The following is a 72,089-nucleotide window of genomic DNA, read 5'->3' as shown; positions in this document are numbered from 1 at the left end:
TTTTAACGGTCTTAAAATCCTGAAAAAAGATCAAGTTCATTTTAAAACAGTTTGGAGTCCTTTGCATTCCAAAATGATTCCTCACTTATGCATTACGAGCTTCCTGATTATTCACCGCAATGAGTCTTTTCTCAGCTTTCAGAGGCCAGAGCGGAATATTGTCGTTACTGTGATGTCAGCAACAACTAGCATGCTAACTGCACACTTCCTGGTAGACAGTAATGCCTTATAATTAGATAACGCTGAGAGCATGCACCAGACTTATTTTGAACTCAAGAGCTGCTTATACAATGTTGTACTGAGTAAGATTCATTTTGCTCATATATATATAGAAAAACAAATCGGGTACAGGCCCTTCACAGATTTAAATATTTATTTTAAATTCATTGTACTTTGTCTTCCAAATACAATCGCTAATCTAAAATGCACTGATTAATGGACACATGTCACTTGTTGTTTTTAATGATCAGATTTCTTTTGTACTTGTAAGCACACAGTATAATCAGATATAAGGTTTAGTTTCAGATCTGGTGTTTTTAACTAAGTGTATGTTTCTATTGTGAATAATCAAGCATCTGTATTTAGAGCCATCTTGATAATAAAATGGTGGGATGTTGTGTTATTTCCGTACGTGTGAGGAAGGGCATCCAGGTGTGAACCACAGTCCCTGTACATATTCTCACATACGGCGATACTGTTAAATCAGTCTTTCACCTCTAAGGGATTCCAGCTGCTGTTTTGGGAAATCAGATGTGCAAAGCTTCATTTGACTCAAATATAGACCAACAGTATGGGACTCATTTGTTATATCTTTTAACTTAAAGGTGCACTGCGCAACTTTTCTAGTGGAGGGTCTGCTATCTACTTCTCTCCATGGAGATGTTTTTGCTTTGCCTGGAATTTTCCATGGTGTGGCTTAATCCTTAACCCGCGAACATGTTTTACATATCCGCACATAACGTTCCAACCATAAAAGATAGAAGCTTACTTTTTTCCATCTTGAAAAGCTAACAGTCTCTCACATTTCCGGTATTATCCTAATGTAGCAGTGCGCACCTGCTGGGCTTATAAATGGGCACTCCCCGTAGCGTCTCTTTCTCTGACCTCGGCGCACTTCCGGGATAGGGCTCCGCCTTGTCGTGCACAGTGCCACCGCTCCTAGAGTCCCGATGTGCCCGATCGAAGTTATGGCTCGTGAGTAAAGCTCCTGTGTGCATTTGCTGTTGATCGCTACAAGCGCCACTGTTAGCTGCTGACCACGGTTGGGTCGGTGTTGCTGTCAGATGCCCCGGCCGCTCGGCGTCAAGTCTCATGGATGTAGAAGCGTGTGTTTTGTGGGTCCAGGGTGGTCTTCGGCACGTCATCTGGTGGAGCGGTGGCCCTGTGAACGAGCTGCTGCTTTGTTTTATTGTGTTTTATATTGTAAGGACAAAGTCATTGCACAGCTGCTTTTGTGAAGCCTTTAATCAGCAGTTATGTGAACAGTGAATAGTCTACTCTTAAAGTTAATCTAACAAAAAGGAAACAAATGAATAATGGTAACAATAAATTATTTCATGTTTTGTAAGTCATTTGTCTCTGTCTATCAATTAACGGACCTGTGAGCCTTATTTTAGTTTAGCAAATTTAGTTTTAGGTTCTGGGCTATGCCCAGTGGCGTTGTTGGTTTTGTTAATTATATTACTTTGGGCTCCTCTTACCCACCCTCATATACCTCGCTCGCCACACTAAGTCACACACACGCTGTGGGATGACGTACAGAAAACAAGTGTCCAATAGGAACTTTGTTTTCTGCCAAACACATGCGCTCCATCCATTCTGATTGGCCCAAACTTTGCCAAAGAGTGTAGTGAGTCAAGATGGTCAACTACTCTGGGCGTCTGTGTTTATAACAATTGAAAAAGCTGCTCTAAGTTACTAAATTATGCATCTTGGTCTCTACCTTGGCTTCCCTAGAATCATTTGGATGATTTCAGACCTGGAATTGCCTATCTCTACTGAACAATAAGTAAAAGGTAGCTTTTAACAAAAACAAAAAACAAAAACAAAAAAAAACACCTTCTTAACATCAGAAGGTGGAACAGAGCATTTAGATTTTTGGAGATGTAGCCAGATAATAAAAGGTTTCTCAAACATTTGTGAATGAAACAAGGAGATTGTAACATGGCTTAAAGCTCACAGGAGTCCATTTTGTGTAATATAAAACCTTTAAGTGGTTTTTATATATGCAGTAGAAATCTGGCCAATTTCTGATTTTGGAATTATTGAATGACTGAGATTTTGCATAAATCCATTTTGATTTTGTGGTCCATCCATTTTGTTTGGCCCAAACTTTGCCAAAGAGTGTAGTGAGTCAAGGTGGTCAACTGCTCTGAGCGCCTGCGTTCATAACAATTGAAAAAGCCGTTCTAAGTTACTAAATTATGCATTTTGGTCTGCATAATTTCACATCCCTTGCTCTTTTTTTCAGGTTTATTTCAGTTCAAATATCCAAATCCAAATGTACTAAACACCATGGAAATGCATGAAAGTGACATGGCTCTGTGCCCTGGACCTGACATGAGCTGTTTATATGACTGGTACCAGTAAAGTCACGTGGCCATTGCAATTTTTTTGTTTGTTTGTTTGTTTTTTTGTTGTTTTGAGGCAATAAGGATATTTTTAGTTTACTTACAGACTTGATATTTTACACGTTTATAGCTAAGGCCCTAAATTAATAATTTTTTATGTCCAAAAAGTTGTTGCTGTGTTTGTGTTGTTACATGTATGCTGTGTGTTTTGTATGAAAGTCTGTGAATTTTATTTTATTTTGTATTTCTGGTCTTATAGCTTTTATTACAGCCATGTGACACAGCTACAGCATGCAGATTGTGAAATAACAGGTTGTACTGAAAAAAGGATGTATAACACTTCATTAGGGAGTAAAAGGAGGAAAGGAATCTCTATGTCCAAAATTCTGGACTGTCCCTTTAATGATTCAGCAGCATCCACTAACAGTATTTCCCATGACCATATCTGCTCCCATGAGGTCACGTACAGTTCCTTTACAGTACACGGCCATTACTTCAGTGTGGATTCTCAAGAGGGTTGTTGGTTGCTCCCTGTTGTTCTGCTCCAGTGGTGTGGTACAGCTCTAAACATCTGCTCTGAGGACTGATGTGAAATGAGGACAAGATACAGTGGTGACAGTGTTCATTGATTTTTAATGTGATTATAGATGACCGCTCTACTGTAATTATACAATGAAATCATGTGGGGGCTGTTGTTTACTAGTATCGCACTGTGGGGACAACAATCTGCACTCACGCTCAATTTGTGTGGGACCAGTCTCCCTTATGTCAAATCAGGTTTACATTGTTTTCTTATCTATGTTATAATGTTTCCTCATCAAAAACACATCTGGAGTTGTGTTTTGTTTCACACATACATGTTACATGCATATTTAGGCTGAGTTCTTTTCTCAGACAGAAAACACTCTGTTCCACCTTGCGATGTCATGTGGTAATACAGGAAGTGCCCCACAGACTAATAATAATGGGTTATATATACCAATATATAAAGCAGGAGTCACCAAACTTTTTTCTCTGGGGGCCACATTATCACTCCTGAATGTGATGGGGGGCTGGGGTCAGGTAGTCCGATGGAGGAATACATGCTGTTGAGCAGCCAGCCTGACTTTCACCTGCCGAATCCTATCTTCTCTCGTTTGCCCTCGCAACCTATCATACTCTATGTGGCGGGTTATGTAGTTACAACGCAGATTTGAAAACTGCTGCACCTTCTTTACATGACACTGAACAAATTAATACTCAGTCTTCCACTGTTCTTTGAAAACTCTGCTCTGTCAATACTTCATATAAACTTTACTTATAAACTTCATTTTTAATTGAAAAAACTGAAGAAAAAAATCCAACAAAATACAGGATGCAGACATGTTATTATTTGCCAAAAAATCATTTTAAAAAATAGGCCATGACAACTTCTGAGGATTACCTCATCGGGCCAGTTCAAGTGGTGGGGGGCAGAGGGGCTGGGGGGCCGGTCAAAGGGGTGTGGCGGGCTAGAGTCTGCCCACGGGCCTTAGTTTGATATAAAGAATTACTCAAATGTGTAAATGAAACAAAACACAACTCCAAGTATGTTTTTGAGGAGGTAACAGTGTTATAACATGGCTCAAAGCTCACAATTTTGTGTAATATAAGACCCTTAAAGTTCAGATAATTTAGGTTAACTTGTAGTATAGCAACCTAGAGCGAAGTTAGGCTAAATATTACTGAGCTACCCATCAGGTATTTTGAAGATTTTAATATTCAAAAATGTCAATGTTATGATTTCTGATAATGCTTTGACTACGAAGCATCTGTCTGTGTCAGTCTGAGGATAGCTATGCTGCAAATTTATCTTATCAAAATGCTTCACTCTCCTCTGTAGCCAACAGAGGGCGTCAGACACCATGCACTCAAACATGACAATGAAACCGAAAGTGTAGCAGTAACAGTATTCACCATGTTTGAATCTTTTTATTTATGACTACATTATATTTCTGTGCTTCTCTCCAGAGTTCCACAACGGAGCCCTCTAGCAGCAGTAGCAGCAGTAGCAGTAGTTGTGATGATGAAGAGGAGCTGGTGAGCGAAGGCCTCCTCTGTGCCGTGTGTTTGGACCTGTACTTGTGCCCGTACATGTGTCACCCGTGTAAACACATCTTCTGTGAGCCCTGTTTAAGGACGCTCGCCAAGAACTGCCCCTCCAACACCCCCTGCCCCCTGTGCAGGACCACCATCACGCATGTCTTCTTCCAGAAAGGTCAGAGCTCATTATCTTTATGATTATGTCTTTCCTAGGATTGTTTTTGTGCCCCCAAGATTTTATTACAGCGTTCAGGAAAATGTAATGATTTTTAAATTTCTCTGACTAGTAACTCTAGTCCACCAGCCATTTCCACTGATTTCCTCTGGTATTTTTATTACAATATATGTTTATGTACAGTTGATATGACCATGGAAATGAGTGTGAGTCTGTTCACATCTATTCTCAATCATGTAAGAAATGACCTGATCAATTTAAAGGACCGTCCATAATTAGACTTCCCAAGCGGCCCTATTGTATTCTCATAGATCACCACTAGAGGCTGGCTGATGTTACTGCTGTCTGACGGGTGAACCTGAACAAAGGTCAGGTGAGGGGAGTGGGGAGTGAGGAGTCTCCTGGTGAAAAAATCTAATAAACTTACAGATGGAGGCTTTAAAGCTTGACTGTAACAAATCAGAGACTCAGTCCAGTGCATACAGCACAGGGGTTTGACTGTGCCAGGCTACGACTAAACCACTAGAAGCTCTAAAAATGTAGTTCACTGATCAGTATATGTAACAATAACTGGAATATCGTGAATTTAGTCAAAAATCTCACCATAATTTTGTACGTTAATAATATAGAACTCCTTTTTTAAAGATCCTATACGGGGTGTAGTGGGCGTGGTACGTGGGGTACGCCATCCAACCACTTCTCCAGATGTGAGATATAAAAAACTAACAAATATAAAAAACCTTGCAACTTAATTGTAAAACCAGAGATATTGGCAATGGTGAAAACAAACTGCATAGGCTCATGATATCTGCAGTACTATCCTGCGACATGAGGGACCAGGACTGATCCCAGGACTGAACCAGGTCTAAACAGGTCTAAACCAGGACTAAACCAGGACAAAACTAGGGCTAAACCAGGACTGAACCAGGACTAAAACCAGGTCTAAACCAGGACTAAACCAGGGCTAAACCAGGACTGAACCAGGACTAAATCAGGACTAAACCAGAAGTGAACCAGGACTGAGTGTAGGTACGGGCCCGGAGGTGCGCCCGCGTAGACTGTTGGGTGACCGCCGGTGAAAGGACTGGCACAGAGCAGCCGTCGCCCTGTTGCGCTTTATGTACACCCTGCTCCGTGGACTTGGGGTTTGCTCTCTCGCTCTCTATTTTAAGATTAGTCCTGGTTTAGTGCCTGTTTAGACCTGGTTTAGTCCTGGTTTAGTCCTGGTTCAGTCCTGGTTTAAGTTCTCCCGGTTTAGTCCTGGCCACAGATGGGTGGGATTTATGATGGCATGAATCGTGTACCCCCACTTTAAAAAATCCCCACTACACCACTGGTCCTATATTACGAAAAATTAACTCTGGTGAGCATTGATAGATGTTATAATGCTGTTACCTTGTCGAAAACATACCTGGAGTTCATTTACACATGTTTGAGTAATCCTGCTTTATTAGTCTGTCTACATCTCCAAAGCTCAAAATGTTCTGCTCCACCTTGTGATGTCATGTAGCTGTAGTTGTCAACTTAACAGATACTTTTTGGCAACTCCAAATAACTCTAGTGACACTGTATTGTGTAAAACACAGTGGAGCACCTCAGTTTGAGAGAAGAACTTGGCCTAAATCTGCACTTGTTGTGTATTAATCATGTGTGAATGAAACAAAACACAAGTCCAGGTATGTTTGTAATGAGGGAACAGAAAATATCATGATATGCACTTTTAATCCTTATGTATCTCTCTGATAGCTAAAGCTATCTGGGGACATTAAGGTGCTGTTACAGTGACGCAGATGACTGGATATTTTGCACTTACACACAGTACAGTATTATGCTTGAGAATAGGGACACATGACCGGGGTCCCAGGTGCGGAGGGCCCAGGGGGAGAGGGTCCGACCCGGAGAGAAGCCCAGAGCAGATGGGTCATGCGGAGGCCAGGTGGAATCAAACAGGACTTTCATCAGGACAGAACTACACCAGAGAGAGAAGAGAGGAGAGAGAGAAGAGACAGAAGAGAGGGAGGGAGGATGAAACACAAGTCATAACCTCCAGAAATTCAAACAGCGACTGTGTTGTCAATGCTCTACTGTAGTGCCTTATGTAACCAGGGGCGGGTAGTGGTCAGAAATATTTCATACTTATAATACTAGTACTTCTACTTGAGCAATACTGTGATGCGTTCAGAAGATAAACACTTTTCAGTCTTTTCATCACAACATTAGCCAAATTAAAGTGACCAAGATAAATAAAGTGAATGAAATGAGCTGCGCAAAACCTGCACATGTCTGATCTCTGAAAACATGAACCAACTCCAATGGGACATACCCACAGAACAGACTCACCATCATCATCATCAGCATCCCTCTGTCACAGAGAGAACACTCGTATTCCACTGAGTCGTGTTCTTTAGTCCAACAGAAGCTGATACATCATTGTACAAGGAAAGAGCTATTTTTTTCAGTGCTTATTGTTTATGCAAATGAGCCATGTGGTTAAGTTTTGTTTCTATAAAACAAATGTTGCAAAGCTGCATTAAACATATTATAATGTCAAACAGGCTGATGTGGCTCTATAGTGGTTATGGTTTATATGTTGTGAAGTTGAGTTTATTTATGCAGATTAGAATAGTAATAATAATTATGATAATTACATGTTAATGATTAATCGAACATTGATCATTAATTCTCCCAACGATCGAAAGAAAATTTAATCGAATGCCCATCCCTAATTGTAACACAATTTGACCATAATGAACAGACTTAGTATAATGCCTTCTCAGTTCTTTTGGACCTTCAACCACAAACTCATACTTCTAGTAATAACAGTTAAGCAGTTACAAGAAGCAATCTTAAAGTGTCTTGCCCAAGGAGGACACTTTATTATTAGTCTGTCTACATCTCCAAAGCTCAAAATGCTCCGTTCTGCCTCATGATGTCATGAAGTTTTCCAGTTAACAGCTACCTTTTACCTTTTGTTCAGAAGATATTGGCAATTCCAGGTCTGAAATTATCCAAATGATTCTAGTGAAGGTGTGTGGAGTTTAAAAAATAGTGGAGCACTTCCTGCATTACTACATACATCACAAGGTGGAACAGAGTGTTTTCTGTTTGAGAGAAGAATTCAGACTAAATATGGAGGCTTTATGTGTTAAATTTGTGTGAATTAAAAGGACATAGATCAGAAATAGCGTCATATGAGCCCTTTAACAATTGTACTTCAAAAATATAGCAGAGCAAAGGTAAAGAGATGTGCCCCTCCTCTACATGTCAGCGTCCTTATGTGGATGCCTGATGTATGAATAAGAGATGACATTACAGTTGGCCTACTTCTCCCTTCTACAGTGGAGACAGAAGCACCAGCGCAGACTCTTGTGGGGCTCTTGTTTGAGATTAGGGACTCAGATGAGACCCGTGATTGCAGAAGCCAAGGTCACATGGACAAGGGAACATGGAGGATGCTCAGAAGGCCACAAGTGACACTGATGCTGCACACTAAAAATGCATATATGATGAATAAATTATTTTAGTTTCATACGTGTATTACATGTTTTACTTTTCCCTTACATTAATTTCTAGGTTAACATTTTTATTTACATCTTTTAAATTGTGCGTTGGTATTGGTTTTTATGGAAAATCGATATCCAGATTCTAACCAATATTAAAACTAGTAATAATAAGTAATTTGTTGTCAACCAAAGCTTCGAACCAAACCTGAAGTTCTATGTGCAAAGAGTATTTTTCTTTTTGCAGTAGGGTTTATCCTGCTTTTTCACAGGTCAGTGGTTAGAGCACTTACGGTAGGGGTGTCAAACTCAAATTCACACAGGGCCAAAATTAAAAACTGGGATTAAGTCGTGGGCCAAAGTAAATATTTATAGAAAAATTTCAACAACATCTGCATGTTTTCTCTTCTTTCGAAATATATAATGTTAAACCTTTTCTTATTCAAATAAATGTTTAGTAATAGTTTTGCTTAAACATTCAATCCAGAACAAGCAAATATGACTCCCAGACCTGAGTTTGACAAGTCTAACTTAAGGGTTGGAGGTTCAGTTGTCATTCAGATTAAGTTCTCTTGTTGTGTCCTTTGGCAAGACACCACCTTGCCTAGAACAAATGCGCTGTGGTGGTTGATGGTGCAGACTGGCAGCGTTGTTTTGATAAGTTCTGATACTTAAAATTTCAAAATATATTAAAAGGAGAGGAATCTATTTGGATACCACAAAAGAAAAGAAAAAACTGTTGCCTCACTCAAGATGGAGAGAGGAATGTGAATGCGTGTTAAATGTGTGTGGTGAAATTAATGTGTGTTCAATGTGTGTGGTAAAGTCTGTGCCTCCACAGAGCTGAACCAGACGGTGAGGAGCTTCTTCCCTAAGGAATATCTATCCCGGAAACAGAACTTCCAGAGAGCCTCCTGTGCCAAATGGCCTCTGCCCAGCTGCAGGAAACTATTCAGGATGTTTGGAGGTCAGTATTTAGACAGTCCGGAATTTTGGACCTAGGATGTCATTTCCTAGTGAGCCAGAGTGTTGGAGATGTGTGAAGACACTTTTTATAAATTCCATCCAGTCCTTGTATTTGCAGAAGTCGCTGGTGCTAGGCTGGCACATGTCAATGGCCATAGTTATCCTGCCATTAAAAACAGTCTTACAAACTCCACAAAACACCTGAAGCAAATCTATTATTACACCAGAGTGTAAATGTAAATGTCTGTGTTGATAGGATAATGTCTGAAATAAAACTAACCTTGCATCGCATGAATTGTCACATGTTGAGGGACTATTTTCTTATATATCAGTCCGCCGCTGCCAAGCTTTCTATCAGGAAGTACAAATCGCTGCTGCTGCTCAGACATAAATCCTTCAAATGCAAGGTTGGTTTTACTTCTAAAAATTATTCTATCGACATAGACATTTAAATCGACAGTCTGGAGTAATAATTATTTTGCTTCGAGTGCTTTGTGGAGTGGGTAAGACTGTTTTTAGTGGCAGGCTAACTATGACCATTGACATGCACTAGCCTAGCACCAGCGACCTCTGCAAATACAAGGACTGGATGGAATATTTAAAAAAGTGTCTCCACACGTCTTCAACACTCTGGCTCACTAGGAAATGAGGCCCTTTGTCAAAAATTCTGTACTGTCCCTTTAAGTATGTCAGGAAAATATTATCGTAAAGGTCCAGTATTACACTAAATTAACAAAATTTAACACACAAATTCTGCATATTTAGGTTGAGTTTTATTTGAGTATTTGAGTTAAATACTTAGTAGTAGTCACTTACCAATGGATGTTCTGTTAAAATCCTGCATCAAGCGTAAATTCCACCAAATGTTTCAAGATGTGATCAAGATTCTGATTCTAAAGTAGAAAAAAAAACAATTATTTTATGTGGAATAAGACTTCTCTGATTATGTTGTCTTTTTATTCTGTTCTTTCTATTCACTTCTCTAAATGTCATACACAGACCATGTTTTATCATTTTGTAAAGCTATTTCTAATCCACATTTGTAAAGGAGTGACAGACTAACCTTGAGAATCCACTTAAATCCTTCATTGTAACATGGCAGCTGTCTGGAATGTAGCTCATCTGGTTAAAGATGCATTGTGTAACTTTTCTGGTGGAGGGTCCATCAAATGCTTTGCTCCATGGTGATGTTATTACTCTGGTATGTTCTACAGTATGGTATTAAACCTTTCTAGCATCATGGAGACCAAACCAGACAAAGTTACAGGTCAGGTCTGCGGAGAGGCGACTCCGTTCACAGTCAGAATGCCTGTTTTTCTAGGTATTTTTTGAGCTATAAAACCCCCTGTAATTTAAAAAATACAAGGCAGACCTGTTTAATGTCATACTGTGGAACATTCCAGGCATAGGTGGGTCAGGGGTCAGGGGTGGCACTGCCCGCTCTAGTGGCTGAAATATGTCATGACATTCAGAGCATTGAGCCTATAATATGGCCAACACAAATATTTACTTTAAAAAATGTCAATAAAACAAAAAGATTGTAAGAAATAAATATGAATCCTAGTCTGAATCAGGACTAAACCAAGACTAAACCAGGACTAAACCAGGACGGAGCCAGGATGGAGCCAGGACTGAAACAGGTCTTAACGAGGTCTAAACCAGGACTAAACCAGGACTAATCTTGGACTTGAGAGAGAAACAGAGAAAGAACCCCGAGCCCGCAGGATGTCTGCAAAGCACGGTCAGGTGTGGAGCTCTGTGCCATTTTTTTCTCCTAGTCCTGTTTTAGTCCTGTTTCAGTCCTGGATCCCTCATGTCTCAGGTCACTATAGGACAGTACTGCAAATAAAGTTACATTACGCACCTTTAAGAAAGACCAGCAGAAGTCATAGTCTTTATTTTACAGAGAAGTCACAAAATTAATGCAAAAAATGTCAATAATAATGGATTGGATGGATTATTTGTAACTGACTGTAAGAACTATAAGAGTAATTATCTTTTCTTCTTTTACTGTACTTTCTTGTCTTGTCCCATTACAGTTCTTTTTTAATGAGTTAACATTTGGTTTCGTTCGTTAGTGATTGAATCCACAACCTCACTACACTGTGTGTATCTGTTAACCACCACTATGCCTTTGTGTTACCTTCATTTGGGATATGTTCATCAATAATAAGTCATTTCACCTTAGTTATTTGGAGAGGAAACATTACCTTTACTTATAGTTTTTCTTTCACTTGGAAAAGTCAAGTAATTATAGCAATATTACCTTCAGGGTTTAATTCTGATGAGTTTTGTGTAAATAAACATAAGCAAGTTCAGCACCATTTAAAGGTTTCATATTATACAAAATTGTGGTCCTAATGTTGTTATCTCCTCAAAAAATGCCTGGAGTTGTGTTTATTTCATTCCCACATGTCTGAGTAATCCTTTATTATAAGTCAGTTTACATCTCCCAATCTTAAAATGCTCTCTTCCAACTTGTGATGTCATACAGTGGTAGTTTTGAAGTTAACAGCTACAGTATCTATGATTCTTATGATTCTAGTGAAGATGTATGGAGTTTAAAAACACAGTGGAGCACTTCCTCTATTATCACTTGACATCATGAACTTCCTGTTTACACGAGAACGCTTGCGGGTAAAAACAACAAAACATTTGATCTGAAATGCCTTTCGTTTAAGATGGTGACAGTGTTTTGGGGTGGTCTGTCTACACTGCCCAAAACGCAAAACTCTGGTCAGATCTGCTCACGTCGCATACGCATTTACATCAGATTTCCTCCCAACAACGCTCGTCTAAACGCGGAATAAAAAGTGAAGACGCGGCGCTACTTTTGCGTCTTCTGTTCAGACCGGCATCATATAAATGTAGCCGAAGTGAAACAGTGTCTTCAGTTTGAGAGAATAACTCTTTTTGATGAGGAAACGACATTGTAACATAGATCAGAAAATAGCGTAATATGGGCCTTTCAAAAAGCACTAAGATTATCAGTTACTGGACATAGCTTTGATTAAATTAAGATGAATTTGTGTTTAATTGCACAAAACTGGGACCACAGGATCTTTAGTTCTCAAAATGGCCCCCATAACAGTCAGTGTGTGTGAAACCTATAAATATCATGACGCATGTTCCATTGAATTCCACTCAGGTTTCCCAAGACAGTGGAGTCCAATAGCACGGCGCAGGTTCCTCCCTCATGGTGGGGCATTCCGGGTGGACCCCCTGGACCCGCTGGGCCCTCTGGACCTGGGGGAGCTGGGGGGGCGGCGGGGTGCAGGCTGGAGATTGGACATGGACATGGTCATCATCTACACTCCGTCAACTGGATCATTGGCTTCCTCATTCTCTGCCTCCTCTGCTACATCTTCTTCCCGTCTCTGTGAGGAACACACCGTGGACCTTCTGACCGGCTCAACCAACGCTTCTACTAGCTTTGTGTTTCAGAATGAGGAATTATTAGAACCACTGCCATAGTGATTAACAATTTAAAACCAAATATTGTACCTTTTGAATGGAAAATGTCCTTAGTATCATACATATTCTGATGATGGGACAGCATTATGACAACAGTGAAAGAGAAAAATGTGGAATGAATGGTTGAATGACCACACAGATGCACAATGTTATTATAATGAGGAGCTATATATTACGCAACATGTGAGCTTTAAGTCATGTTAGAATAATGTTACCTCCTCAAAAACATACTTGGAGTTGTGTTTTGTTTCATTCACACGTGTTTGAGTAATCCTTTAGAGAAAAGATCAAAATCCTCTGTTGTACTTTTTGATGTCATGAAGCCGTAGTTTTCATGTTAACACTTACATTTTATCTTTTGTTCAATGGAAATGGGCAATTCCAGGGTTGAAATGATCCAAATGATTCCAGTGAAGGTGTATGGAGTTTAAACAGTGGAGCACTTCTTGCATTACCACATGACATCACAAAGTGGAGCACGGCGTTTCCTGCTGGAGAGAAGAAGTCACCTCAAATATGCAGGATTTATGTGTTCAATATATGTGAATGAAACAAAACATATAGGCTCCAGGTATGTTTGTGAAGAGGAAACAACCTTATAAGAGATCAGAAAATAGCATAATATGGGTCCTTTAAGTAAAGTCACTAATTCAGCTCCACGATAATCCACTAACAGCCAATAAGTCTGCATCTGTGTTCATGTTTCTATTGGACTGCCTATGATATTTCAATGTGTAATATGGATTTAAGGATTGTTTGGCCTTTGGAGTAATTTGTCAGTGACCAAAAGACTTAACTGGATCCTTCTAAATGTGTTGTTTTCTATATCACTAATATTTCTTTAATAAAATGTTTGCTTTTTATTTTTGAACCAATAGCACTTGTGTGTCTATTCACATTAAAACTAATGGAAATGAATGGAATTGTTTCACAAATCTCATTTGATCCCTTCAATTTACTAAGGTTATAGTAAAAAAATATGTTGTTCTTTTTTTGTATTTAAAGTAGTTATAAACTATTACATTTACAATGAGTGAAACTGTAAACATGCAGTGATTTCTCCACTCCTCTACAACTCAACTTAAAGATCTTCCCTTAAGTTAGTTAGTTAAGTTTGTCTTATATCAAAATCCTTGAACCAATTTGGAGGGGAAGTAATTAAACAAGATTGAAATATCATTTAAAATGTAATAAAAAGTTAAATTACAACTAATATTGTTACTTGGAACTCAAGAGGTTTTTCTCATCCAAATATTTTTCATCCGGTGATCTTTAACCTCTTAGGATTTATAATGTGATGGCTGTCAAACCGTGCGCAGAGGAGCTTCGTGTCACGTTTGCGTGCATATATCTATAGCATAGTGCTCTGGGCGGAGGTCCATTAGTATTCCCGTCCTTTGGGTGCGCAGTGTTAGCCTCCTCATCCACGTCAGGCCTGTAGCAACCGCTCTGCCTCCTCTCTCCATCTCTCCATCTCTCCATCCCTCCTTCTGCTCTTTTTCCTCTCTGCTTTTTCCAAGGTTAACAGACCCCAGGCACCGCGCGCACGTCTCATCTGAAGTTTTGGGAGAGCGGGGGGAGGACGTTATTCCAGCGAGCGCGATAGGAGGGGCTGTGCGTCTCAAGCAAAACCTCTCGCTTTTCTTAATGGGAACGCGTAATTATAAGAAATGGCTGCATTTGGAGGACACCTGTGAGCGAGTGCCGTCGACGTCGCTTCGTGAGAGGAGAGCCCTGAGCTAGCTGGACCTGTTCGGCACTTTATTGTTTTTTATTTTTTATTTTGGGGCGTGAATGGTTTGAGCTGAGTGCTTGTCGGCGCGCTGCTGGAGTGAAGGTGACTTGCTTTGCACCCCGTTGCAGTCAAAGGCAATGCGGAGAGGACTCGCACGTCAAGGAGGAGCGTAAAACGAGAGAAGATCGCGAGCCACACCGGAGTTTGGGGCAGATTTTCAGACTGAGGTGATCGGGAAAGAGAACCGCTGTGGGGTGGAAGAAGTGGAGGGGTGGGGGACATCACGGACCATCTCCATAGATCCTCTCCACCTTAGAGGAGAAACGCCGTTCTGTACTGGGGCTGTTTTCTTAGTGGATGTGTATGCATGAGTTCTGCATCGAACGGGCGCAAAAACCGCCCCAGATCGAGCGTCTTCCAGATCGGCAAGCCTCCGTACCGAGACCCGCAGCGGAGGGAGAGCACCGAGAGCAGCCGCAAAGCCCAGCGCGCCGTGGCCGACTGCAGAATGGTACGTCTGAGCACGACACGTCACTAAACGTTTCGCATTAGCTCGCTTTTGTTCCCATCCCGCAGCGGTAATAGCCCCTGCTGCAACCACTGTAAACCTGGCGTGGCCAAAGCTAAAAATAGACCCCCTTGGCGTTTGTGTGCCGCTGCACGAAAAGAGCGCAGGGGTGAGACTCAGTTGTGGTACATAAGTGATTTTTTTTTTTTTTAAAACAACTGATCAGAATAACAGAAGAAGCAGCAGCAGCAGAAGCGAAGACGCCAGGGTCCGGGTTGTGCGTGTGCGTCCGTGTGCGTGAGCGTGCATGCATGCGTGTATTCGTGTGTGTGTGCGCGTGTGATCGTGACACAGATGTCCTCTGCTGTGTCAGATTCACACCGGGCTGCGGATGGTCAGACGTAGAGCGCGGATAGGTGCACGTCATCCGGGCATGCAGCGCCAGAATGCACCCGGGGGACACGCGGGAGTAAACAGTGAGTGGACAATAGAGACACGCACTTCCACCCAAGTAACCTCCGTACTCTGCAGCGTCTAATGGCCCCGTCCCATCCGTGTAATGGAATACAAGCAATCGAGGCTTATGTGGAATCAATACGGGACACATATAAGACTTAGGATTCGCCCTCTTTAAAGCTGCAGCGTCGATCCAATTACCCGTCATCCATAGGGACAGTGGTCACGTAAAGAGGACATATTACGCTACATTTAGTTGAACTTTGAAATATATAAACAAGAATGTGCTCCCGTGTGTGTGTGTGTGTGTGTGTGTTTTAACTACATAGTCCTTCAGAATAATCTTTCTATTCAAAATACCCCCTTTAATCACATTTTCTGTTGTTATACCCCTTCAAATGTAGTTTTTCCTTCTGTGTACAAGGACTCTATGCATTATTGGAGACGTAAAGGTGTGAAATTTAAAATAAATACTGACATTTTCCATCTGTGTCTGACAATAACTTATAAACAAAAGAAATTTTAATAACTTTGCGCATAATAACTGTCATACCACTTTGAACCACTAGATGGAGTCAAGAGCAAATGCATTATGTCTTCCTTAACAGATTATTTAAACTGGTTTTACAAATAAATAAATAAAAAATATTGAAAAGATATATTATTAACATAAAATTCAGTGTAATTTTGATAATGACTTCACCCGCTCATAATAAAAAGGAAGATTTCAAAAAGCATTATCGTTATCCCGCTTGGTATAGTAAAAAATAAATAAAAAGTACACATTATTGCTGATTTAAGACAGATAAAAAACAAGAATGTTAAATATAGTAATAAGTACTACATGAGCTTGTAGTCGCTTATAATACTAAAATAGAGGCATGATTGTTTTGTTGGTGATTCTTTCATTGCGTAATGTGATCCACTGTTCTCTGTTGGAGCAATGATACCTATAAAAGTCTTTGCAGTATTTTTTATTTTTTTCATTTACCCAAAATGACCTGGCAGTCCCCATCAGGATACAGACAGAAGCTGACTTTGTACTTTTGCTCTTGTCAATCTGATCAAACTACCATCAGCATATAGTAATTTAAGTTAACCACTGTAAAAAAATAAATAAATACATAGAACTAATAAGAAGAAAAACAGAAAGAAATATAGCAACACAACATTATAGGAGATACATAGGAAATAAGATAATAATTTCCATAAAAGTATTAATAAAGTATATCCACATTTGCTATAAATATTTTGGGGGGTTTGTAACAGGTGTTAATGGGTTTCCGTCAGTATTATTTTACATTTTATATTTTATTTTACAAGAAAAAACTGTTTTGGTGAATACATGTGTGCATTATCCTTTTCTAATCAGTGATAAATAAATGTAAAAACAAAGTTCAAACAAAACTTGAGCCATTTAAATCCCAGCTTGAGCAAGTGAGAGTATTCTAAGTATTCACAGTGTAGTACTCTGATTGGAATATTTTACAAAATACATGGCAAGTATTAAGTATTGTGTAACAAAATACACGTCAATCAACAAGTACTACTGTAAAAAAACAACTACTACATCTAATACTGCAGATATTATACTAATAGCCAAAATGTTCAAAATAATTCCAAGAAATAATAAGAAAAACTGCATTGGATGGTTTCCCCTTGTGTGCTTTTCCTTAGAAGTCAAACTGAAGTCAACAGATAACTCTTACAGACCGTATTTTTGTCACCTTCACTGAACTTGATCTAAAAAGAAAGTGTGAGCTAAAATGGGACAAAATGGAGCCGAAAGTGGAACAGAGGATGGAGAGGGGTGAGGTGTCATCCGAGCAGAATTGGCCCGTGCTTCATTTGTCTTATTGAAATGTAGGTCTCGCGGAAAAAAAAAAAAAAAAGTCTGAAGTACTGCTACAGACTCCAGACTTTTCAGAAAGAGAAAGAGACTCCAGAGAAATTGCATCGAGGATAGAGTTACTGTAAACCAAAATATTCTTCATTAAACTACTGTGATCAAATCTAATAATGTATCCCTCTAAAACTGATGGTTCCTTAAGTTTATGTTTTATGTTAGAGTCAAGTATGTTTAAAGAAATCATCGCTTTAACTCGAAAGCTGGCAGTTTAAACCAGTATAGTCACTGTGTCCTCTGGCAAGACACTTCACCCACATGTATGAAGGTGGCGAGTGAGTGTTTGGAGAGGCCGATGGAACAAATCATCAGCAGTGCTTTCGTCAGTCTGCTCCAGGGCAACTGTGGCTAGGTGTGATAAAATATTGTGTAATAAAAGGCTTCGTAGGACTGTAGTCGACTAAAGAAATTATTGGTTGGTTAAACTGTCCAGGCTCACCCAAAACTCCACAATCACCGCCTTCACCTTTCTGCTGTTGTCGATCCATAAACATCAACACATCTATTTAGCATTTATTCATTACTGGTGTTTTTATATTTCTCAAAAATACAATAATTCTCTCTGTGAATAGGGTTGCCTCTCCACAGATTTAACCTGTAACGTAGCCTATAGTTGTCCCCCTTGACGTTGATAGGTTTGATTTCTACTGTGAAACATTCAAGCAAAAAGCAAAGCAAAAAGTTGAAGTCAAACAGGTGACGGACTGTCCACCGGAAAAGTTGCAAAGTTGTACACTGAACCTTTAAATATCACTCGACTGGATGACTACAGTCCTATTGCGTAGAGCAGGAGTCACCAAACTTTTTTTCTCTGGGGGCCACATTATCGCTCCTGACTGTGACGGGGGCTGGGGTCAGGTTAGCCGTATAACAGAATTTTACAACCCTGATGCTGCAGATTATATTCTTAGAAAAATGCCACACTTTCTTTACATATCAGACAAACTGCACGGTCCTTACACTGAACAAAAAATAATCGGCCGTCCACTGTTCCTTGAAAACTCTGCACTCTCTGTCAACTTTTCGTATTTTAACATTCACCATTTTGCCGTCCTTAACTGCACTACAGAACTCTGCACGTGCGTTGACTCTCACTGATCCCGAGCTTGTCAGATGATGAAAATTAGGCGGCAAATTCAGCGGCAAATGTAAATACGTGATAATAAGTTTAATAAAAAATATAAATACTTCATATAAATACAATTTTTTTATTGAAAAAATCAGAGGGCCGAGGGGCCGAGGGACCAAGGGGCTGGTCAAAGGGGCTTGGAGGGCCAGAGTGGGCCCACGGGCCTTAGTTTGGCAACCCCTGGCGTAGAGTATCTTGAAAGATGCTACATAAAAAGTTCAAAACATTACTATTATTATTATTTAATGTTTCTGTTACTTAATATATGTATCTTTTGGTCGTATTAATGTATTTTTTCAGAGATCGTGCAGGAGTTTGACACACTGGTGGCCCTGTAGAAGCCATTATTACTATTTAATTTTTCTCTTACATTAAATATTTATTCTTTATTGATTTTAATGTATTTTTGTGCATAAGTCTAAGTATGCATTCTGCATTGACAGCTGTTGTTTCCTCTCTTTCACAGATCGTGCAGGAGTTTAACACTCTGGTGGCGCTGTACCGGGAGCTGGTGATCTCCATCGGGGAGATCACGGTGGACTGTCCGTCTCTGCGCGCTGAAATGCTCAAGACCAGGACCAAAGGCTGCGAGATGGCACGTGCTGCACACCACAGCCTCTCGCTTATTTCAGGGTAAGGACCATGCAAAACAATGTAGAACTATTAATGCACACAAAGGATAACGTTACTGTAAACCAAAATGTTCTTCATTACAGTTCTTGTTGTGTAAGATCAAATATATTAAACTACTCCAATAATGTATCTCCCAAAAACTGATGGTTACCTTAGTTTATGACTTGTTCATCATTATTATAGAAACGATACAAGATACGATCAAAATGGGTAAATTCCAGTGCAACAATGGCAAAGTACAAGGGCAGAAATGAAAACCAAATATATTATGCTATCTAAATAATGATACAAAAATAGACCAGTTGAAATGAACTCTATAGTTGAATAAAAGGGCTAAAGTACAATACAGTAAGTAGTTAAAGTATCGAATGTACAAAAACAAAATCCATAAGGACTACAGATGGAAATCAACATCCTAAAGTAAAATCTGGTACTAGCATCTTTGGCCTTGGGCATTATGTGACTGTACATTGACCTGTTAATAATACCATAACACGTTTAAAAAATAAACAACAAAGCTCCTTGCTATATTACAACAATAAAAATGGACATCGACATTTGCCCAGCCCTCCATCTGTTTCTAATATTATCAAACTCGGTTGTAATCTGAAACCAAGCAATTCCTGTACTGATTATGTGGTTTGTTTACTTTACCACAAATGTTCTTTTTATCTCATCACTAATCCAGATCACTTTTCATGTTTCCATATTTGTCAATCCAGACCACAATATAAATACTAACAGTGAAACATATATAGAAATGTAAAATATCAGCAAATCATCTGAGCCTAGACAACTAGTCAAATGTTGGGGAACTTCTGTTTCAGCACCACGGACAGCGCCGCACCAGGGACTTGTTGAAAATAGAGTTTATTTTTAAATGTGTCTATTTTAATTAATAGTAAAATACTTTCTTTACTATTTACTACCAATTGTAGCTCACAAAATTGGTCTGAAAATACTGAACTTCTGCATATATACACCTCAAATGCATTGTTTTGCTGCAATATGATAAAAATAAGTTAAAGCAAAACAAAACAAAATACTACTAATAAAATATAACTCTATAGAAAATAATCCTTTGCTCTTTTAGTGCAGCCAGTAGGAAATAAGTCATTAATAAATATGCTTTAGTCTTATGATAATGACTGAAGAAACAGCACCGAAACTACAATACCTTGAGCTATCAATTTTTCCCAAAGGTTCAGTCATTTGCCTCATGCCAAGATAAGTTATCCAGGATTTGAAATAAATAAAGATACATACATATAAATAAATAAATACTCAAATGCAAAATAAAAATAAACTTGAGATATTATAGAAGAGCCAGGATTAGCCACAGTGAAAGGTGCGGCGCTCTCCGTGGTGCTGAAACATTGATTCTCCTGCAGTTAAAAGCCTGAACAACTGGCCCCACAGCAGCGCCTGCAGTCATAACTAAATTTACCAAAGTGCACATCTTATTAGCATAAGTACCTCCATTTTAGGCACATGTGTTTAAGATAGCGCACTGTACAGACCTGATACAAAACACTGTCTACTGCTTTAGCCTGGATCAGTATTTAAGGAGGATAGGAGATTGTATACTTTTTATTTTTACTTGTACATGTACATTTATATAATTATGCTTTACTTTATTTTGATTTTATTATTACCATTTACATTGTTGCTCTTTGTTATTATGATATTTTGTGATGTGTGAGCTACTGTGTCCAGGTAATTCCCCTTGTGCATCAATAAAATTTAAGTTTTAGTAAGAAGTAATCCTAATTTAAAGTGTGAAGCTATTTATAAAGTTAATTGTGTTTGTTCTAGGTGAAAATATATATTCTGCATTCTATTATCTTCCAAAATGCCTATGACTTCTTGTTGAAATCTCCTAAATGATCTGACGTCAAACGTATAATTTAAAGTAGAATTTTACTTTTGGAGGCCCATAATGGCACAAAATTAGTTCGAAATTCTATAATGGGATTAGGCAATGTTAGTAAAATGTGTTGCCAAAGAACACAACAATAGCTGAAATGAAATGAGCAGCCAATATCACCTCCTATGGTATCACTGCCCTCAACGTACAGTAAAAGTTGTGTATTCAAATTCTTAATGCAACTGGAATTAGGTATACGGAAATGTATTTAAAGGTTTTCCAGAATTAAGATAACAAAATGTTTATCCGACCTAAGGAGAAACGTCAGTGTGTGACAGCAAACTACAAGAACATTAGCAGGAAATAAGGTTAAAATACACTTTGTTGTCCCTATAGAGAAATTTGTCTTCTGCATTTGACCCATGCTTCAAAGCCACTCTGGGTTAAACGTGTCAGGGTTAGATCTTGAGCTAGGCTTGGTCAGGACTACCTTAACTGGAAGACTTTTACAATTTGTGCATGTTTTGGGTTAAAAAGCCATAGGATTCAATATACGTTTTTAAACTAGAATATAAAAATCTGCATTGAATAGCAAAATAACTCTATCCAACCGCAAACACAGGGTCACTTTCCCCCTCCTGCCCTGATGTGAGAGGCACTCTAAGCTGTAACCTATTTTCTGGTTCAATAATTCATTTGCTGCTCTAGTGTGGTGTATAGTGTGCTATGGGCCTCACATGCAGTTCATATATTACCATTTAATGTGCAGAGGGCGGAGCCAGCACATGTGCGTGACACTTTGACACGATCACAGCTGTAAACAGGAACGCACAGAAATCACAAGATAAATGTGTCAGAAGTAACTTTGTTTCATATAGGCCATGTTCAGTCAGGAGTGCAGGGAACAAAGCTGTAAAAGCTTAAAGATGTTGCTTTTTTGTAATGAAATTGATTATTTGTATGGAAAAAAATAAATAAATTTGAACAAAATGGAAATCATTGAATAGATGTTATTGTGTCTATATATCAAAAGAGTGGTACCCAAGTGTTACAGAACATTCAAGCTAAATTATGTTTTATATTAACAAAGAGCTTCTTTATTATCTGTTATCTGTCTATTTTAATGATTGTTTTTATTGTGTTTAAAATGTTTTCTACGATCAATTGTACTGATATCTGTGCTTTACAATATTTAAAAAGGGACTATTAATAATGTATGTACACAGTACATGTTTGTTCACAGCATGTACTACCTAAGAAAATATTTGGCCTTCTGAGTACCACTGAACCAGACTATTATAAGTCTAAATGTGGACTAAACCAGGTCTTAAAATAGGACTACACGGGGTCTACTCCAAAGGAGGACAAAATGTGAATTCAATTTACTACTAAATTTAGCAAATAATTGAACTGACATTCATTTACTACCTGAAGGAGCACAGATAAATACTGGTATTAGCTGGAGTACACACACTACTTTTTCAACTTTCAACTCAGTGTCCTATACAGAAAAATACAAATATTAACATGAAAATAGTTCCTTTTCAACGATACTGTTTTTATACAGAAGCTTCTGCATTAGCATCTGGGTTAGTACAGTTACAATGCTCTGTTAAGTACTTCATAGCTTTACTGTTCAGGTCACTGTATCACACTTTTTTTATATTATGCTTTTTTAAAGGTATTTACATATACATATTTTTTTAAACAACAAAATGTTCATTGACTTTCTGTTTAAGTGCTGACCTAATAGGCCATGTCTCTTCATTAGAAAATTTCGAGCTGTAGATTTTTCTTTATGCATTTTTATTGTTGAAAAAGGCTGTGTGATATTTCTCAATCCATATTTTGACCTGGGGTCGGAATCTGTTGAATAACTGCAATCAAATACAGATATAGAGCTGTGGGTGGGGATATGGGGTAGGTGAAAACAGACATTTTCTGAGCATTCATATCTCAACTGCAGGACTCGGGACTATACTAATGATAAGAGAACACCACAATAACACAACTAAAAGCTTTTAAAAGTCTTTTTAAACTCCATTTAAACATGTGTTTAGGCCAGAGGACGGAGAGATCCACCCGGAGATCTGTCGGCTCTTCATCCAGCTGCAGTGCTGTCTGGAGATGTACATCACTGAGATGCTCAAGTCTGTGTGTCTGCTCGGCTCTCTGCAACTGCACCGCAAAGGTCAGACACCCCCACAGGACACAAGCTGTACTACAACACATGTGCTCTATGATGCCCCTACTGGACACACATTGCACTACAACACATGACTACATTAAAGGCATGAGTATGAATAGAGTTTGTGTTCGTAAGTGCTCCTGCCTGTGTGCAGATACAGATCCATGTCTCTGTGCAGGTAAAGAGCCGTGTGGGCCCATCGCATTGGACACTCGTCTGGACGAGAGCTCGGACATCCCCATCCTGGAGGACACCTCCTCCTCCCCCACAGACTGTCCTCAGCTCTGCTGGCTGCTCGCCACTGACATCGACAACATCGAAAAGTCAGTACTACACGGGCACTCTGTCAGCACTTTGTTTATCAGGCTATTACAAATAGAAAAATACCAGTTGGTACACATAGGATATGCTGAGTATTATTAGGTAAAAGATGGGTCCCCCTGGTGAATGGGTCAAAGGCAGAGGACAAACTTTCCTGAGGGGACAACAAAGGCTATCCCTAACCTTATGGACATGTATGTCCATAATGGTAAAGTGATAACTTAGGCTGCGTTCAGACTGCAGCCTGAAGTGACCCAAATCCGATTTTTTGGCTTCTATTTGACCTGTATCCGATCTTTTAATGACAGTCTGAATGGCACAGATCCGATTTTTTCAAATGCGACCTAGGCCACTTGGATATGTTGTCCTGAAACCGATACATATCCGATCTTTTGACATGCGACTTCAGTCTGAACAGCCAAAGCGCATCCATCCGACCTACACGTCATCAACAAGCGACAAACATCACTATTCTGCGCTGAAGCAGGCGGAAGCCGGAGCTGTAAAATCGCCAGGTGCTCAGTGCTCGCGTCCATGTTTGGACAACTTCCGTAAACACAGAGCACGCTTGCTGCAGTTGACGCATGAGGTTGACGTCATCGTGTCCTGCAGTACACATGCGGGACACTTTCGGGCCGTTTACCGTTCACACTGGAGTCACAGACAAGTCGCATTCAATTGGAAATGTGAACGACCTCGCAAAAACATCCGATTTCACAAAAAAATCGGAATTGAGTATTAAACCCTGCAGTCTGAACGTAGCCTTGGTTTCAAAACTGTAATTGCAGTTTATGAGTAATTGGAGGAGATTGATGGGTAGTTCACTGTATAAACAAACTCAAGTAAAACATCACCACAAACTGAACGTAACATTTGTGTTGTTGGTATCTGTGTTTCAGGGATATGAGGGAGATGAAGAACCTTCTCAGTAAACTCAGGGAGACTATGCCTTTACCACTGAAGAACCAAGGTACTCCACTCAATACATACATGCACTACATTCAAAGTACACTGAAGTGCATCTAAAGTACACAGTATTTAGAGTACATATAAAGTACTTTGGTATAGTACTTTTTAACACTATATTTAGCATTATATAAAGCACTTGAGGTCTGACCCTGTGCTATGCCCGTGCAGATGACAGCAGCCTGCTGAACCTGACTCCCTACCCACTGGTCCGACAGAGGAAGAGGCGCTTCTTCGGCCTCTGTTGCCTAGTAACCAGCTAAGGGCCACAAAGACACCATTACCCACAATCCTTCACCACGTGTGTCTCCCACCAATCTATTACTGCCATTTTCCAATCTCTCTATCTCTCTCTTTTTTTTAAAGGCTGCCCATTTTCTAATTTTATTTTGTAATACAAAGAATTGTAATTGCAATGTAATGAAAAGTCATGAACCTATATTTTAAGATACTTTGCAACTCTTTTTTGGTAAACTAAGTCCCAAATCTTGCTTGTCCAATGTAAGAGGTCGGTGTCCGGTTACCTCCTTAAAGTCTTGAATGAATGATACAAAGATTCATGTTTAAAAAAAGGGAATATTCTTGTTTGTTTTTGTCCGTGGAAACTCAGCGTCTCACCTGGATCACAAAATCCTCTCTGAGCTGAGGGAGTTTGTCGTGTAATGCGGTCTTTCTGTTAGTTGCTGTTTTTCTCTTAAATGTACTTAATTTAGTCTTCCATGAACCAAGAACCTATACCCAACTTTAACTTTTCAGCTTCAACAATGGAATATATGATACAATACATGAAAAGACTTTGCACACGATATCTATGTATAAATCGAGACATTAGATTTGTGTATATAAACATAATCTTTACGCAATGCTCTCTATTATTCCAGAGTGAGAAGAGGAGGGTACGGGGGGAGTGAGCAGGGGGAGTGAGCGGAGGGCCTGGCTCTTACGGGGCGGGCAGCATGGCTCTAGCTTCAAAAGGTAGTGACGTCTGTGTAGGGCACGCTGAAGGTACCGTAGTCAATGCTGATAGGTCATTTTACATTGTTAATAAACTTTTGTTATGAAAAACTACATTTGACTGTGTGGAGTTATTCATGTATCATTATAACATGCTGCAATAAGGGAACTCTGTGCAACTTTTGCCTAGAATGTTCCACAATATGGCATTATCTTCAAGGCAAAATAGTGACTCCACCAGGTCAAGTGACTGGTCTGATCTGTGGGGAGGTGACCCTGCTCACTGTAAGAGCAAGCGCAAGTTTTTCAGTGTTTTTAGCAGTGAAAATGTAATTGAATAAATGCAGGATAAGTTTAATGCTCTACTGTGGAACATTACAGGCAAAGTAATCATCATCAAGTATAATTAATCATATATAGTTTTTTCATAAGAGCTAGAGTAGATACACATTGTAAAAATACTCAGCTTAGGTTAAAAAAACAACATAAAATGTGCTTCAGTGTCTTTAATTATGTACTGAACTACATTAAGGCATCTGCGTATTACATTTCATATTTTAGAGCTTTAATTATATGTATATGTATGTATGGAAAATAAAGTTTTAGTAATTAGTTGTAATTATCTTAATATTGTTCCACCACTGAAGAAGTTAATGTGCATAATTGGCCACAAGATGGAGACAAATACTATGAAAACAAAAATATAAAAGCTTTCAGACATGGTATATTTGGTTACTTAATGACATAGATCACTTAGTTTTGTTGCAATTTTGATCACACGTAATGCACTTTTGTATATACTGAGGCAGAAGTGACAGTAAAAAAAGAATGTAACTGTAATTGTGATTATCCTAATATTAAGTTTACCAAAGAATAAAGTCATAACAAGTAGAAAACAGTAGAAAAATCAGTGAATGGTAAATAATTTTAAGCACCAGATTATACAGCAGTTTTCAGTTTTGAGGACACGGATCTATGTCCACCACAGTGACCATTTCTCCTCTGCACCGGCGCAGCCCAGCCTCACACTCGCTCAGGGTCAGGGGGTCGGAGTCAGAGCCCACCCGCACACACACGCTCAGACCTGGGGAGGAGCAGTCTGCAGAGGCCCTACAGCTGCATGTACTGGTTTGCTCTGGAAAAGCCAAGCAACAAATCCGATTATTAAAAGTAAAATTACACCAAATTTACTCTTGTGAGCTGTTAGTCATGCTATGATGTTGTTAATTCATGTATGAATGAAATAAAACACAACTCCAAGTATCTTTTTGATGAGGAAAAAACAATATAACATAGATCAGAAAATGGCATAATATGGAGCCTTTATTTACATGAAGTGTTAATTTGACAACCAATTTATATTTAGTTGGAAATACTTCATTATAACTTCACCTCAGTTAGCCTTAATACAGCATGAACAAAGGCTTATACTAAGCAAATAGTTTATTAAGAGTAATTAAGGCTTATGGTAGGCTACTTAATTAATATCTTAAAATAAATATTAATTCAGGAATATTAATTAAGTAGTTAATAAGCCTAATAAACTTGTTCATTATGAGTTAATCTTTGTTCATGTTTTGTTAAGGCTAATTAAGCACAGTGTTATAATGATTTCTACTTTTGTTCTAGTTTTAGTGGACACATTTGAGACATCGTTTGTGTGCATGATGCATGTAGAGTTTGGGCCTCTGTGATTGAAATGAATAAATTATATTAAAATATGTTTACAAAACAAAACTGTGACAAGTATATATATATTACTCTACAAAATGAGCTCTGACACAAATAGGTGGGACACTCACCATCACAGGTCTCCCATGGGTGACAGTTGGAACAGCCTGAGTCAGCAGAGCGCACGGGCCACGTGCACAGACTGTTCTCTGCTACAGCGTGCGCCTTCTTCATGCACTTCAGAGCATGCAACTTACACACAGTCAGAACCATGGGACCGATCACCGGGTTTGACGCACAGAGCTCCAGAGACGGGCTGAACACACCCAAAAACAGTTAGCAAATAACATGAGAGCTTTTCGGACAGGGATTGGTATCCCATATTTTATATCTTAAATAATGCATAGGGCACTATACAACTGAAATGAGTTGAAGGCTGAAAGACTTTAAAAGCACAAAGGAGCATTTCTTGATTTCTAAGTAACAATATCACTCAAGGCAATTTGAGGTCTGGAGAAACACAGCTTTAAAGCAACACTGTTTAACTCCCTGGAAGTGTCAAATTCCATGGAAATGGAAAGATACATCCATACTTCAGAATATTCACCATGGAGATTGAGGAGTTTTATACCATACTGTGGAAGATTATATAGCCAATGGAACAACATTTCAATTCTCCAGACTCAGGTTTGTGGAAGTGCAAGCCCACTCACAGTAAGACATTTTTTTTGCATGTTTTTCAAGTTCTTCAGTGCAATAAAAATGCTTTTATTTTGGAATATTTTTGAGCTGAAAAATGACTTTGAATCAGCAAGACTTGAAGACATGTGAATGATGTTTTTGATATAGCTAAAAGCTAATAAACCAAGTCACAAGCATACACAGTGCTTACCCACACTCATTGGGCAGCTTACACACACACTTGCCCCTGACGTCTTTCTCCCAAACTTTACACTGCCCTGAAGGATTCACTGGTTCACGGGACTTCTTAGAAATCACTGTGGGAAAATTAAAAAGAAATTTTTGGCACTTAGTATTTCAGTCTTAGGAAACACTGTTCTTTTAAGAAAAGAAAAAAAAAAAAAAAAAAAAAAAAAACATATTTTTATTTATTGTAATTAAAATGAAATAAATAAATAAATAAAATGAATTGTCCAAGTACTTCTAGACCCACCTGTAATGTCATGACAGACTATTCATGCATAAAGTGCACCTTGTTTGCAGGTGACTTCGGTGGGGTCAGGGGAGAAGTTGAGGCTGGGGTCGCAGATTGCGGTGTTGTCTCCCTCCAGATATTTTCCCTCTGGACACGACAAAGTCACAGAATCTCCAATGTCATAACTCGACTTATCTGGAGATACCAGGACATCAGCAGCTAGTGTGGGCATCATGCAGTTTGATACTGTAAGGGAAAGAAATACAGGTATTACATAGTTATTACCTAATTAAGTAAATTTAAAAGGACTGTGTAACAGCTTTTTTACAGTTACGTGTTATTACAAGTTGATTCATAATAAAAATTAAACAAACTCACAGCGTCATCAGTATAATCACAAACATCACATATGAAATGTCCATTCATGTTTTGTGTAATACTTGAACCTGAACCAAGACATTTTCAGGCACATATGAGCTCTTTTCTGTTTAATTGCATAATATTGTCAGCATGTGGTCAGGATAAAACATCAGATATCATCGGGCTAAAACAAAAAAAATTGAGATATTAAAGGTGCACTATGTAACTTTTCTGCTATTCTCCTTAGAGATACAATTGCTTAGTCTATAATATTCCAGTATGACATTAAATCAGAGGTGTTCAAACTTTTATCATCAAGGGCCACACACTGGAGCAAATTCAAAATCTAAGTGCTGCAGCCTAGTCGTGAATACAGTACTTCATTAAGATGAGTGGATTTCACACAGCTTTCACAGAGCCACTGTACCTGGAGTAAGGTTTGAAACATTAACTTAAGGCAGACATGTCAGACTCAGGCCTGGGGGTAAAATTTGGCCTGCGATATAATTTTATTTGGCCCACGAGATCATATCAAATATGTATTAGAGCTGGCCCGCCGACTACAGATAGGCTATAGAGACGTTATTTATTTAAAATGTTATTATTTTATATTATGCTTGTTCTGGATTCAGTGTTTAAACAAATTTATTATTAAACATTTATTTTAATAAGAAAAGGTTTAACATTACATCTCGAAAGAAGAGAAAACATGCAGATGTTGTTGAAATTTTTCAATAAATATTTAGTTTGGCCCACGACTTAGTCCCAGTTTTTAATTTTGGCCTTCTGTGAATTTGAGTTTGACACCCCTGACTCTAGGTCTGTATCACAATGCAGTGTGATGTGCTAGAATTTGAGTTTCTGTAAGACTTTCTCCTTTTGAGTAACTGAGCAAATTCAACAAAAGGCCAATAAAAATGGTCTGATTTTTTGCCATTGTTTGGCCATCCCTGCATTAAATTAAACATATCTTTCTTGCTTTTATTCAATTAGTGTATTTTTAAGGTGATACTATGGAACATTACAGGTAAAGCAATAATATCTCTATAGAGACAAGCAGGTGACAGAGCCTTCATCACAAAAGTAGTGCAAAACAGTGCACCTTTAATTACTGTCATTTATATCTATCTTCTAACCTAAACCCTAAATACAATATAATTATACTTAATATAATATACTTAATGGAGTATCAAGGGTAGTGTAAAATAATAGTTGTGTTATAAATATCTAATGTAATATGCTTAAGTGAGATGAGACATTTACTTTGGCAGACATCAGGTGTGCCGGACCAGGTCTGAGCAGCAGTGCACTCAAATATGGAAGGACCAGAGAGATGGAAGCCTGCTATACACCTGTACTCCACCCGGTGCCCGACCAAGTATGTGTCTTTGGGGTCCTAAACACACACACTCAAAGGATTAGGTTGGAATGTTGTTTGTAGACAGAAAATGCATAAAAAGACAAGAACACACAAAAACAAGTGGATTAACACAACACACACGGACATGTGTTAAAATAGATTTAGCGTTATAAGTATGAATTTATATCATCATATAAAGGGTATATAATGGTATTTAGATTTCAGTATTTTAAAGGGCCCATATTACGTTATTTTCACATCTATGTTCCTCAGAAAATAGCGTAATATGGACCCTTCAAAAATGTGCTTTGTAGTAAATTTTCTATCCTTTAGAAACTGTTGTCAATTTTTTGTGGTTACCAGGATGTAGCCGTTGATTAGAGTTGGGGGAGGCTCACACTTCAGCTTGGGTGAGAGGGAGAAGTCAAAGCATTCTGGTTCAAAGTTTCTGTATGAGAAAAAGAAACAAGAAATTTACATTACATTTACAGAGTTGACAGGTTCATTGGCCCCGCACAGCACTGTGTAAAACTGACACTGTCTATGAGTTTTTAAACATGTTATAATGGTGTTCCCTCATCATTACCTCACCCAAAGTTGTATTTCATTTCATCCCTTCATTTTTTAGCTATTCTGTATAGTCTTGCATTCAAAACCTCTGTTTTCCCCATCCCCTGTCCCCGCCCACAGCTCTGTACCTTATTCAAAAATGTATTCAAAAAAATATACCTATAGGGGTAAAAATAATCCCATAGTCAGTTTTTCAACAATAAAATAAGTGAAATGTACAGACATTTTACTATGAAGAGGAGGTTGTCACTTCTGCAGTTTCTATTTTTAAGCTATTTTAGAACAAAAAATGTAAACAAATTATCTAAATGTATAATAATTGTCAACATATGTCATAATTTAACACGAGATATCTCAAAAATTGCATAATATGCTATTTTCTGATGTATTTTTATTTTATTTCCTCATCAAAAATCATACCCGCTGGAGTTTTGTTTTTTTTCATTCACACATTTAACGCACAAATCCTGCATATTTAAAGTAAGTTCTCTCAAATGGAAAATACTCAGCTCCACTTTGTGATGTCATATGGAAGTACAGGAAGTGCTCCATTTGTTTTTAAACTCCATACATCTTCACTAGAAGCATTTAGATTATTACAGCCCTGGAACTGCCAATCTCTACTGAACTAAGGTAAAAGGTAGCTGAGAGAACTGCCACTACATGACATCACAAGGTGGAACAGAGCATTTTGAACTTTAGAGATGTAGTTTTTGAGGAAATAACAACATACACATAACTAAATGCTCACAAGAGTCAATTTTGTGTAATATAAAGTAGGCTCTTTAACAGACCTGAGATAGTCCAGTTCTTCATCATCACAGTCTCCGGTCTCTGTAGCTTTTCCGATGCAGCTTTGTCCTCCGTTCCTCGGCTCTGGGTTAGTGCAGGAGCGACTTCGGGTTTTACGTCCCCCAGAGCAGGAGGACCCCAGAGCAGGAGGACCACGCAGACCAGCATGACCAACAGCCATCAACCTCCACTTTAGCAAAACACAAACAAATCACAACAAATAAAACATGAAAATAAGTACATCGACCAGAAAGCAATGACATGGTGTAAGGGTGAGGTGATGTGTCAGTTCCGGTATCGGTATTGGCCAATAACAATATCAACAACTCTCTTGGTCGATGCTGATATTCAATACAGATATTCGATACCAATCATTTTTGACCCTGTCTCATTGTCTGTATGCATTAGATTGCTCCTTTTGAACTGACTAATGAGCAAAAATGGAAATAGAAGAGTGTTATAGATTTTTCAGTTTCTAGAATGTGATGATGTGATGATGGGGGTCAAGAAACATTTTCCCTACTGATTACATTGTACTTTATTATGAAATATCTAAAAGTAACAAATGTTGAACCTGGTCATTTCTCTTACTGACTAGAGTCTAGACCCCTTAACGACTTTCACGATATTAATTTTAGCTGCCTCCATCTGTACTAAATAATATTGGCCTGTAAAATACTGTGACGTCATCTGAAACCCAGCAATTGATTACATTTTACCTTGCCATGACCATGACCATGCTGTATTACAACACAAATCTGCAAATGAACAATATTCATTTTAGCTGCCCCCATCTGTATTAAAAAATATAATGTGACATATCATCTGAAACCCAGCAATGTGGCTGTATGTTGACCAAAACATGTGACAAATTATTTTAGATCCCAGATAAATAATTTTGTTAATATTTTTATAAAAGTGAAAAGTTAATTTGAGTAAGTTGTGATACTTGAACCTAAGATAAATTTTGGGGCCTTGCTATGGATTTTAAAAGCTAAATATGGGTCAGTTACAATGTTATTCTATTATTTATATTATTCTAAGGTATAGTAAGAGCTCTGTAGTTTCTACTGTTCACCTGATTCCCTTTTATCTCTGTTGTGGTTGGGGGAAGTGTAAGCCGAGAATTAGACTTCTGTTTTGGATTTTCAAGAAGTAGGGCTCAGTTCTGAGAGTCCGGGGTGTTAAAGAGCTCAGCGTCGTAAAACTAGCAGCTTGTTAATAAAGCACATTTGAGGAGATCAAGGCGTCTGGTTCTTACCTGTGAATACTTCGGGGTATGACAGTACTTTATTGTCCTTGGTGGAATGTATCCTTGTGCCTTCTACATTAGATGAGTTTTAGTATAGTTTATTATTATTATTATTATTATTATTATTATTATTATTATATTTATTATATTTTTTATTTAAAAAGGTAAAAGGGTACAGCATCATTTTCATGTTCACAAATTTTGAACAGCACATTTCTCGGAAGAGTGGTTGTATTTATGGTAATGTCTATGTCTTTCGATATATTCATTGGCATAATAAGATACACGACCAAATCACTAAAGAACACATGCTACAGTACATAATGCTGCCGAATCCCAGGAAGACTATGGAGTACCTGAAGCAGAAACAAACAACAAAAGCGGGATAACAGGAGATGAATGCGGACACTGCGCACACGGACGGTGCATTGTTACCAGTACGATGCGTGATGTTTGGAGCCCTCAGACTCCGTGGTCAGGATTTTCTAAGGACGTGAGACTGACGTGTGAAAGCCAGTTTGATGGACATGGGCAACTGTGAAACGCTCTGTTCTGTGGAATACGAGAGTCAGGGCCAGAGGTAAAGTGTGTCTCTTTATTACTGGTGCTGTGGAAACAACTCATTATTTTCCTCTTTTCAAGTTTAAGTTCTTATGGCCTAATGAATTTAAAATGTTTAGATTTAGAAAAAATCAGGGCAAAGAGTTTACACCTGTATCTCCAACACAGATTTCAAATGGATTTACAGTGCTGCTCATGAAACACAGAAGACCACTCTCTTTTTATACAGAAGCTGCGTGTGCGGTGCGTGACCAGAATGTATTATCTTCGACTGTCTTCACTGATAGATTTTTATGGTTGAGTTTGTGCAGTGAATAATGGCCCCATCCATCCCATACTTTGTGTCTGTGGGAGCCTCTGTTGCGTCGTGGAGGTGTTACGTCTTTACCTCCACCTCATGCAGCTTGTTTACTCAGGTGTGTGAATCTGTATACGCCCAACAGACCAGCAGTCTGCTATGGCGGCATATGTGAATGAAATAGTCGAGTCATGAGCCTGCTAGAATCCTCCATACCTTCTACGGTGGTCGCAGCTCCAGACCTTGAGTTTACTTTGAGTATCTCACTGTCTATTGCTCCTGTTTTAGGCACAACGACAGAAGCTAAACTGAACTAAACTAAACAAGAAGAGCATGCACACACGCACAGACAGGCATTCTGATCTAGTCTGGGAGTTGAACGCAGGACCCTCTTACTGTGAGGAGAGTGTGCTTTTGACTCACCACGTTCAGAGTCTTGAGCCTCAGATCCGGGTTTGGGGACGCACTTGCAGACGTCGTGGTCCATGACAGCGATGCCGTTCTTCTCACAGGGCAGACAGTGGCACGGGTGGGACTCGGACAGGTACTGCTCTATGGCGTTTTTGAGGTACAGCTTTTTCACACCGGCACAGCGGACCTCCTTCACCAGCTCCCAGAGAGGTCTCAGCTGAAAAATACATTTTTAAAGGAAATAACATTATATCCTCAAATCCTTTAGTTTTAGTTTTATTATTTTAATGCAATTATTTTCTAATAGTTATTATATTTATAAGAAGTGACCAGTGATGTCTTCCTTTTTGAAACAGAACTTGCTCATTTTTAACAAAGCAGCCCATTACTGTGAGTCATGCAGTATCAGTACCAGTCTGGGTGTTCAGAATGTATTGTCCATAAAGGATAGGGCTGTAAAAGTATTGAAATTCTGATACTAATTGATATTAAAAATAGTATCAAAATAGATAAAACAGTACACTAATATAGCACATGCATTTTCTTTCTGGTCTCAAAATGGTTCTTATAAAATGGTCTTTGTTGTTAGTATTGATCAGTTATATCTGATGCCATCAACATGCCCTGGGTGTGTGAGCTAACTAGAGGCACTGCTCTGTCTGAAGTTAGTTAGATTTTAATCTGAGCTTTGTTTTAAGACAATATGACCATAAAAAGCAGACTACTCTAGAGGGGAGCTGAATTATCCTATTAAGCAAGATCCTCTCAAATAAAATTATAGTCACAGGTTAGTTACCATTAGCTGGCAGTTTTTCAGTTAGTCACTGTTGTAAATAAACCTGAGTGTTCAAAGTAACTAAATTGATTAAGTTGCGTATACTCAAAGTTTTAGAACTAGTTCTACTAACTCAATTATGTCAAGTTGCTTTAACATGTTTTTCTTTTTGTGTAATTTTAACAAATATTTCTCAATTAAAAGGAACTATTGTGGGTATAAGTGAACTTAACTTAAAAACACAGATGACACAATTTAGTAGAATTACGTAAAAAAAAAAAACGTTAAAAAACAATATAATAAGTATGTTTGTCTTATTAAAGTATTTACATATTGATTAGACTAGTAAATCCCCTGATTTGTCTCTTTTTGCTAATAGGTGCAATGTGTCACTATGGTACATTCTAACATTCTGCCATAGACATACATGCACAACCTCAGAGAATCATATCACTGGCACTGCAAAGTATCAGTTGGGATATTTTGTGAATGGTAACATGCCATTGCCAGATTAGAAACAATGCACACCCCTACAAACACCCTGAAAGACAAAAGTATTTTAAACAGCTCACCTTTGAATTAATAACTTTGGGGAATGACCTCACAGAGTCGGCCCAGTCTGTGTAGGCCCTCCAGTTAGCTTCTGGTGTACTGATCTCCATGTTCTGCAGCTGTGCAATCAGAGCGTCACTGCCCCCTTCTGGTGTTACTTTGCCCACAAAACCGGTCTTGTTGAATACTGTTAAATGAAAGACACCATAGTGAACAATAATGTTAACCCTAATACTAAATATATTGTAAATGTACAGTGCTGTGCTCACTGTTAGGCTTTCTGGAGAGGTCTTTGTAGTCACGATCACAGGACTCACGATATATGGGGAAAAACAAAAAGTAGTGCTTTGTTCTTTCACACTCGTTATGTTCAGCTATCTCAGTGACTGTAGAAACAAGTGACAAAAAGAAACAAGTTAATGCCCAACTGATTCAAACAAAGAAATAAATGAATGAATGAATGAATTTTAATTCAAAATTTATTCAAATCTAATTTATTAATTTACTTTAAACATATTTCTGTCTGCTGTAAGTACACAGAGGTCTTATATTACGCAAAACTGACTCTTGTGAGCTTTAAACCATATTAGAATTTTATTAAATCCTCAAAAACATACATGGAGTTGTGGTTTGTTTCATTCACTCATGTTTGAATAATGTTGCATTGTTAGTCTGTTTACATCTCCAAAGCTCAAAATGCTCTGTTCCACCTTGTGATGTCATGTAGTGGTAGTTTTTGAAGTTAACAGCTACCCTTTACTTTTAGTTCAGTAGAAATAGGTAATTCCAGGGCTGAAATTATACAAATGATTCTAATGCAGGTGTATGGAGATGAAAAATGCAGTGGAGCACTACCTGTATTACCACATGACATCACAAGGTGGAACAGAGTGTTTTCTATTTGAGAGAAGAACTTAACCTAAATATGCAGGATTTGTTTGTTAAAAATGTGCAAATGAAACAAAACACAACTCCAGGAATGTTTTTGATGAGGAAATAACATTATAACAGAGATCAGCACATAATAAATGACTTTCAACTTTTTAGTGTGGCTTCAACTTTTCTCTTTTAGGGGACAATTTTGAGAATTTGATGCTTAAAATTTCAGATTTTTTTGTCAATAAATACGTTTATAACCACAATATTGCCATTATGTTACATCGTACCAGGCCCGTCAAAAAGAAATTTGGGGGCCCTGGGCAAGAGGTCTCACATGGGCCCCCCTCTAATATGAATTAATTGGCAACATTACCAACAAAATAACATGGATTTCAATGAGATAACATGTATTCAAAAATGAGGATTGAACTTACTTTTGTGTATTTGCACGTCAGAATCCAGTCTCACGATGACGGAGAGGGAGCCCCCTAGTGTCCCCTCTGATAGGTAGTGGGTCCCAAACCTGGAGATGAGTGCTCTGTAGGCTGCGTAGTTGTACACTGTAGGGAGCTTTGAGAGGGCCTTCCAAAACTCCTCTGCTATAGGGATGTACTGTGGAGATGTGGCCTGGAAACTGGCTAATTCAATGTTATTCTTCAGGATCAAAAGATGGAAATTCTGAAAAAAAAATATATATATAAATATAAATATATATATATATATATATATATATGTTTATTGGTATGGTTCGTGGAGGAAGAAGTACTTGATTTTGATACTTAACTAAAAGTACAGAAAAAAACAACACTCAAGTAAAAGTTAAAGTATCACATGAAAAAATCTACCAAAGTAAAAATATTAAAGGACCCATTTAAAAATGTACTTAAAGAGTAAAATTTAAAAGCATTTCATACATATTTTGAGCTCTAATAAAACTACTTAAAATGTAGAGATGTTGATAAAGATTTGTGATGAATTTTCTTCAGTAGAATCCATTTAATTTGCTTTTTTGTTGCTGTTTTTATTTGTATATTTTTGTTTGCTCAAATTTTCAACGTGTAGTACAGATACGAGAGGTGAGACCAAGTCGTTTTGCAAGTCTCAAGTAAGTCTCAAGTCTTTGCCCTCATGTCCGAGTCAAGTCCCAAGTCAAATATAGGCAAGTCCAAGTCGAGTCTCGAGTCACTGGCCCATAATTCCAAGTCCAAGACGTCTGCGTTGAACTTCAAGTAATTTCAAGTCTTTAAACCAAAGTAACACAGATTTTTGTAATTTATATGACTTTTAAGAAAAATTATACAAAAAAAAAGTATAGTATATTTATATATCAGTATTTATAGAGCATATAAGAGTTGTAGAAATTTTTTTTGTTAATTTTTCCTTTTTAAATGTCTTGCCAGGATCTTGGTGTTAATCATTACAGTCAGAATAAAAAGAACTCAAATTTAAACCTGCTTCTCAAGTCTTCTCAAGTCATAGGCCTCAAGGCCGAGTCAAGTCCCAAGTCATTTACTTTGCAGTCCAAGTCAAGTCCCAAGTCTTAGTCCATTTTATCAAGTCAAGTCTCAAGTCCTAAAAATAGTGATTCAAATCTGACTTGAGTCCAAGTCACGACTTGCAAGTCCCCACCTCTGACAGATACCACCATTTTTTACTTAAGTACAGTAATTTAGTACTTTTACTTTGTTACATTCCACCACTGGGTATGATATATATGACATTTATATGTTTTTCAAATTATTTCTTGGTTTGGTGGGATAGTAAATGTAGTAAGTATTTTTCATAGTTTCCATAGTTGGCAGTTGAAAATAAAAGTACAAAAATACACAAAGTTGTAAAACAGAATAGCTCCACCAGTGTCATCAACATAAAACTCCAACATAATGCAGGGACAATTTACAAACAAAATGATTATGGAAATACCTTTACACATGTCTTATTTGCTAACCGTGTCCAACCAGGAAGGAAAATTATAAACTTAAAAAACTAGGGAAGAATTTTAGTATTACTCTAATCTAACATATGTACTTTAATCACGTCTTTTGTCATTGTTTTGAGTTTCATTATAGATGAATTATAGATTATTATATATACATGCATTATTATGATTATTATTACACTATTTTACAAACCCGTTTTCGATCATCGGTCTCATGGTAGTCATAATTTCTGTACCCCTTAGTTGTCCCAGTGACCGTCTCTCTTTTGACAATATCCTTTCTGTAGTGCCATTCACTCTGGAACATCTGATCGTTTAAATTGTTCTGAACTTTAACCTAAAACACAAATTAAACAAACAAACAAACAAACAATAAATGACATGAAAATATTGCAGAGTATAAAGCTATGATGTGACTTCAACCTCCAAGTTGTCTCTGTGGAGATGTTATTGCTTTGCCTGGAATGTTCCACAATAGCGCTTTAAACTTATCTTGCATTTAACCAATTACAGGTGTTTTTATTGACAACAGAAACACCTTGAAACATGCATTCGCACTGTGAACGGGGTCTCCTCTCCACAGATCTGGCCAGTTCCTTAGCTCAGTGGCATCACCTGCTTGTTTTCAAAGAGATAGTTAAGTTTAATACTATACTGTGGGGCTTTCTAGAGATAGCAATAACATCTCCATGGAGACAAGCAGGTGACATACCCTCCACGAGAAAAGATAGATTCACCTGTCACTTGCCACCTGTCACTCACTGTCAGCCAAATTTAGCCTGCTACCATTTCTACTAAATCACCTCTTAAGTCATTCATATTTAAAAACCTCATATCCACCGAGGCTTCTTCATCTCTTTCTATTAAACACCACCTGAGTCTACGTCACTCTTTTCTATTTGCTAGTTTCTCTTATGTGTCTGTTTAAAGCCATACTGTGGAACATTACAGGTTATATGGTGCTATACTACAACTAAAGATGTCACAAAATGTTACATAGAGATATATTAAAGGTGCACTGAGTAACTCGGCTTATGGAGAGTGTCTCCATGGAGATGTGCCTACAATGTTCCACAGTTATGGCCATAAACTTATGAATCTCTGTGGAGACTTGCAAGCCAAATAGAACCTTTTTCACAATGGCCAGAAATGTAAACGTCACTTGCATTAATGCTTTTCTATGGCAAAATATCTGTGGAAATGTCTCGTGTATTTTCCACCAGCTTCATAAATCTGCCAACCGAATTACCAAACCAAATCTTCATCCAACAAGGTCGACAAAGGACATATTCTGTCCATGAAGAATTTATCCACAAATGTCAAGGTAAGAAAGACAAAAACGTAAAGGCGAACAGCAACTAGTATTAGTGCTACTAAGAGATTTGTGCAGTTGAAATGCTAGACATGTAATCTGTGAACATCTGTAGCATTAGAACTGCACAAATCTCTCTGTCTTTGCTAATGTCTACATCAGGAAATCAATTTTTAATTTTAATTCTAGAAACAGTCTGAGTTCACAAGTTACTTATTAACGAATTACTTATTACTTATGTTTTATTCATGACCATAATGTTAGTTTTGCTCAGGAGCAGTTCAGTAATGCTAGTCGCCTTTACATTTTCGTCTTTCTTATCATCATAGTTGTAGATAAATTCTTCATGGACAGAATTTGTCCTTTGTCAACCTTGTTAGATGAAGATCTGGTGATGGGGCTGATTTATGAAGCTAGTGGAAAATACGCAAGACATTTCCACAGGTATTTGCCATAGAAAAGCAATAATGTAAGACTCATTTACCCTACATCGCAGCCATTGTGAAAAAGGTATATTACAGGGTGTCTCCACTCACAGTAAGAATGTATGTTTTTGACCTATAACACCTGTAACTGAATAAATGCAAGACAGATTCGTTTAATACCATACCAATAATAATAATAATAGTAATAATAATAATAATACCAAACCAAACATTAACATTTTCATGGAGATCAAGAGTTTGTAGACCCCTTCACAAAAGTTGCACAATGCACCTTTAAGATACAGATACAAGAAAACATGCAAGAAGCAAATACTCAACTCTACTAAAACCTATTTTGGCAGTGGATTATCAAAATAGTATAACTTCAAATGTTCTACTCATGAATATCAAACAGACAAAGCTGCAACAACTCCAAGGTGACAAGCACCTCCCCACCTCTAGGCCAAGTTACGAGTCAGTTCTGTGGAATAGTGAGTCGTCATTACATTTACTGGATGAAATGAGGGCTTTAAGTCTTTCTCGTTTGAAATAGTTCTCTTGTTTACAAACCCACCACAAAATTGTACTTGAGTAGGCTCTGGGGTAGTCTGTAGGCATTATGGTGCATCTTGCGACATTGGCCTCCGAAGCTCTTGGTGTTGATGACGAGTCCTCTGTTCTTTCCTGTGGCTAAGTCGACTCTAAATCAACAATATAAAAACATTTCAAAATCTGTATCTGTCTGGACTGAATTAAAATGAAGAGTTCACAGCAAATTCAAAAATGATAAATTAACGGTGCTGGCGTTGTGAGTAAAGTGAAGAAAATCCAGATGTGATTTGAAGGCTGTATCAAGTGGTGGTTTGAATATTGATTAATGAAGTTATACATTGAGTTGAACATTGTTTAAAGTTTAAAGGTAATGCTCTATGTGTCCTAAATAATGGGAAACAGATGTGTGCTTTTAGGGACATTCCTTTGCAGATAAGGCTTTGGAGATAACCCAGGCTGGAGTTATCTAAGAAGACTTGGTGTGATCTACAATGGTTTGGTGGGGGTTGTCACTTCCCCCAAAGGAGAAATGCTGACACTTCAAGAACGATTCAAGGTGTGAACCTGCTCAACATATTATATGCATATTCATACTGTTGTGTTTTATAAACTGGGTTGAGGGACAGGCAGGGAGTCAGATTGCCTGGTGTAAGACCTCCGTAAGTGGAGGCCATCAGGGACAGCGATTTGACCCAGAGCTCTGTATTAGAATTGTATTGGCAGGGGAATAAATTTTTGTAATTTAAATTGATTGAGTCTAGTGATTTTTGATAGAACACGGCTAACAGATTCAACATACTCAAAGAGTTATTTCAACTATGACAGTGCTGTAAAATGAGTAGTTGTTGATTCACAGTGTTAACGTTAACAAACAAACTTTATTTATAAGGCACTTTTCATACAAAATGCAACACAAAGTGCTTTACAGTGATTAAAAACAGTCCCACATTTCCAATCACCCACCCACCCACCAACCCAACCCCCACACAATCAAACAACCCAAACACACACACTCATACACACAAACATGCACACACACTCACACACACACTAACATGCTAAAATACATAACCGGACATAATAAAATGTGAGGTTGAATACAGGCGAACCAGTTGAGAAAGCACCATCAGAGGAGCTGTCTGCACCGGGAGCAGAGAGACGTCCACCACTACCAGGAACCGCCACAGGGTCCAGGGGAGAGATGAAGCCCAGGCACATGAGGCCCAAGCACCACCCCTCCACCAGGAGCCCACATGACAGACCCAGCAGCTGCAGCCGACCTCCACTCCTGATGCAGAGGCTCCCACAGAGGAAACACTGGAAATCCTAAAAAATATGCCTGAATATAATAGAATGTGTACAATAAAAACAAGTAAAAGTATAAGATTTCATTCAAAAGCTGAAGCTAAAAACACTTAGAAAGTGTCTATTTAAAATATTACACTACATCAGATTTGGGCTTTTGTAACATTTTCATATTTCACCGTCCGGAGCAAACCTAAGCTAACAGCGCAAAGCTAACAGCTAATATTGTTTGTTTTTCAGCAGAACTGAACTCAACAAGCCTCAAGTCCAACCACCTGAGCTCTCACATGCCCCTGGTCAGATTACTTTACCTTTTAAGGACACTCTGCAGTTAATTAAATTCATAAAAATACTAAATATATTTGGTCTAATACTAGTAGTAGTATTGAGTAGTAGTAAGCTAACTTACCTGTGACAGTCAATGTTGCTGTCACTGATGTCCATGAAAATTGGGTAAAAAAGCCACAAATTGTACTAAATTAAGAGTAACGTTACTTCAAAAAGATATTTCTCAAGTCTAAGTAAAACGTATTCGTCCAAATAATGTGTTAAGTACCTAAGAGTAAAAATATTCAGGAAACTACTCCTCAAGTAACTTAAGTTAAGAGTAAATGGACAAAACATCTAATTTGTCATTTAAAGTTAATGCAGTTGCGAGGATGAAACATGAAATAGTACTCATGTCTGATATTTTCACAGTGGGAAGAAAGCACAATATCTGTAAATAGTGACTCAAGTAAATGTATTACGTCATAATACATTAGGTCATTGTAATGCTAAAATAAAGTGTTAAAACAAAGCAATATAGAGTTGTTAGTTTTTCACTATACATTAGTGTAAAAAAAATCTAATCTTAATCATTGTCAAATTCAACTATGAGGATTGTGGTTACATGAGTTTACCCGTGTTGAGCCTTCTACACTTTGGAACGTGTAGTTTTAACTCATATTGTGGACCTCATATGACACGGTAAAAGTGTTAAAATTAACAATATACGAGTTGAATTAACACTCATGAATTTGCTGTGTTCAATTCTTTTTTGTTACTGTTTTCTATGTCGTCAATACAAATAATATCTAGTAGATTTTATCAAGGAGGAATGTAGTGTAAAATTGCAGTAAAATATTTGGCTTCTGAATACATACCTGTAAACTTTCAATTACTTTTTAAAATGGTATTGTTCTAATGCATTTAGCGCTCTGATAGTTTCATATAAGGAAGTATCTTGGTCTATTTTGTTCAAAATTCTAAATCTTCTTTCTGTTGTTGTGTACCAAATGTAAACCCATCAATGTTGTTTATTTTAACTTCACAAAGTCAAGTACTGTTCTATAGTGACCTGTGACATGAGGGGACCAGAACTAAACCAGGACTGAACCAGAATTGAACCAGGAGGACTGAACCAGGAAGACTAAACCAGGACTGAACCAGGACTGAACCAGAATTGAACCAGGAGGACTGAACCAGGAAGACTAAACCGGGACTGAACCAGGACTGAACCAGGACTGAATCAGGAGGACTAAACTGGTTTAGTTCTGGGTTACTCCCAGTCTAGTCCTGGTTTAGTCCTGGTTTAAATCCAGTTTAGTCCTGTTTCAGTCTTGGTTCATTTTTGGTTTAGTTCTGGTTTAGTCCTCGTTTAGTCCCCGTTTAGTCCTCTTGGTTCAGTCCTGGTTCAGTCCTGGTTCAGTCCTGGTTTAGTCCTGGTTCAATCCTGGTTTAGTCCTGGTTTAGTCCTGGTCCAGTCCTGGTTCATTCCTAGTTTAGTCCTGGTTTAGTCCTCCTGGTTCAGTCCTGGTTCAGTCCTGGTTCAGTCCTGGTTTAGTCCTGGTTCAATCCTGGTTTAGTCCTGGTTCAGTCCTGGTTTAGTCCTGGTTCAGTCCTGGTTCAGTCCTGGTTTAGTCCTGGTTCAGTCCTGGTTCATGTGTTGTAGCCTATGATTTATGTTCTGTAGGTGATTATGAATGGCATTAATGTTAATACATGATTCTGCATCACTGGGTTTATAGGTGAGTGTGTTACCCGGTGCCCAGCAGTTCGATGTTGGGTGGCGGCCTCTGCTTATCACAGACGAAGTGCTGCTTCCTCTCACATGTACTCTCATCTTCATTGTCTTCCTCACAATCCTGATCCCCATTACACATCAGAGTCTGGGGGATGCACATGCCTGAGGACAGAACAAGTCGATTATGCTTTCTATAGGAGAGAAAGCAGCATGTAAAAAGAGTGAAGAGTGTTGATGTTAAAGGGCCCATACTGCGACATTTTCTGATCTGTTTAATGATGTTTCCTCGTCGAAAACATATCTTGAGTTTTGTTTTGTTTCATTCACACGTTTAACACAAGAACCCTGCATATTCAGGCTGAATTCTTCTCTTCTCAAACAGAATACAGGAAGTGGTCCACCGTGTTTTTAACCTCCGTACACCACACTTTTTCCAGTTTTTTAGTGTTCACTGTTTACTGCTGACAAAAAACTAAACTTTTGATTTATGAAAGTGTCCCCCTTTGGCAGATATAACAGCTGAACACACTCGTGGCTCGTTCTTTTTACAACAAAAATCAAATATTCTTCAGAAAGTTCTTCCCAAGTCTGTTGCAAAAGTTCCCATAAATGTGTGGCACTTGTAGGTTGCTTGGCTTTCACTCTTCTATCCAGTTCATCCCAAACCAGCTCGATGGGGCTTAAGTCTGGAGATTGTGCTGGTCACTCCATAGTTTCAAACTTACCATCATGTTCTTTTTTCCTGAGGTAGTTTTGGCAGAGCTTGGACTTGTGTTTTGTTATCTTTTATCTTTTTTTAACCTCTGGCTGTTCAGTTCTTACCGTTGTACCATTTCAAGCTCTTCATTGGACTTGCATGACTTGAACTGCAATAAATAACTGGAAAAATGTGGAAAACTTTTGACCGGTAGTAGATGTCTTCACTAAAAATCTTTTAATAATTTCAGTCCTGAAACTGCCAATCTCTAAACAAAAAGAAAAAGGTAGCTGTTGACTTGAAAACTACTGCTTCATGATGTCACAAGGTGGAACAGAGCATTTTGAGATTTGGAGATGCAGACAGACTAATAATAAAGAATTACTCAAACATGTAAATGAAACAAAACACAACTCCGGGTATAGAAACATTTTAACATGGTTTAAAGCTCACAAGCTCAATTTTGTGTAATATAGGACCTTTAATGACCTGTAATGAAATATCTGATCTTAGAAGCTGCTGTGAATCGTTGAATGTTTATATAATGTGCTTTTAACCCACAGCCTACTAATAAATAAAGGTACAACTCGTGTATAAGTTTGATTTATACCTGATCTGCAGCGGAATCGGTCCCCACAGCCTTGCTCCAGGGGGCAGGATTTAGTGGGCTCACATGATCTGGTCTCAGAACGATCTCCACCACAGCGGTTCCCTCCAAACTGGGCGTACACCGCGATGGTCCGATAACGAGTCTGCAACACATACACACATACACGATTTTACAATAGAGTGGAGACTTGTTCGTTTTCAAATGGCATCACATCATTCAATAGGCCAATATTATTTAAAACACATGGGGGCAGCCAGAGGTGGAACCAAGACTTTGACCTCAAGTCCGAGTCAAGTCTCGAGTCATTGGCCAATAAGTCCAAGTCAAGTCCCAATCGTCTGCTTTGAGCTTCAAGTCAATTCAAGCCTTTAAACCAAAGTATCAAATATAGCTTAGACTTTTGCCATTTATATGACTTTAAGATAAATTGTACTTAAAAAGTCATAGTATATTTGTATATGAGTGTTTATAGAGTATATAAGAATCGTAGAAAATAATTTAGTTAATGTATCCTTTTTAAATGTCTTGACAAGATCTTAGTGTGAATCATTACTGTCAGAATAGAAAGAATTCAGAGTTAACAGTGTTTCTCAAGTCCGAGTCAAGTCCTAAGTCATTGACCTTCAAGTCTTAGTCCATTTTATCAAGTCAAGTCTCAATTTCTAAAAATAGTTACTCAAGTAGTCATAACTTGCAAGTCTCCACCTCTGGGGGCAGTAAAAATGTATATTATTATTATGTATATTATTAAAATGCAGAATTGTGTTGTAATACAGTGAGTTCTTGGGTTTAGTCACTAATAGAAATAATCAGATTCAACATTTGTAAATTTCCTTTTTGTAAATTTGCTATGAAAGGACAATCTGTCTCTTGAAATCTGAAAATCACCAATATGCAATCTAAAAATAATAAATTATATGGACATTAAACAAGTTTTTGTACCTGTTGTTTTACATAAAGGAACCCTGTATCTCCTCCCAGACTGCAGGAACTCATACTGTGTGTTGTTCCCTCATGCAGTTGTGTTTTGGTTGTGCAATTTCCTATGATTCACCAGTGTTTGAGATCCCATATTATCAAGCTTATCAAATAATTATAATTTATTTCTTTTTTATTGTTATTTTATTTGTACACATTGGGATTGGTATTCACATCTTAGAACTCATCATGGATCAATTAAAACTATTAGCAACATAGCGCACAGCAGTATAAATCATGTACAAAATGTGCCAATGCAACAAAATCCATGTAAGTTTTTAGGAGTAAACAACATGATAACAAAAATGCAAAAATGCACAGTGAAAACAGACTTGACCTGTGTCCTGGTGCAGCCGTCACACTCGGACCAATCTCCGAAAGGACCCCACCTACAGTGCACTCGGGGGTCTGGACATTTCCATGTAAAAAACATGAGACGAACTTCTAAGCAAGGCTTGGTTTCAAACTTCTCTCCAAAACACGGGTTCCCTCCATTCTGAGCGTGCACGGCAATCGAACGGGTCCTGGTCTAAATATACGAAATCACAAAAAGGATCATAAAAATAATTTGAATTGTCCAAACCAAATAACAAGAAGTATTGGAGGTTAATTTACAGACATATGTAATATTTTCTTGATATGTGCATTGTTTACCTCACTAAAATGTAATGTTATTGTGATAGTGAAGGTACTGTAGAAATCTTACTGCTGTCAAAGGATTCCGATTTCTTTAATTTGAAGAATAATTGAAGTCACTAAAAAGGACCAAATGACCATAATCTATGTAATTCCCTCTACTATGTCTCATTTCCATCATAATCCCAAGAATTCAAGTAAAAAAACATATATCTTCATGTTGTCTGCACTGAAATGAATCATGGGATATGTAGTTTCTGCTGTTCATAAGCTGTTGCTACTGTAAAACCATGCATTTAAGCAAAGGAACTCTTAATTTGCATTATGACAGCCCACAATATTAATGTGAGACTTTTGACGATACAATATCACAATATTTTTCAGTTATTGTTACATCCCTAGTGCTTTCTATCTTTTTAAGGCTTTAGAAGATTTTTTTTTTTTTTACTTAGTTAAGCTGACCTGTGTTGTGGGACATCCAAGACATGAGCTCCACTCACTGTATGGCCCCCACTGGCAGTCCACCCTCTGACAAAACCTGAAATGTGAGTTCGAGACAGTGAGTGGTACAAGACGTGCTTTGATTTTAGCTATGAAACAGAAGAATGTATAAAAACATGGCTACCCTTTAGAGGAGAGCAGGAGCAGAAGCCACGGCAAGACAGTCAGGCAAACTCGCCCCTAAAGATGAAGATAAGAAAATAAATAATACTCAGAGAAACTATCAGAGATAAGCAGATGTCAAATAATATATTAAGTAGGAGTACTGTAGTAAGAGTAACAAAGCAATTGGTGAAAGTAACAGTACAGAATAACTGTTGGGACATACCATGGGATTTGGGATTTAGAGTGAATGTAATCAAATAAGCAAAACATTAAAGAAAAAATAAATAAAATACAGCGATTTTGTACGTATTGACCACACAGAAAATGAAATCATATCTAATGCTGGTTCAAGAAAAGCACATTTTTGACTTGACAAAATCTTACAGGAAATAGGAGTAATGGTTAATAACATTTATTAAAGGTCCTACATTACACCTAGCCAAGCTGGTGCCACCTAGTGCCTCTGCTCAATTTCATTTCTCTCCAGCGACTAGGTCAGGAATCAGAATACACTGGAGGGTTTGCAAGAAACCTGGAAGTGCGAGTCCAGACGCCAGCCAATCAGTAAAAAGCCATACATTCTCTGTTGGCAACAATTCCCAAGATTGAGGATTTAAAACCGGAACAAAGAGAATGTTTGGTGAATTTTATCAAGGGGAAAGACGTTATTTCCTTCTTCCTACGGGATTTGGAAGAAGCTTAATATACCAGTTAACCCCATTAGCGGCACATTACATATGTCATGACCGAATAGCAGTGCTTGGTTAACTAAAAAAGTACCCGCCTACAGTCGAGCGAATGAATCTTAATGTTGCGGAGTCAGAGGGTTTCCACAAAGTGAAACCGGCTGATGAATCAGGCTGGGCTATTACACCCATGTTTGAGCAATTCTGCATTTTCAGTCCGTCCACATCTCCAAAGCTCAAAATGCTCTGTTCCACCTTGTGAAGCAGTAGGTTTCATGTTAACAGCTACCTTTTACCTTTTGTTCAGTAGAGATTGGCAACTTCAGGGCTGAAATCATCCAACTGATACTAATGAAGATGCATGAAGTTTAAAAAACACACTACGACCCCATAACTTCACATGACAGAACAATTTGAGAGAACTCAGCCTAAATATGCAGGTTTTGTGTAATAAACATGTGCAACTGAGACAAAACACAACTCCAGATATGTTTGTGATGAGGAAACAACATTATAACATTAATCAGAAAACAGCGTAATATGGGTCTTTTAAGTGAGGTGACAAAACTACTATAAAAAGTACAATATGTTCAAAAGGTTAGTCAAAGAGATGTAACTGTAAATGTTATCAATTTAAAAAAGCACAATGTAACTACCCCCATTATTCATAGATACTCATCTCCAAAACATGCTAATTTGATCAAATATCACTGTAGCATTAGTGTTAATATTGTAAACTATGAGATAAAATGAGCTGAGTACTTGCCTTCATGGTGAATGCAGAGATGCTGGCTGCAGAACGGCCGGCTCCTCTTACAGCAAGAGCCGGAGAGAGGGGGACTTCTCTGGAAAGGGAGTGTTAGGGAGGAAACTATTAAAAGAACCCCAAACTATTTGTCTTGTTGACCAATGGCGACCTTATGATGGAGGTTACATAATGTTTTAAAGCTGCTGATTGTGTGTGGGGTCGTCTCCAGGGGTTCAGCAGATGTGTTTCATCAGTGTCTCGAGAAGGCTTCGTTCCAACCATTGACTGGAAACAAGAGTGAAAAAAATAAGGCCAGTTCTTACTGTTTTTTTTTTTTAATTAATATTATGTAATCCTTGATTTCTATGATTTGCTTTTTAAAAAATTTAATTGTATTTAACTTTTTTTCTTATATATTTAACTGAACACCGCCCAGGCCTTTGGGTGCAAAGTTTGCATGTTTCTCCCTGTGCCTGGGTGGGTGCTCTGGGCACTTGACATGATAGAAAGCTCCAAAAGGTTAATTATGCATAAACCCCCCCATATCACGCTATTTTCGGATCTAAGTTATAATGTTGTTTCCTCAACAAAAACATACCTGGAGTTGTGTTTTGTTTCAATCACACAGGTTTAACTGTGTGAACATGTGTGAATAAAACAAATGCATATTTGGGCTGAGTTCTTCTCTCAAAAGGAAAACACAGAAGTGTTAAATTTTTTAAACTCCATACACCATCACTAAAATCATTTATGTAACTTAAGCCCTGGAATTGACAAATCTGACTGAGCTAAAGATAAAAAGTAGTTGTTAACATTAAAACTACCGCTTCATGACATCACAAGGTGGACAAAAACTAAACAACAGTCCAGGTATTTTAATATTATTAGGTTATTTTTTCAGACCAAGAGTTTGTTTTCATACCTGACAGTTTCGACTGCTCAGTAGTGGTCTTCCTCAGAGTGGTCACGTGATGTTTCTGTGACGTGTCCGCGCAGCTGATTTATACAGGTTTTGACGCTGTCTTCCACTGGTGGAGGCAGGATGACAGCGCCCTCTGCAGTCCAACTTCCTTAGGGCAGTATCTCAGGTGTGCGAGAGTTAAAAAAAAAAAAAACTCATCCCGATTTATAGTCCTGTGGGCACATTTGCATATTTCGATTGCCTTTTTAATCCAGTGATGGTGTTTGTTTTCCTCTGTCCCAATGTTTTCCTCTGTCATCCTGCCTCCATCAGTAGGAAGACAGCACTAAAACCTGTATAGATCAGCTGACCGGACACGTCACAGCAACATCACATGACCACTCTAAGGAAGACCACTAGTGAGCAGTCGAAACTGTCAGGTTTGAAAACAAACTCTTGGTCTGAAAAAAGAACCTAATAACATAAAATATCGGAAGACCAAATGAATCTCATAGGACTAGCACTCCAGGTATCTTTTTGATGGAGAAAAATTATAACATAGACCAGAAAATACGTAACATGGGCCCTGTAATAGCCCTGCCCCTTCACAAAACCACAGAATAACCTGGAGTGTGTCTGCAAAACATTTATTGTGGTAAATACTGCAAACGTGGGTTTGGTTTTTCACATCAACATAAGTTACATTCAGAAGGCTCTCCTCTGGTGCTTTAGGCTCAGACAGGGCTCTGATCCTCCCATGGTCCAAGCACGTCTTTTACATTCGAACCCTGTTCACATTGCGTTTTTGTCAGGACAGGCAGCATTATATAGTGTTTATATGTCAAGTATTCTCTACTATAGCAGCCAAAGACACTGTCACATGACTCAGAGTTCACAGGAAGGTGGATGCAGCTCTGGACAGTAGAAGAATATAGCTTTACATCTCTATAAACTACACAGTGTTCCTAGTGCGTGTGAATATAGGTGCAGCACGTTCAAACACAAGTAAACACATGTACACACAGAAGTACAGCAGCAGCAGCAGCGCCCTCTGTGGGCTGTAGACGGGATCGCACCATCGGCCCAAAGGAGAAAATAGACGGACTCCTTTATCTAGGCTCAGAGAAGAGAGTATAGGTCCACCATGTCACCATGTAAGTAAGACTTAAGCATAATAGCAGAAATCGTCTATCTACAATAAATAAATCATATCTAATTCACTTTAATATAAGGGCTTCTCATCATTTCCATAGTCTGTCCTTACTCGCACACCACTTCTCATTTTCTACAATATTTTCTTTGTCCTGTATCTAGTATTTAAAATATGCTTTTGAATGTCTTTCTCAAATATGACTAGGGCTGCCACTAACCATTATTTTAGAAGTCAACAAGTCAGCGATGATTTTTTCCAATTAATTAACTATAGTAATCAAAAAGTTCATATTTTACAATGAAATTTTTCAGATATATTTTTAGATTTTTTTAACCCAATAAAAGTTGAAATTTGATTGCTGAAAGCTTCTGTAGAGAGAATTTTTGCAAGTGTATTATTAGTGAAAATGTGACATGATTTATTCTCTTTTGACATTTACCCACTAAACATTAGACGTCTTAGACGGGCAAATTACATTCACTATTTGGAAGTCTAACTCTGAGCCCACTTGGACATCAGTATGTAGTTATACATTTGAACCCTCGACTAGGTGACTTTTTTGGACGTCATCAGGATGTCTAACACAGGAGTAGGAAAATGACATTATTATTAATGAATATAATACCTTTTTTTTCTTTTTAATTTAATTTTTTTTGTTACAAATATCTACATTGTTGTTATCAATATTATTCATTAATATTCATTTTTTATTATTTGTGATTAAACATTTATTACAAATTATTTATTTGAGTACATGATATTTTGTTATCTGTTTAATTAACTAATTTAGGTATTTACGTATGTTATTTATTTGGAAATGCATTTTCTGGGAAATTACAGCCTACTCATTCAAAAATTATTATAGTTCTACGGGCCTTTGAGTCAAAATATGTTAAATAAAAATGGTCTAAAAGAGCAGCACTGGTGAGTGGGAGTGTAGCTCAGTTGGTAGAGTGTTTGTTCACTGATCTGAAGGTTGGTAGTTCAAATCCTACTCTTGATATAAAACATCATTGGTTGAGCGGTCAGATCCACTGAACCACAGACTGACACATGAAGATTCACACAGACAGTGGCACACTCTTTTCTGTAGGAAAAACAAACGTCAACACTGGACGCCCAGAAGACATTGGAAAAAAGACGTCATCTGGCATCACAGTCTGCACCTTCAGTGGACCGAGACTGGACATACAAAAATTATCCTAAAAAGTGTTTTACAGATGTGTTTTCTGATTATCAAATGAATTCATAGTTGTAACCGTAAATACAACTATTCATATTAAAGTCAAACTAAATGAATACTGCTCTTGGTAATGCTGGTTCTGATCACAGCAGATGAGTGTGTGGTCACCTCTATTTTCAGACACCTCTTTTCTAATGGCCCTTGTCACTGCAATGTTTTCAGCAGTGGGCAGATCCTGTTTTCATGCACTTTCTATTGGGTAAACTATTTTATTGCACTATTTATTTGATTCCCAGCTACAAAAATTTGCTTAATGTCTCTCCCACTCATCATCCCATAACATAACACTAGCCCTGAAAGAAACAGCAGAGATTCTTAAAAAATAAAATACAAGAACATTCAACTGGACTGCATACTCAGTTCTAATCAATTGTTTTGTACTGTTTGACTTTGTTTTCTGTGACAAAACATGGTGACATGGTAGAGATAGTATTTTCATATTACTTTAAATAGTGACAAAGTGGCAATTACAAATTAAAAGGGCTGTACCCGCTGGCTCTGAAATGTGTGAAAAGTGCTTCTAAACTAATTGTGGTAAATTATTAAATGCTGGGAATGTTTAAGGAATCGTTTCGGACCGCTGCAAACTTTTAAAAAACTCAGTTTTTTACATTTTTGAGACGGTAAACATCAGGTACAGCTCCTTTAAAGGTGCACTGTGTAATTTTTCAGGTGGAGGGTCCATCAAATGTTTTTCTTCCTGGAGATGCTATTGCTTTCAGAGTATGGCATTAAATCCTTCTATCATCATGGAGACCAAACCAGACCAAGTTACAGGTCAGAGCTGTGGAAAGGCAAACTCAGTCAGTCAGAATGCCTGTGTTTTCTAGGTATTTTTGAGTTAGAAAACAATCAGTAATTGTTAAAATGTCATACTGTGGAACATTCTAGGCAGAAAAACAAGCAGGTGACGGACCTCCAACAAAAAGTTACACAATGCACCTTTAACTAAATAACTTTTGGGGCTAACACAAAATCAGAGATGGTCCTCCTCAATCCTTTCCCTTTACACACATACCACTCAGATATACTCAGACTATTCACGCACCAGCTCAAATATTTTGGCCGAACTCTTTCTTAAACCTTGGTTGAATTACGCTACACACTTCTGTACTGGAGGATGATTTGCTACAAGTGAAGTTGCGTGGGGTATCTTTTTGTTAGGCCTGGGGTATGAGAGGTCGTTTGGGGGGCAGATAGGGTCCACACACAGTCCCTCGAGGAGTCCAGGTGGGTGAGGTGAGACTCTGCAGACAGAACCAGGGCTCAGATGTAAATGGGCTGCTCCTGAGCTGTGAGGAGGCGGTACATGGCTGCAGGCATGGTCTTCATGTGGATCTAAGGAAGAAAAAATACATTAAGAACAGAATACACTAGGCTGGTAAAAAATAAATCAATCAATCAATAATACCCAGATTCTTATCCGTACTAAAACTAATATATAAACTCGATACCAATTTGAAGTATTGATACAGATGAAATGAAATAAATAGGACCTTTCATTTATTCTTCCTCCTTCCTTCTATATTTTTGTCATTGTGTTGATCTATATTAGAAGCATAAGATAAGAACACAAAATAAGATTTAAGATTACTGTTACTATTCTGTTTTGAAAATCTAAATCTGTATCAAATAGCAAGCCTTTTCCTTAATACACTACTATATGCACTATACAATACTGGTCAAAAGTTTTAGAACACCCTAATTTTTCCAGTTATTTATTGCAATTCAAGTCGTGCAAGTCCAGTGAAGAGCTTGAAATGGTACAAAGGTAAGTACTGAACAGCCAGAGGTTAAAAAAAAAAAAAGATAAAAGATAACAAAACACAAGTCCAAGCTCTGCCAAAACTACCTCAGGAAAAAAGAACAAGATGGTAAAATTGAAAAACATGGAGTGTCCAGCACAGTCTCCAGACTTAAACCCCATCAAGCTTGTTTGGGATGAACTGGACAGAAGAGTGAAAGCCAAGCAATCTACAAGTGCCACACATTTATGGGAACTTCTGCAGCAGAGTTTGGAAGAACTTTCTGAAGAATATTAGATTTTTTTTTTGTCAAAGGGGCTGCTGGCACAGATGGGCACTCTTGCTTCCATCAATCTTGCCCAGGGAAGAAGTATTTACTGGCCATCACCAAGAGTGGAGTGAATGAATGATGCAATGGTAATTATTATGTGTCCAAAAAGCACTTTATACTGAATGCGCGTTTATTAATATTATCAAATAGTTTATTAATTTGAACCAGACATGAAGCTGTTAAATAATGAGATTTATGCTTTACGACAGCTCAGGACTCACCTCCCCAACAGCGTTTGAAAGGATGTGGACTATTTTCTCATGCGTAGTAGCCACCACGCTCTGACTGTTGATCTCAATGATACGATGACCGACTCGCACCCCTCCCCGCTCAGCGATGCCCCCTCGCATAAGGCTGCATATCTGTGGGCACACTCATTGTGGTTAGTTCACTGTGTGGTGGTTTTAAAATGTAATGATACTTAATGATAATATAAGCAACTTTTAGAGATGTACCACCAGGAAAGCACACATTTATGAATTGTTATTGAAAAGTGATTGTTGATAATATATTGTAAACATGTGTGTGTTTGTAAAGTGTATGTGCTTTGTTCATTTAACTTCTCTAATTCTTATAAAGAGACACACAAGTGAAAACAAACAAAAGAATATCATGTGAAATATTGTAAATTAAGGGTAGGATTAAAATAAACTGTGCTTCTTGCTGCTCCTTTTTTCTCTTTTTTCATTAAATGTACATGTTTTGAAGTATAACCATCTTCAATCTGTATTAAACAGTACTGGCCTACTGAATGTGATGTGATGTCTTGTGAAAGCCAAAACTAGAGGCGCAGGGACTCACGATGCCATTTTGGACACTGAAGCCCAGCTGGTAGCGCAGGTCGGGGCGTCGGATCAGGACAGTGGTGACAGGAGGACAGCGCACTATGTTCAGCTTCACCCGAGACTGGTTCTTCAGACCCTGTGGAGAAAAGACATCTATGGTTCTTACACGTGGCTGGAAAGTACAGCAGATAAAACAGAACTTCACTGTGCTCATGCAATAAAAATCAAGATGGATAAGAATAGGAATATTAACAATGTCTTAAAGGGACAGTTTGGAATTTTTAACATAGGACCTCATTTTCTAGTGAGCCAGAGTGTTGGAGACGTGTGGAGACACTTTTTTAAATATTCCATCTAGTTCTTGTATTTGCAGAGGTCACTGGTGCTAGGCTAGCGCATATCAATGGCCATAGTTATCCTGCCACTAAAAACAGTCTTACCCACTCAACAAAGCACCTGAGTCAAAACAATTCTAATGCCAGACTGTCAATGTGAATGTCTGTGTCGATAGTATAATTTTATACATAAAACCAACCTTGCATGTGAAGGATTTATGTCCAAGCAGAAGAAGCGAGTTGTACTTCCTGATAGAAAGCTTGGCAGTGGCGGACTGATATATAAGAAAATAGTCCCTCGAAATGTGAAGATTCATACAATGCAAGGTTAGTTTTATTTCAAGCATTATTCTATTAACACAGACATTTACATTTACAGTCTGGCATAATAATGGATTTGCTTCGGATTTCTAGTTGTATTGACTCTTATATATAATATATATTTTTATGAACCCTCCCTGGACAAGTAAAGGATTACACAGACAACTTGGTAAGTCTCACAATATATTGAATTGAAAGTCTCTCCACTTAAATGAATAGTTACACTGCAGCAATGGCTAAAAAAACAGAGAGAACTACATAAACCCATGATCCTTTGCTCCATTTCAGTGCAAATTACATGAAGAAATAACTGTTATAAGCACTTTTAAGTCTTGTCAAGGCATTTTATAAAGAAAAAGTAGCATATTTACAGTTTTGTTAGTTTCCATAAAATATCACAATAAAAATTGTACTGTGAGATACATATTGTGAAAATATCCTACTGAGATATTTGGATACATCCCTAACTGTAAAGTAAATGAAATCCTGTGTTTTGAGCGTTTTTGAGTGCACCTTGATGATGCTCTGGCAGGTGGACAGGGGCAACCCCACCAGACTGGTCCCATTGATGGACATGATCTGGTCTCCGATGTTGAGGCGCCCGGACCTCTCGGCTGGTCCCGCGTGCATCATGTTCGCCACGATGACGGTGGGCAGGATGGACCCCCACCCGCTCTCCACGATCACCACCCCCAGGATTTCTCCTTTGGCCTTCTCCACTATCACCTGGAACACAGAAACAAGAATTCCCATCATCACATATATATATGATTAATAAATATATGATACATGATACATTTTGTCATAATTTGCAACCGTTCAGGTAGAGTGTCCGCCACCTAATTAAGTATTATGAGAGAAAAGATACTTACATCCTTACAGTTCTCAGACTTGGAGAAGTGGACCAGATCATCGTTGTACATGTCTTGGGTGTTGAGCAGATCGCTGTATTCTTTCTGGCTCAGATCTTCAGGATTGATGCCATTGGCTCTTAGGAACTCCTGATAGGCCACACTGAAGGCCTGGCCAATGGACTGAGCAATGAGCTGGGCCTGCACAGAGGGGAATAATTAGCTCATAAAACAGTTGATTTACAGAACAGACCCCCCCAATCTTACCCCAAGAAGAACTCTGGACCTCCAACTTTAATTCAGTGTATCAATTGTGTTTTTATATCTATAAGATACTGTCTTTGTTTATACGCACACCGAAATCTTCTTATAATCTGATTTTGAATCTTTCAATGAAACACAAACCAACAAAATCTGAATAATCAGAGGGACTGTGATCAGAAAGAAATTAGATGATTTTACTATTTAAACAGTGACGGAGTTAGCAATTTGGGGGCAAACTTCAGTTTTTTCTTAATATATTTATTGTCAGTTTTTCCAGATTTAGAGTGCACATGTAACTGCAGTCAGTGATGTAATGTGATACAATTTAAGGGATGAGAGGCAAATTAAATATAGAATAATCAAATAATTGCCCTGAAAACAATACAAACATAAAATATCTGTCTATAAAGTCTGAATTCGACTCCAAAGCACATACTTTTACTGACAGTGGATTAACTGTGGATCTCTCCCTGGAACAGTCTTCCTGAACATGTGAGACAGGCCTCTTCTGTGATGCTGTTTAAATCCAGGCTCAAAACATTTCTGTTTAACTGTGCATATAACTGAAAGGTTTTCATTCTGCACTCTTCTCTCCAATTTATGTTTTTTTTATTAATTTTCATGATTATTTATTTTTTATTTGTTTTTATTATGATTTTAATGTATTTCTTATTCTGTAAAGCACTTTGAATTACTTTGTGTACGAATTGTGCTATACAAATAAACTTGCCTTGCCTCAATAGAAATGAGCAAACTGATTTTAGACTATAAGAAATTTGTAAAATTAGTAAATGTTATTAATTACACACTGCTACACACACTTGAAAACAGAAACATTACAAGATATAACAGGACATTTTGCAACAATATTCTCAAGTTCTAATTTGTAACAACTACCTGAGTGATCTAATGCCATTCTGTGCCAGTCTGACCCACATGTTTGGAGTAATATGGGAAATTGGAGCAGGTTACCACAAGTAACCAACCCAGAAACAGAGATGCTGCAAACTCCACTGAGAACAGCTCTAACCAGTCACCAGGTATCACACAGGAGGTTGTCTTTACTCAATACTAGATTACTAGACTTAGCAGATACACCATCATTTCAAAATTTCAAATGTAAAAAATAAGAAAAGAATAAATATAATAAAAATAAGAAACTAGCAGCATACTATTTAAAAAAGCGCATTGTGGTTGCCTGAAAATGCCATCATAATCGCTTAATAACAATTCCTGTATATGTAATATACAAAGAACTAGACGGATGGCACTGTCAGGCAAGCATTGCATTCCCTGGAACCTTATCCAAAACTTTAACAAACACATTTTACCACATCAAATATCATCTGATCCTTATTTTTAGGACAATGAAAATTAAATTTAAAACATAAAAGGGCCCATATTACGCTATTTTCTGATCTATGTTACAAATAGGAAACTGTCTTCACTAGAATCATTTGGATGATTTCAGTCCTGGAATTGCTTCTCGCTACTGAACTAAAGGTAAAAGGCAACTGTGAACTTGAAAAATCACGAGGTGGGACAGAGCATAATGAGCTTTGGAGATGTAGACTAATAATAGTTACTCAAACATGTGAATGAAACAAAACACAACTTCATGTCTGCTTTTGATGAGGTAATACAAGAGTCAATGTTGCGTTATAGGACCTTTTTATTTTGTCACAATAACCCACCCGTATCCAAGAGGCCGCAAGTTAAGAGACAACAGGAGAAGCCTATGGTCCAGTAAGATCCTACCCCACACATACCACAAGAGGATCTTCGCTACAGCAGTCCAAACAAACAACTTTTTTTATGTGAATGTTTTACTCACATCTTCTGATTCAAACACATGGCAGATCATCTTGTACTGGCGTTTGCTGTCCTCCTCTGCGTTCTCCTCTGACTCTGACTGAGGCATCCTTCTGCGCGCCATCAGGACCACGATGTTCCCGATATCAGCGATGTACGAGATGGTCCGCAGGGGGTGGTCCATCATAGTATCCTGGAGAGACAATAATTATGAACTAAATTTGATCAGATGACATAGGAATTTATTTTATGAATATCCAAAAAGTCCAGATTCATTCATTTTTATACTAATAAAATAAGGTCTTTACAGGTACATTGTGTAACTTTTCTGGTGGAGGGTCCATCTAATGCTTTGCTCCATGGAGATGTTATTGCTGAAAATGCTTCATAGTAAGGCATTAAACATTTATATCTTCAGGTTACACGTCAGATCTGTGGAAATGCAACCCCGCTCACAGTCTGAATGCTTGTTTTTTTTTTTTTTTACTATAAAACCACCTTAACTGAATAAATGTAAAGTTGAGCTGCTTAATGTCATACTGTGGAACATTTCGGGCAGAGCAATAACATTTCCATAGACACAAGCAGGTAATGAGCCAACATCCAAAAAGTTACACAGTGCACCTTTAAAAAACTTTAAGATGGACTGATTTATTTAACAGCATTGTAAAGTCAATTCAGATTATGTTATTTTATTTTTTAATATTTTAATTAATTATTTAAAATCTATAGATCATTGTATATAGATTTTATTTTTTTATTTTTTTTTATATCGATCACATTACCAATAAAAATCCAGTTTTACCTGTGAGTCTGCATTGAGCACTTTGATTCTCTGAGTGGAGATGAACAGGTCCACCTCTGTCATGTGAGCCTCATCTTCAGTAGCCTGTACAAACACAGTCACATGTATTCATGAAGTAATTTGACATACATAATAATCCAGATAATATTTCTATTAAAGCAAATCTATTCTACAAAATCAACTTTTTAGAGCTTTTAAAACCATTATACATTTATTTCTTTTTACCATTTATTCACTTGAAGTTGTATTTGGAGTAGGAGTATAGGAGTATAGGAGTTGCAATTAACGATTATAAAAGTTGATGACAGTTTTAAAATGTTATGGATAAGAATTATAATTATAATATCATGAGTAGCTTTGTTATAAGTGAAAACAACATGGAGAAGTTGCTTTTTCTGCACATCCTGGTGATAAAATGGAAATTATCTTTGTTGGTGATTATCACGATTATATAAAATGTTTCACAAATGATTATTGTTTACTATTTTGTTATTATTGTTTACTATTTTACTATTTACTATACTATTTGATATTATTGTCCTATCCTTAATTTGGAGTGATTTGTGCAGGTTTGAGCAATCTGTAATCACTTATTTTGCCATATTGCCAGTCAATCCCCCGTTTTCAGCACGACCAGTGTAGGCCCACTGCTCAGTACTTAGTCCATTCTCCAACTATATTTTTTTGTCAATATTTTGATTTCAACTGTTATATAACACAAGATATAGGTTTTCTTTAAAGTGAGACACAATAAACATAGATTGGAGGTTGATAATGAGATAACACAGTAACAGGCAATGTGGTTATAATTATCTAGTTATAATCACATTTTAAAACAAATTAATGAAAAGCAAAATTTATTTCCAAAATGTTCACATATTTTAGTTATTTTTAGAGTAAAAAGCAGTGTACCTTCTTCTTGTTCTGGGCCTGTTTCTGGGCTGCCTGTGGATTAAGAACAGACAGGTTAGAATGAGAGGCACAGAGATATGCATACACTAAAAATGTCAAGAAGCAGTTATTGACAAATTAACTAAAAGTATAAACATCTCAATGTCAATAAATAAAAATAAAGAGAAAAAAAAAATAAAAATGCAAAAGAACAGAAACAATTATCAACAATTATTAACAGTTATAGATAGAAAATCATCACTGAATGTCCAATACTGAGATCATGAAGGATCATTTCAAAGCTACATTTTCAAATCTGCAGTGTGTAATTTTTCTGGTGGAGGATACTCAACTTGCTTGTCTCCATGGAGATGTTCAGTATGGCATTAAACCTGTCTATCTCCATGGAGACAAGCAGGTGGTGCAGCTAGGCTAAGTAGAGAGGTGACCCTGCTTTCAGCGTTAATGCATGTTTTACAAGGAATATTTGAGCAATAAAAACAAAATAAATGCTAGATAAATACATTTAATGCCACACTACGGAGTCCTAATTTAGACTTGGTTTAATCCTGTTCTCGTCCTGGTTTAGTTATGGTGAAGTCCAGGTTTAGTTCGCAGTTGAGTCCCTGTTTTGCTGTGGTGATAGTACAAGTGTGAATGCACAAAACTGGGACTAATCCAGGACTATATCAGGACTAAACGAGGACTACATCAGGACCAAACAAGGACTAGATCAGGACCAAACCAGGACTACATCAGGACCAAACAAGGACTAGATCAGAACCAAACAAGGATTAGATCAGGACCAAACCAGGTCTACCATCAGGACTAAACTGGGCTCATTCTAGGAACTAACAGGGACAAGGGTGAACGCTCCCTATATCTCCAAGGTGGCATAAAACCAATAGAAAATTATGCAGTGGAACTTTAAAATTGCTAGGGCTATAGAGGTGTCAAGACAAAACCAAAAAGGCCGTACCTTGATACGACTCACAGCCTCCTGCGCCTGCATCATGCGCACATTCTTGGAAGGGGTTTTGTCTGACAGCAGCTGAGTGGAGCCCAGGTAGTTTGCAGCAAAAATGATGCCATCAATGAGGTCCTCTGGGTCACAGGGGCCTGGGACTGCAAAGGACACATGTTTAACACTTAGAAATAGATCAATAAAACATCCTCAAGAAGATTAAACTGCACAGTATTTGTTTTTGTAATAAATAACTGAAAATCTACCAACATCACTTTCCATTTACTACACCTTAATTACCCTTAATCAAGCATAAACACACTTAGTAACTATTTAGTTAAAGGTTGTATAGAGGATTTTCCAAGGAACGAGAAATCCAGCGACTGTTTGTCCTTTTTCAAATGTTGCGCATGCGTGAAACCACCCCTTCTCCCCTACAGCTCCCTACGTAGAAACGCCTCCTCCCGCCTCCTCTTTACGCCAGAAACAGGTTTGTTTACAGCCGGTGCGCTGTGACTTGTAAACAACTAACTACAGTGTTGGTTAGGCAAGGTGGAGAAGTGAGGAGCGGGGGGAGCGGGTGCACGGACATTTCATTCGCGGACGAGAAGTAAGGAGCAGGGAGAAGAGCGGAGCAGGGAGAGGAGAGAGAAGAGGGGAGCGGTGCGCGGAGATTCCGTGCCCGGAGAAGTGAGGAGCAGGGGGAAGAGCGGATCGGGCAGCGGTGAGAGGAGCAGGAAAGGGGTGCAGAGAAGGATGCGCGGAGATTCCGTGCGAATGAACTAGCTACAACACGCAGCAGCAAGTGGACTCTTTCTTTGCCTTGAAAATTACGTTTTCAGACATAGGATATCGCTTTCATGTCCTGAAAAACGTTTGTCTAGCTCTTGGAAATAAAGTACGTTTTCATAATAAGCAGAAGTGACCTGTCCAGGAGTAATTTGGCGACCAATGCGTCAGTCTTTAGACCCTGCGTCTGCTTCAGTCGCGCCATCGCTGGAATGAATCTTCAAGAATCACCTTAGTTTGGCTTCACTGCTTTTCCCCTTGTCGTCTTCTTTCATCAATCTCAAAACGGACTTTCTTTTGCGGCGAACTGCTCCTGGATTCTTGTCTGCCATTGCAACAAACTTTGTGCGAACTGCGAGGAAGATATAGGTCAAAAAAAGCCGCTAAGAACTGTTGCGTTGGTGGAGTAAACAGCGTCTGTGCGGCTTGCGTCTGTGGACTGCGTGACAGGCGTACGTAAACCACGTACCGGCGGTGCGCAGGCAAGTCAGTTACGCTAGAAACGTAGGGAGATTGATTGACAGCCTGTCAGCTAACAGATAACGAGGCAATGTCGTTATCTATTGGCAAATGTTTAGCCCCACCACGTCCAGAGTTGATGAATTTTTATTCTCTTTTTTTTGGTCATCATAATTACAAGGCTACTGCATCTCTATAATGCTATCATTGACAATTTGAAACAAAAAAAAATCCTCCATACAACCTTTAAAACTGATATTTACTTAAAAATATTAAAAGTCTTAAAAATGTGAAAAACAGAACTAGCTCCTTTTAAACAGTTTGCAGACGTCCAGAATGATTCCTTTTGCATTCTGACCATGCTTATTATTCATGCCGATCAGTTTATAAGTGCTTTTCAAAGTTTCACAGACAAGAGCAGAGTTTTGCTGTAAGAGCAATGATAAAAACAACTAGCATGTTAACTGCACACTTCCTGATTCTGATCTGTCTTTCACATTATTTTTCATGAGTACACATAATCATGCCTTAATAAAGCATGAACAAAGAGTTAGTATTAAATGTTACCTTCTTTTATAACTTCATTGTGTATTATTAGTATTTTTGACTAACTACTGATGAGGTGATTAATGTTTGTGTGAGCTCATTGTTGTTGATGTAACCGTAGACTGGAGACTGGTCACGTGACACTGGGATACAAACAGCTGAATTAAATATGAGTGAACTCACCCTCTACATACGTGGGGAAGGACACCCTGCTCCTGCCGGCCTGAGGACCACAATCAGGACATGTTAGTGGGCGCACACACAGCAGTTTGAGTACAGTAAATACAAAGGTAAAGAGTTCGTATCTCTCACCTCTCTGGGTGAGGGCGTCTGCAGGCTTTCATCAGGCAGGAGCTGGCTGCTGGAGCCCTCTGCTCCAGAAGGAGAGGGGGATCCTGAGCGAGGAGACTGAACAAAACAATAAGCAAGAAAGTGTGTTGAACCTTTATCTTGAATTAAAAGAATTTTAAAAGTCTTTAAAAAATACATGGTAAGAATGTGGTTCACTTAGTTAATGGGCACCAGGTTCTGTCATTACGGTGTGAATACAGTGTGTGGGAGTGACTGGTGGTGGCTAAAGAGGCCGTTGTCACAGATTGCCTTGCTTCAGTCAGTTTGCCCCAGGGCAACTGTGGTCACAATAATAGCACTACATGTGTAAGGTATTATTATTATGATTATTATTAATAATAATAACACATTTTTAAACATGTGCTCTCATTTATTTTCATGTTAGCAAAAGGCATTTGTTTTGCTTCAGTAGAGCTGTATTTCATATACAGTAACCCCAGTCGATTTGAATCAGAAATACAAAAAAAAAACAAGAAATATCAACCACAAATTGGATAAAAGCAAAGCACAAACAGATCTTATAATATTCTAAGAGACCAGATATTATTATTACATAATCTAAAAGCAGGACAGCGCTCCTCTGCACAGGTCAGACGCACAGACTGTATACAGACTGTGGGTATAACATACATCTGCGTTAGCACAGACTAGCTCCAAACCTTATCCTCCACATCTTGGTCAGGGGGCAGGTGGCTCTGCTTTGCCTCTTCCTCCTCCAGCTTCTCCACCTGGTACATCCAAAAGTTTTCCATGGTCTCTCTGTTCTAGCCCCTCACACAGCCCTGTTCACTCTGCTCTGAGCTGTTCTCAGTGAGCAGCTCAGGTGACAGGTGTCGAGCACCTGTCCTGTCACCGAGCTTCATACAGGGAGACGAGACAAACTAGAGTGGACATAGCAACCGCTGCCATGGCAAATGCAACAGCCATCTTTAAACAGTAGGGTAAGGCTACTTCAAATAGTAATCAAGTACAATTTTGTCCTGTTTTTTGTATATTTGAACTGTTCATTTGCCTCAATTATTATCATTGAAATTTATTGATTAAGATATTTAGTCAATTTAGTTAAGCAAGTCTCGGTTTATTTTTATATAAGCCATATGGAAATGATCCATTTATCAATTTTATTTGTCTGGCTACTATAATATTTTTATGCAATACTGGTTCACATTAGACCAAGCTAGATGTAGGATGGAGCACATAAAAGTAAAATAAAATGAGCTAAATTAATTGATAAATAAGAATATATTTCTATTTAATTACTGGCAAGTTTGAGTCGAACCTACAGTCAAAACATGGCCGCCAACGTGAGTTCCAGTTGCAGCAGGTCACTAAGGAAATGTCCTCTTCAGTTTTTTTCTGTCTGGCTACAACTGTGTGACCAAACTACTGTAATCCACCTCAGGCAACAGCTCATACTATTGTAATAGGACTTTTAAACTGACAAATAATAAATAAAGTATATTTTTAGAGTAAATAAAATCGATTTTACATGAAAATTTTTAAGTTTATACATTTCCTATGTCATTTTGATGTTAGCGCTGATTTATTTATGCCACATGATCTCTTCTCTTAAGGTGATCTTAAATTATCTAGATAACACTTTTTCCATTACAAAATTAGTTGGCATTATTTTTTAAAGGGATTTGTTAAGATCAATAACTTGTAACAGCCTTCCTTCTGTGTGTCAATAAAGCCATCAGAATTCATCCGTAGCTCTTTCCTGCAAAGGTCACATGACGTGAAAATAGGCTGCAGACACTGGAGCTTCCCTGAATTATTGAACGCTTTAAGACTTGCCTTTCTCTGCCTCACAGCCCCATGAATAAAAGATCACTGAGCAGAGGCGCCGTGCTGTCACTCATTTTACTATTTTCATCTTTTTATGCTCACTTGTTTGTCTGGTTTTAATAAATGCTTCCCTTGGTGTTGGGGAAACGCACAAAAAATACCATGTGCTTTTACTTTTCCTTTACAAATGGCAATAGATTCTGTTAAAATCATTACATCACTACTGAGCTTTTTTTTAATTGTAAAGCCTCTATAAATTATGAAATATCAATGATAAAAACATTTATATTACATTACATAAACTTAAAAAAAGAACTTATTTAGACTGAATTCAATTATTTGTGTTTCTTGCACCTCTCCATCAGATTACATTTTCTTCCTTGCCTTTGAAAATCTGTTTTTGTGCATTATTTAATGTTTGGTCCCTTTATGATTACATTAACTTAAAATATAAATAGTAGTATATATATATATATATATATATATATATATATATATATATATATATATATATAGTATTTTTTTAACCACCATTACCACTACTTCAGTAATATTACTTTAAAGTAACTGTACTCTTACTGCAGTAACCTCTGTGCAAAAAGGGCATGGAAAGACCTAATGTAAAATAGTGTGCACTAAAAAAAATAAAATCAAATACATTTCAATACCACATAATTTTCTATATATAATTTAGTTTAAGAAACCCCAGGTGACATGAAAAACAACAAGCACCTTTATAGATGGCAGATAGGATAGGGTACTCACATCGCCCTCTAGTGGTTGCTGCAGCTCACAGTCTGCAGTGGGACTCAGGTCTTGCCTCATGACCCAAACTGGCTCTTTGGGCTCATCTGGAGTGTACGGAGACCTCACTGTGCGTGTCTTCACCTCTTCTATAGCTTCCCTTATGTCCTTTATAGCCAGAGATATTGCATCTTTCTTCTCTTGTAAACTCCGCATCACTGGGGTTACTTTGTGCACTTCTGCTGGGACTGAACTCTGGTCTGGGGGTATTTCTGAGCTTACGACATTCTCCTCATTGCTGGGCAGTTCTTTGGCACAATTTAAGCTTTGCGAGCTAAGACTGATTCGAAGTTCCACTGTTATGCTATCTCCGTCCTCCTCCAGGTCGCCGCTGTCTGCTCGGGGGTAAGGGGCAAATTCCGCCTCCTTCTCTGGACTGTCCGATTCTCCATCAGAGCGTTCGTCATAGTGGTGAAGCCGGGACCCCACGGCATGCTGGTAGTCCCCACTGTCTGACTGGGCCTCCAGTGTGAAGTTGGCTCGTCTCTGGGGCAGGTGATTGGAAAAGCCTGCTGCCTCACAGATCTCCTCGTACACGTGTTCTGAAGGGGAGTAGATTTCATAGGGCTCACAATAGGTCTCATCTCTGAGCTCCTCAGAGTCAGAGCAGCCCAGCACCTGGAATACAGCAAATAACAGAGTGAAACTGTTTATTCACCAACGAACGATTATTTCTATTGGAAGTCTCAAATAAACAATGAATGCATATTAATACAATTGTACCTTAAATACCTTCTAACCAAATAACAGGTTGAATAAGGGTGCCTAAAGGCTTCTAAATAGAGAACATTTACCAATAAAATGTATTATTGATGAAAATTAGAAATAGCATTAATAATACTATTGCATTTTGACATTTGATTCTATAATGCCACGTCTTTGTTATATAAATTTTAGAGTCCTCTAATCATGATTAGTCAGTTAATTGTTGCAGTCTTACTCCAAACCCAGTGAAAAAGTATAGAAGTGCGTTCAACGTTTGTTCTGGTCTGATCCTGGTTTGAGTCCTACTTTAAATTTAGTCCTGGTTTGGTCCAGCTCCGGTCCAGCTATAATTCCAGATTTATTCCCAGTTAAATTGTAATTTTGATGTGGACATGAGCTTAATGAACCTTAACTCACAGTAAGATTGTTAATTAATCTTCATTTAATAATTGCAATTTAATAATTTAACAGTTGTGGCAGACACAAGTGGTATTTAGGCCTCATTCACAAAATGCAATTTTATTGTGAAAGGCTGGGGGAGGAAACAGTTACTGTTGAGTGGATGTTATGGCCCAAATGCTAAATGTTCAAGCCATTAAAAGCAAATCAGTATGTCTCTCATCTCTTTGTGCTAACTTTGAGAGTAACTCTTGTGAGGTAAAGTTGTACCTTGGAGTACTCAGCAGAGGGGTCTTGGGGCAGGGCAGAGGCAGAGGCTCTGGGGATCTCATCTTCAGGCTCTGTGCTCTGTACCAGGCTGTCGTCTCCCTCAGCTCGGTCTGTGTGTGTGTGGAAGCCGCTCTCAGTGCTTGCAGATCGAGCTAGAGCAGAGTCATCTCGCTCCCTCTCGTCCTCCTGATTCCTCTGCTCCTGCTGGGCCTCTCTCTGCTGCCTTCTCTGTTGTCTGTGCTGCTGTGCTCTCAGCCGGGCCTCTGTGTCGCCCTGACGACGGTAGCGGGTGGTCCCCACTCGGGCCGGGGGTCTGGGCTCCGCCTCCATTTCGTATGGAGCCTCTGTGCGTCTGTGGGTGTGGGTCCTTTGGGTATCAGGAGGAGTGGGTGCCTCCTTCTCCTCCATGATGCTGTCAGTGTCCTGGGCAGTGACTGGGTCCTAAGGCACCTCCAGGAGTGCATCTGAAAGAAGAGCATGTCCTTCATTAACACAGATCTTTACAAATGTGTTCACAATAGAACAAATGAAAGGCTAAGTAATGCACAAACTGAACCTTAAAGCTTAATAATAGGTTAAATGCAACACTTTAGGTTACAAATGTTACCAGCCAAAAAACTGTTCCTTTTTTTTTTCTTCAATAATGGAGGGTTCTTGATTCACCAAAGATTTCAGTTCTTACAGACATGAGCACAGAGCAATCAACTATAGTCTAATCTAGACCCGAGGCTCTAGGTTTTCCACTTGCTGTGACTGACCCAGTATTAAGGCAATTTTATTATGTTATAGGCTATTCATTAGCTGCATCCAAGTTATTTTTCTTATCTCTTTTGTAAACACTACTCACTAAAAAAATTAAATGTGCTTCTTTCAGGTCTGTGTTAGTCCTCTGCAAATACTTAACATTTGTATAGGCTGAAAACAGTATATTCTACAATACACGCAGGCCTACTACAAGATGCTAATTACGCCTATACAGACCTATATAATCGCATAATAGCACGTTAATATGCGATAGGCCGCCTACATGGGCCTACATTTGATTGTTTTCAGCTCTCTGGCTGAACACACGGCCTCAGTGTTCGGTGCATCTTTGCGTTTATAAACAGTGAGTCTGGAGCCCGAGCTGCATCCACATTCATGCGTGCGCGGAGGCACATCCCCCGCGTCTGCACCACAAAGGGCCTCCTCCGTCTCCAGGAGCAGACAGTCTCCGCAACATCACCGCGCTCCTCACATCATCACACCGAGAACAGCGCGCTGCGACAGGGCATCACGCTACAGCCCTGCCCGCTCTCCCCCTTTCCCCCCGGCACACATTTTGCCTCTCACCGCGTTTTCTCCTACAGATACTCACCAGCTCCGGGCTCTGGCCGCTGCGGGATGTGCTGCGCTCCGTCTCCTCTCGCAGTCTTCCATCTTTCTTCAGCTGTTGCGAGCATGCGCGCGCGTGCCAGCTCCTCTTCGTCACATCTACACAGACTGTTCCCTCGACCACAAACACTAGTCCAGACTGTAGTCTACACTCTACACTGTGTACGGGAAACACTTGTTACGATTAGGATTACTCAAATATCCTAACACTGAGAAGTTAGCCCTGGGAATGGCCCTGTTCAAACAAACACTTCAAGACTGCAGAAGCATGTGAAAGGGACTTGAGGAGGGACCAACCAAATATAGGGTCACAATCACGTCCTGCTTTGCGCAGGACTGCGGCATTTTTGTCCCAAATTATAACTGTCACCAACACAGATGCTGGTGAAAAGTCTCCCAGCACAAAAGCTTCACAGTAGTGCCATGCTTTGACAGAGAAAGTCATGTCTGATTGGATATTCTACGCTAAGGCCCGCCCTTTCCCAAGACCATGGAGACCATGGGACCATGGGAGTATAACACGGCGGCCCTTTGTGTAGATTCTATCAGGAAATAGTTTACTTAACTTAAACAAACTACATTCTTTTGAAAATGTTGTGATCTTGTCATCATTGCATTACAGATGTGTTGGATAAAACTTACATAAACGCCAAAAGACACAAATCCCACTGATTACAGCCTCGAACAAATGATAAGGAAAGGACAGAGACGGGCTTATCCTAATTAGCTTTATTATGACAGATTCAGTGAGATGAGGCTAGGACTACAGTCACTGAAGACAATTTGAGAATATAAAGGAAAAATGTACAAGCTACATTTGAGTCAAAAATCACTTGTTGAATCTCAGTAACACTTCTGCATAGTTATTTGTGTTGTAGATCTGCAGTAAAATGGAACTATCCTTGCATACACTTCTGATAGTCTAAGTCCACACTGGTTTCATAAGCATTTTACATGGCTCAAAAATACTTGCTTTATCAATAATAGTCATGTACACAGTGGTTTTCCTTCCCTGTCAGTGGATGTTATGGAAGCACAATACACAAAGGTGAATGAGCAATGTTAAAGGTCCTATATTATGCAAAATGGACTCTGGGGAGCTTAAAATCATGTTAGAATGTCATTACCTCATCAAAAACAAACCTGGAGTTGTGTTTTGTTTCATTCACGCTTGTTGGAGTTATTATGCATTATTAGGCTGCCTAGATCTCAAAGCTCAAAATTCTCTGTTCCACACTGGGATGTCACGAAGCGGTAGTTTTCAAGTTAACGTCAACCTTTTACCTTAAATTCAAGGGAGAAGGGCAATTTTAGAGCTGGAATCGTTCAGATTATTCTAGTGAAGGTGTATAGAGTTTTCTGTTGGAGAGAAGAACTCAGCTTAAATATGCACGCTTTGTGTCCTAACTATGTGAATGAAACAAAACAACTTCAGGTTTTTTGAAGAGGAAACAAAACTATAACATAGATTAGAAAATTGTGTAAAATTGTGTATGGACCCTTTAAAGTAATTTCCAAACATTTGATCAGGGAAAGGAATACAGGACAAGTCTAGGCCTGTCACAGTAATTATTACTGTAGCTTGTAACTGGACTTTCTGTTCAGTAAATGATGTACAATATTTTTGGGTTCTATGTTATTATTTATCATGTGTATCTTTAATTAGCACCAGTTTATTTGGAAAATACTAAGTGACATAAAGACAGGCCCAGGCATGTCCTTGTGGTCGCAGAATGCCAGTGTAGTGTGAACGCGCTCTTTGGTTGGTTGGACACAGGAAGTTGAGTCCACTGTGCTTGTTGTAGAAGACTAAAGTGAAATCGTACTGATGAAGTAATCACCCTCTAAGTCGGGTAGGTGAGATCATGAGAAGAAATGAACTGCACTGCACCCAAATACTAGCGTCAGAATTAGTCGGGCTGTTCTTAAAAATGTGATCAGAAAAGTCAACTAACTCTCTAAACTAATTCTCCAATATCTAGTTTAACACAAACGATTTTGATTGCAATACAATCAAAATCGCAATTTGAGTGGACGCAATAAGCAAATTTCTAAGGCTGGAATTTTTACCAGTATCATAATTTTCACAAGAATATAGTTTCTTACTCTGCATAAAAATTGCTAAAACAAACATATTCTGAAACATGATTTGTGTATTTGTTTGTCAGTTCATATTTCAGTCTTTTGTTAATTCTTCTGGACATGTTTAAAAATTTGAACTTTGACTAGAATCCTACTTTCTATCCCTGTGTTAAGAAACAATGCAGGAAAGGAACAGGTGAAATCTACTATCATCACTGTGACCTAGTTTTTCAGAGCCTGAATGTAGTGTCATTGACATTGGAACAGGAGCCTCTATCCAGTATAATGTAATGTGTATGCTCCATTCAAATCCCCAGAGAACACTTGACCTTGCTTTGGTCTGGTTCCCTACTGTTTCATAGGTAGTTTTCAAGAACAATATATTAGCTTTCTGTAAATTATTTCAACCCAAGAGGTTAATAACTACCTAAAAATTAGGATAATAAATGATCAAATGTATAATAGACTTTAAAGTACCTTTTCTACACCCAAGACAAACAACATTTGAATAACACAAACCCAGTGGACGAAGGTTTTAACTAAGAAACTCTTCATAGTCCACACTGCCACCCAAACAATCCCACGCATATGAAAATCAAATCCAACAAAGAAACATGAACTGTCCAGCACCTGCTTTTGAAGTACGCTTTCAAAGGCAGACGGAGTGAGGTTTGAAGAATTTGTAGAAGACTAATGTGCACAAATAATGTTAATAGTTTATGAAGACAGAGATCCCATGACTGTCAAACTAATGCGGCTGTTAAACCAGTCTGACCTTTAGTCCAGCTCACTGTAGGGTCACTCGTACTTAAACACCGGGGGCGTGGTCCTGGTGGGAGTGGCGTACGACTACACTTCTGGTGAATAGGATCTTGATTCTGATACAGGTCTAAAGGTCTCTGCAAGAGAGTCAGAGCTGCAGCTGGAGCACTGTGTGTAGCCACCTCCTATAGGCCAGAGCCAGGCGTCTCTGATCTGGGCAGGAGCAGCTGTCGAGGAGCGAGCTCACAAAGCTCTGCTCTGACGGCACTGAAGGCAGCCCCAGGACCGCCCTCTTCAGACGCTTTCGGTCCTGTGCTAAAGGCAGAGGCAGTCCCTCCTCCAAGGCCTCCCCTGATGCCCTGTGTCCCTGCACGCACTCGTCACACTGCGCCCCATTAGGCTCGGACATCACAGAGGAGCTCTGGCTGAGCTGCTGCTCTCTCCACCAGCTCTGCCAAACATAGAAGACATGTCGCCTGGAGAAAACAACAATACAAAACAACAGTAAGTCTAAATGAGAAATATGACATATATTCATTATGTGAGTGAGTCACCTGTGGCACCAGAGGGCTTCATGTCCAGGAAAAGTCTGGATGAGGTCAGAGATCAGCTCCATCTCCTCCTGGAGCAGTTGCAGCAGCGCAGTGAGGTCCTCAGTCTCCAGCCCATGCCCTGCCGGACCCCCATTGACCTTAGTGCTGCCCTGAGGTGGAGACAACTCTGTGAGCAGCTGCTGTATCAGGAACTGTCTGTAGTGAAAGCCGCTGTGGTCGGACACGTGCATGGACACCCAAGGGCGTGTGGAGGCCAGCTC

At 38.5% G+C, this 72,089-nt stretch overlaps 4 protein-coding genes across 5 annotated transcripts in view; 1 reads left to right on the top strand and 3 right to left on the bottom strand.

Annotated features, from left to right (window-relative positions):
- Positions 1 to 14,848: 14,848 nt before the first annotated feature.
- On the top strand, positions 14,849 to 24,718 carry rgs7bpa (regulator of G protein signaling 7 binding protein a). Of its 2 annotated transcripts, XM_055161824.1 has the most exons (6): positions 14,849 to 14,992; positions 18,947 to 19,113; positions 23,041 to 23,171; positions 23,347 to 23,491; positions 24,389 to 24,459; positions 24,627 to 24,718. In XM_055161824.1, exons 1-6 carry the CDS (start codon positions 14,849 to 14,851, stop codon positions 24,716 to 24,718), a joined length of 750 nt encoding a protein of 249 aa, XP_055017799.1. The 2 variants fall into 2 exon arrangements, with proteins under 2 accessions (XP_055017799.1, XP_055017800.1); XM_055161825.1 differs by lacking the exons at positions 14,849 to 14,992; positions 18,947 to 19,113; positions 24,627 to 24,718 and having other exon boundaries at positions 23,108 to 23,171; positions 23,347 to 23,495; positions 24,389 to 24,421.
- A 1,089-nt stretch (positions 24,719 to 25,807) lies between these two features.
- Positions 25,808 to 47,182, bottom strand: c7a (complement component 7a). The gene is given in 19 exon segments (XM_020932339.2): positions 25,808 to 26,544; positions 27,212 to 27,396; positions 27,973 to 28,078; positions 28,294 to 28,482; positions 29,860 to 29,992; positions 30,317 to 30,404; positions 31,321 to 31,454; positions 31,456 to 31,508; positions 33,853 to 34,057; positions 35,188 to 35,354; positions 35,437 to 35,553; positions 36,481 to 36,724; positions 38,179 to 38,322; positions 40,297 to 40,423; positions 43,602 to 43,746; positions 44,892 to 45,033; positions 46,207 to 46,398; positions 46,968 to 47,043; positions 47,131 to 47,182. Coding segments are annotated over 17 exon segments (2,457 nt in total). The 5' UTR covers positions 46,303 to 46,398; positions 46,968 to 47,043; positions 47,131 to 47,182; the 3' UTR covers positions 25,808 to 26,362.
- A 2,926-nt stretch (positions 47,183 to 50,108) lies between these two features.
- Positions 50,109 to 68,523, bottom strand: apba1a (amyloid beta (A4) precursor protein-binding, family A, member 1a). Its single transcript, XM_020932340.2, has 14 exons — positions 68,415 to 68,523; positions 67,058 to 67,521; positions 65,645 to 66,301; positions 63,053 to 63,148; positions 62,924 to 62,963; positions 60,962 to 61,107; positions 60,004 to 60,036; positions 59,092 to 59,175; positions 58,309 to 58,479; positions 56,232 to 56,411; positions 55,873 to 56,085; positions 54,720 to 54,839; positions 54,140 to 54,280; positions 50,109 to 53,180 (listed from the first exon to the last, which is right to left on the bottom strand). The coding sequence occupies exons 2-14, from the start codon at positions 67,463 to 67,465 to the stop codon at positions 53,109 to 53,111; spliced, it is 2,361 nt and encodes a 786-aa protein (XP_020787999.1). The 5' UTR covers positions 67,466 to 67,521; positions 68,415 to 68,523; the 3' UTR covers positions 50,109 to 53,108.
- Positions 68,524 to 69,145: 622 nt separating this feature from the next.
- Positions 69,146 to 72,089, bottom strand: part of ptar1 (protein prenyltransferase alpha subunit repeat containing 1) — a 5,655-nt gene continuing 2,711 nt past the window's right edge. Inside the window, exons 6-7 of the mRNA XM_055162055.1 lie at positions 71,830 to 72,089; positions 69,146 to 71,751 (exon numbers count right to left, since the gene is read on the bottom strand). The exon at positions 71,830 to 72,089 is cut by the window's right edge and continues 12 nt beyond it. Coding sequence (XP_055018030.1) covers positions 71,424 to 71,751; positions 71,830 to 72,089 — 588 coding nt within the window. The 3' untranslated portion in view covers positions 69,146 to 71,423. The remainder of the gene's footprint in view (positions 71,752 to 71,829) is intronic.

The sequence above is a fragment of the Boleophthalmus pectinirostris genome, unplaced genomic scaffold (assembly GCF_026225935.1).
Source record: "Boleophthalmus pectinirostris isolate CB_2022bp ecotype Guang Dong unplaced genomic scaffold, ASM2622593v1 HiC_scaffold_4, whole genome shotgun sequence".
Classification (NCBI taxonomy): Eukaryota; Metazoa; Chordata; class Actinopteri; order Gobiiformes; family Gobiidae; genus Boleophthalmus; species Boleophthalmus pectinirostris.
The sequence above is the reverse complement of the archived record's forward strand: the minus strand, read 5'-3'. Positions and strand labels throughout refer to the sequence as shown.

Bases quoted from the DNA above. Each gene is read 5' to 3' on its own strand.
- rgs7bpa (XM_055161824.1), top strand. From the start codon at position 14,849: ATGAGTTCTGCATCGAACGGGCGCAAAAACCGCCCCAGATCGAGCGTC. The intron at 14,993-18,946 runs GTACGTCTGAGC...TCTCTTTCACAG, and splicing joins CCGTGGCCGACTGCAGAATG to ATCGTGCAGGAGTTTAACAC. The intron at 24,460-24,626 runs GTACTCCACTCA...ATGCCCGTGCAG, and splicing joins TTTACCACTGAAGAACCAAG to ATGACAGCAGCCTGCTGAAC.
- apba1a (XM_020932340.2), bottom strand. From the start codon at position 67,465: ATGGAGGAGAAGGAGGCACCCACTCCTCCTGATACCCAAAGGACCCAC. The intron at 59,176-60,003 runs GTACACTGCTTT...GTGTTTGTACAG, and splicing joins AGGCCCAGAACAAGAAGAAG to GCTACTGAAGATGAGGCTCA. The intron at 56,086-56,231 runs GTAAGTATCTTT...TCTGTGTTCCAG, and splicing joins AGTCTGAGAACTGTAAGGAT to GTGATAGTGGAGAAGGCCAA.